At 32.5% G+C, this 72,089-nt stretch overlaps 1 protein-coding gene across 1 annotated transcript; it reads left to right on the plus strand.

The window, feature by feature from the left end:
• Positions 1-1,241: 1,241 nt before the first annotated feature.
• LOC129225186 (serine/threonine-protein phosphatase 6 catalytic subunit) lies at positions 1,242-35,213 on the plus strand. Its single transcript, XM_054859752.1, has 10 exons — positions 1,242-1,403; positions 10,393-10,488; positions 13,025-13,090; positions 16,413-16,480; positions 19,887-19,960; positions 20,426-20,505; positions 23,459-23,576; positions 27,256-27,347; positions 29,417-29,474; positions 34,585-35,213. Exons 1-10 carry the CDS (start codon positions 1,335-1,337, stop codon positions 34,773-34,775), a joined length of 912 nt encoding a protein of 303 aa, XP_054715727.1. The 5' UTR covers positions 1,242-1,334; the 3' UTR covers positions 34,776-35,213.
• Positions 35,214-72,089: the final 36,876 nt, after the last annotated feature.

A 72,089-nucleotide genomic window follows, 5' to 3' on the forward strand; every position in this document is an offset into this window, starting at 1 on the left:
CGGTAATCACCACTACATTCTGCAGGGACGGGGAGGGTACTCTTTTAGTCTAAGTGGACACCCTGAGGTCAAAACCAGCTCATCGACACCATGCATCGACAAACAGAAATGTCAAGGATCAAAACACACCATTTCCCCCGAAGCAATAGCTATATTTTGTCACCATCTGGACGACGTTATACGGACTCGGGCTAACCTTGCCTCAAAGGGGATTTACTTTTTGTTTCCTTTATATATATATATATATATATATATATATATAATACTTCTACTTTTTTCTACTAATTTTTTTTTTCCAGTTCATATATGAGAAAATTTTTATCATTTACGATAAACGCCAAAGCAAACAGATTCCCCGACGAAATACTAAATTTTCCCCGACGGGGGGGGGGGGGGGCAAGACGTTTCCGACAGGGGGGCAATTGCTCCCCTGCCCCTCCCTTGGAGCCACGTCTGCTGGAATCTAAAAGAAGAATGTGCAAAGTAATCTGAAAACGTCGTTTTTTGGTTAATTTTCCGAAACTTTGCGGCTAATGCGCGAACTGAAAATTGCAAAAATAAAATAAAAAAATATCGATATCTTTAAAGATTCATGAAAAGAGTGCTAAAATGAAGCACTTAAATGGTATTTAGAATAAAAATTTTGAACATTTTGGTTTTCATAAAAATATTTGAAAATTGACCAGTTTTTGCCTTTTTTTCAAACTTTGCCGTCAAAGCGCGATCTGAAGACATAAATATTAATTATTTTCATTATTTTTTCCCACGTTTAGGACAGCAATACACAACTTTTTTTCTTGCTATTAGAAGTTGCTTCTCGAAAATATCCTTTTTTTCGGCCTATCCACTAGTGGATAGATCTCAAAGAAAAGATTCTTGCAGTGTTCGTATTTTAAGATGAGATGTTTTCAACTATTTTGTAAAATTTTTAAAATTTAGTGCCGAAAAACGCAATTTTAGGCCCTCTCGTCTGGTCCAGGGGATCATGGCCCTTTTTGAGTCTGAATTTCTTTAAGCCGTTGTGTTTTCACGCGATAGCGCATACTTCAATGATTCAAAATTTTTATCTTTTGCCATCTTCTATTCGCTATATCAAATAAAATGTTTGCACGTTATTTAAGCAAGGCTTTCAAAATGATTTCCACTACACAAGAGAACTATAGATCAAATCACGTGATCATATTAGCGGAGCAGAAACAGGTCCGCTGCATTTGGAACTTTAGTCGTATTTGTAACTGAAATCGTCCATAATGTTGACATTTTCGTGAAAGCTATTTTGAAAAGTAAAAAACCGCCTATGTTTCTGCACGATTTCGTTACTTAAGCCATTTACAATGCCTGATGTTGATCAATGGGTAGAAATTGCAAAAGAATGTAAATATTTACCAGAAAATGATTTGAAGGTACGTGATATTCTGATGATCTCTTTTTGCTGCCTGCCAATTATAATTTTACACATTCATAATCCTTTCCATCATTCTTAAGATATCGACTGCCTGCTTTATGAGTTAAGAAATCCGCTTATTCTACTCAATGAGTGTAGAAAAATTTCCTTTAAATAAGAACGCAGTCATTTGAACTCTCGGTCACCAAATAGTGTTCATTTCTAAATATATTCTATTAACTCTTGAAAATTTAGTTCCTAACTTCTCAAATAGTCTTTTAGCACTTTTGAATTTGGATTGTTTGCATAGCACAAAATCCGAACTAGTTGAGACCATAGGCTTTTCGGATTTTCGAAAATAACCAAGATAATATCTTTTACAAAATATTATATGCCATTTAATCAGATAAAGTGGTTTGTGCACATTATGTATGTGCATAACATGCAATACAGTACATAACTCTACAATATGTAATCATGTTTTTTTTAGCAAAACTGAAATGTCATTGTTTGTTGAACACAACACAAACTGATATTCCCGATTTTCCTGATAAAAAATGTTTTGTCCTGATTTTTAGCGTTTTGTCCTTATCTTATTCTTTTTGTTTAGAACTCAATTTAGGGCCCCTGAAAGGTTTTCAGTTCGTCCCTTAGGAAAGAGGGTCCTTAATTCCTTGAAAAAGGGACTTTAATCTTAACTTTTAAAGGTTAAAATTTGTGATGCATTTACTGTATTACCCTGCATTATCTTCCGGAAAAAAGTGAGGTTGACCAGCATGCCGGGGAATTCAAATTTTCAGGTATGCCAGGTAATTCAAGGTTTATTTGCTGCAAAACAAAAGTAAATTCTGTTCCAATCAGAAATCTAGCGACTGTTCGGAAAAAAATAAATGAATCCTGAAAGTAACCTTCTTTAAAAAAATAAAAGTGTATTGAATATAATATGCTTGTCATTTATGGTAGGTCATTATTAATGGATTTTATTATGCACCAATGAAGTAATCAATTGAGAAGCTATAGTATGTACTGCAATTAGTTCATATTTTTTAAAAATAAATTTTTTTAGGTTTCTTTTAGAGAGGTAAGTTTAATTTTTATTTATTCAATAACTATGTTAAGTTCTTTAGCACTGGTTTAGGGGCAGTAACTTACTGCTTAAATGTTTGCTTACTTAGTTTTAATTTTAAAGGTTTCTCATTATTAAACAATATTTTTCTTGTTAAAATAACGAATGAGATTGTTAGTAAATATTTTTACAAAATTAAACTTTATTATTACTAATAAGATATGTTTATAGAACTTGTATTCATTGTTAAGCTGAATGTATATTTTTATAGTACTAATTTTTAGAGACGTATCGAGTACTCGGTAACTACTCGGTACTCGGCCAAATTCTGATCAGATACTCGGCCAATACCGAGTAGTTGCAAAAAAATTGAATATTGTCCAAGACAGATACTAAAATTTATAAAAAAAGAGCAAGCGTTATATTCTGCAATCATTTACAATTAAAATTTATAAGTCAAATTTAAATTTTGAGAATAATGAAGTTTGTAATACTTCAATGTAATAAATCTTTATTTTAATGTCCCCAAAGTTAATAAAACTTATTTATTAAAAATTATGCAAAAAAGGTAAGTATAGAAAATATGGAATTTTTACATTAAAAATGGATTTTTGCTATAAACAAAATTTAGTTATAAAAAATATAAAAATACCTTTGCTTAAAAAATAAAAGGAAATAAAACAATGTTAAAAGCACACTGCAGACACGTGTTTTGGCGTTACAAGGAATTCCTTTTCCAATACACAAAATGGGAGCTCGTGGGTCCGACAAAAGTTGAATTTTTTTGTCGAATGTCTATACATTCTTTAGCTCACATGTTATGCACTGAAAAAGACGTTCCTTGTAACAGGGGCGGGGGCAGAAACACGTGTTTGCAGTGTTCCTGCACATTTGTTTTATCTGCTTTTAAATATTATATATGTTTGGCGGACTGGAACTATAATTAATTGGTATACAGTGAAACCCCTCCTAACGGACACCCCTCTCATGCGGACAATTTTTAATTCCCCAGTTCCAATGCAAATAACATTATTAAACCCCTATCCTGCGAACACCTCTCTATTGCGGACAAAAAAAAATTGTCCTGTTAGAGGGATTTTACTCTAATTTGTTTTAATTCCAATGCCTTTTATTTATTTATTTTTAATTTTAAAAATAATTTTTTGTAAAATTTTTGGCACAAACAAAATTTATATAATGCGTAATTAAATTTCAGCAGGAATTTAGTTTTAAAAACTATTATATGGACAAGGAGGTCTATACTACTATTCCAATAAGTTCAAAATTCATCACATGTGTGTCGGCGGTTTTTCTTAAAACATAATTGGTACTTGGTAACTCGGCCGAGTACTCGGTAACTCGGTACTCGGCCGAGTACTCGGCTACTCGGCCAAAGTGCTACTCGGTACGTCTCTACTAATTTTGTTTCCTAACCTCGATTTTTTCCGGCATGAACCGAAAGGACCGAGCAAGTGTTATTGAAAATCTGATAACCCCCGAATTTTGTGGCATGCCGGATAATGTGGCGTAATACAGTATTGATTTTCCTTCAAAATATTTCTGACATAATTCTTGCTGATTCTTATGTGAAATATAAATTATCCCCCAATTCAAATATGACCACCGTTTTCCTCCTACATAACCCACTTTTTGGAAATGCCGCCTCTCAATTTTTTTCAGTTTTCCTCAGTTACATAGTCATTATTTTTATTTGGAGGGGAAAGGAGTATTATATTTGTCAATAATACTTGGTTGAGAGGCTAGAGCGGTAAAAAGTTTAGTAGCATGCACATTTGGAGAAAGTTAAGTGACTTATGGGGTGTTCCCCTTAAAATATTTTTTAAATCATCAAAACCAATCTTTTTTCCTATGGTAAGGATGTAAACAATTCATGTTTATTTTTTAGGGGGAAAAATAGAATAGAATAGAAGAAGTTACAGAGAAAATTCAATATAAAACTGAAATTTTAAAGAAAAAAGACTAGAATTAAAACCAAATGGACATTAGGGACATGAAACAATAAAACTGACTAGTTGGAAACATTGCAATTTGCATTGGTCTTTTCTATGTTTCCAGTACATAAAAAAAGGGGAAAAGCACGCACCCATAAAATGGATTACAATATCTGATGTTATTTATACCTTTCATTGTGTTACTTGGAGATAATTTTAAAGTCTAATCATTTATTGGTATAAGTACACTAACACTTTTTAAAATATAAAAAATATCCTGATTTTTGTCCTGATACTTTTGTAATGTTTGGTCCTGATTTTTTTTCGAAACAGTGTAAAATATTTTTGGGTAGGGTCTAGGGGTGTGCAGGAGGGAAGGGAGAAGGGACACCTGTTGGCCCAAGCCTGAAAGGGACCCTAGATTTTTAAAATGAGGATTTAAATATAGAGGTAAACAATATGGAGGAGGACCCGTTAAAGTCATTTTAGTGATGGGACCCAAAATTTCTGTGCACACCCCTGGTATAGAACTATTAATACAGTAATTACACAACAAAAACTGATTTAACTTCTTTTCTTCACCGAAGTAAAGTACACAAGATGCATCTTTTCTGCTCTTTAGCAATTGTCAGGAAAACTTGATAGGATGTGTTCAGGTTTTTAACATTTTGGCTTTCTGATGTTTTAGTGATTTTTTTTTTTTACCTATCAAAATGTTTGGTGAAGTTCTTTGTTACAGAAAAAGTGTTTTTGAACTAATAGCACCACTTTTTTAACATAAAATTCCACTAGAAATTTGTTTCATAAAATGTTTGCATTTTGTTTTGTCTCATTGGTGAGGAAAAAAGTTGTAACACATTTCAGACAATTTATAAATCAATTTATCACACAACATCCAGGAAACGAAATAAAAAGCAATCTAGAATATTCAAAATAAATCCTCAGGGCTCTTTGGATCATTTATTTGGACAATAGCAGGTTCATCAATATTATTTAAAAGAACTGCTTCCATTGTTATCTGAACATATTTATATTCTATTTCTATTACCATAAATTCTAAAGAATGGGGCTTAACCCATTCTTTGCCCCAGCCGACACAGGATCGGCCGCGCAGTTTGTGTTAATACTGCCCCGGTTGATTCAGGCGCGTTTCAAGAAAATGGTTCCTAACTGCCTTCCACGAACCTGTGTCGTCACGGCGTTTCTAGCAGTTTTTGCTTCGGCCAAATATGTGTCGGCGATCCTTCCAGGGGCAGAACCCTGTTATTGCGCATCTCTGTTGGGTTCTGGTGCTTTTAGTGGAGCGGTAATCAAGCTCTTTTCCTTAGACGAAAGGGATGTAACTTATAGTATTTCACGAAACTTGTTATAATTTTACCTTTCAAGTACTCCTGGATGGGACAAGTATAATGCTTCAAATAATCAGGCATTATATTTTTATATTTTCGTGGAAGCTTTGTTTCTTAGCATTCTGGCATTTGAACTCCTGATGAACAAGTGTGAAAATATTTCCTTACACATTTAACAATATTTCTATGCCTGAATAAAGCAAATAAACAGAAATATTTTTTTCTTGTTATTAAAAATCAACCTTCTTACACAAGCATCCTTCACTAAATTGTTCATAATCTTCAAATTTTTTAATTTATTTTACCCAATATATATTTTTTAATTACCTTACACATCTTAATGTTGTACAAGTATGGTTTTTTTTTAAAAATTATAAAGTGTTTACTACGCTTTTTATTTATTTGTATACTATTATTATTTTTTATTATTTATTTATTTTCAAATGGTGATATTTTCAAACTTAAATTTTAACTTTTTATGTTCGCAGCATCCTTTGATGGATTTTTAGTGGTACAGTTTTGAATATTTTTAATTTCACAAACAAAAATTATGACGACCGCATTGATTATACGTAATAGTTGACCATGCAAAACATAAAATATATACTACAGTACAAATGAAAGGATAATATCTTGAGTTCTTTTCGCTTTACTCATACGAAACGAAAATACGTGAGAAAATCATTCCCACAGTTAAAGCGTTTTTGTCCATTCAATTCCCGTGCTCACAAGTTGGATTGATCAGTCAATTGTTTCAAGAATGTTTTGTTGAGTGCTTTTGAAAGATAGATCATCTTACATTTAACAGGTTAGATTTCTTAAATGTATAAAAAGAAAAAAATGATATACTGCTAGATAAAAGCAAAAAGAAAAATAAAAATCAATAAAATAATTAGCATTATAAAAATAATTGCTTTTCATCCTATCCTCTATTGTTTATTATTTTCCTGTTATGTACTGTGTATATTTAATGAATATTTCAGCTCATATTAGCAACCTTGTATTTTATTTTACTATTTAATTCATTGCCAAAAAACTAATAAAGCAAAGCGATTTTCGAATGCAAGCTGAACAGCAAAAACAACATTAAAATTCCGATAGCAAAATGGGGAGAAAAGTGCTATTACAATGTAGCAAAAAGCAACTCTCCGTTTCGTTATCTGCGGCATGCGCGTTAAGGGATTTCGGGCTGATCATGGACTGCGTTAAAAAGTAGTCTATGCACCAATCCAATTACTACTTGTATAGTTAGTAGTGATGTAAAATACCTGGGTATTTATTTTTAGGGGTAAATACCCAGGGTATATACCCTGGTAAATACCCAAAATGGGTATTGACCCGGGTATTTATTTCAAAAATTTATATTCAACTAAAATACTTTTCTGTCTGTATTTCACTAAGTATGTATATATATATATAACCAACCATATACAAAACAAATTTTTGCCCAAAAATTGTATTTTGATCACATATTTAAAGAATTATTGTGTGAAACAACTTAGCAATCTAATATGATATTCACGTTGGATATGCCTAATCAATGTCCCCATCTTTCTTTTTTGTTTTTCACTTTTCAAAGCAAAATTTAAAGTTTTACCAGTACAAATACAAAGTGAGTGACAAACTAACGCCTCCTTAATACTAAATGCCTATCGCGTTCTCCCTTTTAACATAGAGCAAAATGATCCCAGTAAGCATATTTTTGGTCTTCTGGCTACTGCCAACTATCGAAGGTCGAAAGCATTAGAAATTAAAAGCTGAGAAAACAATTGGTTAACTTCTAAATTTAAATTTTAAAATTAACCAATTAACGTTTTGATTTGAATTGTTTGGATCCATCCTCATAGCAACACCATCCATGTATTGCCGTCAGATAGTAACTTAGTTTGTGTACCGGCGGAGGATCACTTTTAAAGCGAATGTGGTAGGCATTTAGTATTTAGGAGGCTTTGGACAAACTGATTACAACTCAAAGCCAAAACTAACTAGTAGCATGATATTATGAAAAATCAACGAAAAGTTGTGCTAGTGCCATCTATGTGACAAAATTAAACTTAAATCCCCCCTATAAAAAATTAAATTATCCTGCCATCCTATTTAAGTTTTGGAATTATTCATTCTAAATTCTAACAGTTTTTTTGATAACATTTCATTATGCCTTTAATTAAAGAAATTATAATATATAAATTTTTATGATTTTGATCTTTCATTTTACAGTTTATGTTTTAAAAAGAAAATCATCACCTTTTGATACCACCTAAAGTTTTTTTTGGCAAAATGCGCAATTACTATCGGATTTACCCTGCCTTAGGATAAATACCCCAAAAAATATTTACCTTCCCACCTGACATCGCTAATTGCGTGTATTAAAAATGGTTTGAATAAATTTTCATCATGAAGTACTGGGGAGCGAATGCAAATGAGCAAGGCAACAGAAAACAATATTTTGTTTTTTTGTTTTTTGCTTATTAATGTGAAAACTGTTTCTATATTTGCCATGTTACCACTTAAACAGCAATAAAATAAATAAATAAATAACATCATAGTCTTAATAACTTCTCAGTAAATTCTTCCAAGCATCCCTCATGCTTCCTTTTTTTCCATTTTGGATATGACTAACCTAGATGGTGATTTTGAATTCCTGAAGTTCATCATTGAATTGCTTATACTTGTCCAATTATGACATTGAAAAGAAAGATTCTTTGGTTTACGATATGTTTCTTCCATAATTTCATCAAGTCTTCCATAGAAAATATTATAAACTGTGTAACACGTATGTATGTATCAGTTTTACAAATTATTTCATACTTGGATTTCAAAAAATAATTTCAGACTCACTTTTTGCATTTTTTTGTAAAATACCCAGTTTTTGGATATTTACCCAGGCCTTGGGTAAATACCCGGATAAATACCCAAAAAATATTTACCTACCCACTGGGTATTTTCCCGATCCACATCATTAATAGTTAGTAGCTATTCTCCAAGCTGAAGAAAATGTTCATTAACAAGTCTCACCGCACATACAATCTTTTAATATTGTAAGGAAAAAATCCATGAACTGTGCAGTGCATATACAGTTTTTGTACATTAGATATGATCAATAGAGCCTATACATTCTTTATCCAACATTTGAGAACGTAGCTCATAGGAGAGGTTTAAGGACAACTTTCAGGAATTGAATACATTAATTTCACTAATCTATGAAAAAATTATTAAAGTTTTGTATGTTGCTATCGCAAAATTCCTTAAACATTCATCATAGACTCCATGGATAAATTTCCTGACTGACTTTAAACTCCTAATAAATCAACCAAAGTAAAGTTTAACAAAATTGAATAATGTCTTTCTCCCTTGCTTTGTATTTAAATACCTTTTTAGAAAACTGGTGTATTTTACTTTTGTATAATGCATTTAAATACAATAAGCATACCTTAAGATCTAGAGTAGAGACGTACCGAGTAGCACTTTGACCGAGTACCGAGTGCTCGGCCTTTCACTATTCGGCCGAGTTAACGAGTGCCAATTATGTTTTTAAAAAAACCACCGACACGCATGTGATGAATTTTGAACTTATTGGAATAGTAGTATAGACCTCCTTGTCCATATAATAGTTTTTAAAACTAAATTCCTGGTGAAATTTAATTACGCATTATTTTAAAAACTTTGTTAATAAATATATTTATATATATATTTATATATATATATATATAAATATTTATATATATATATATGTATGTATATATATACATATGTGTGTGTGTGTGTGTGTCAAAAATTTTACAAAAAGATTAATTTTAAAATTAAAAATAAATAAAGGTATGATTAATCAAGTTGGAATTAAAACAAACTATACCAATCTATTACAGTTCTAGTTCGCCAAACATAAATAATTTTTAAAAGCAAATAAAACAAATGTGTATGAACATTGCAGACGCGTGTTTCTGGGTTATAAGGAATGTCTTTTTCAGTGCATAAAATGTGAGCTAAAGAATGTAAAGACATTCGACAAAAAATACGACTTTTGTCGGATGCCCTTAAATCCATGAGATCACATTTTGTGCATTGAAAAAGGAATTCCTTGTAACTCCAAAACACGTGTCTGCAGTGTTCCCGCTCTGTGCTTTTAACGTTGTTTTATTTCCTTTTATTTTTTAAGAGCAAAGGTATTTTTATATTTCTCATAACTAATTTTTGTTTGTAGCAAAAATCCATTTTTAATATTAAAGTTTTATATTTTCTATACTTACCTTTTTTGCGCAATTTTTAATAAATAAGTTTTATTAACTTTGGGGACATTAAAATAAGGATTTACTCCATTGAAGCATTTCAAACTTCATTACTCCCAAAATTTAAATTTGACTTCTAAACTTGGATTGTAAATGATTGCAGAATATTAATTGAGCTTTTTATAAATTTTTATATTTGTCTTGGACAACATTCAATTTTTTTGCAACTACTCAGTATTGGCCGAGTATCTGATCAAAATTTGGCCGAGTACCAAGTACTCGGCAAATTGGCCGAGTACCGAGTAGTTACCGAGTACTCCGTACGTCTCTAATATGGAGATTTTGATTTTTGATGTTGTAGCTAAAACCTTCAGTTTTAAATTTTATAGTACTGATATATTTTTCTATTTTGTAGAAACTATGTGAGTTAGTATGTGATTTACTTCTGGAAGAATCAAACATTCAGCCTGTTTTCACTCCTGTTACTGTGTGTGGTGATATACATGGCCAGGTATAATTCATTGAAACTATTTGTATTCATACATTTTTTTCTCACTAGGTAACGGTTGACTTGTTTTTCAAAGAAAAACAAAAACTGAACATAGTTGTTATGTAGATCAAGGGTGCTGAATTTGGTTGTGGGGATGTAATTTTTCTCAATTTTCCCATTTTTAAGATATATCTGGTGGAAATGTCATATAACTGTTTCAACCAACTGACATGTGCAAAAGCATTCATGCTTGACAAGTGGTAGTTCAAAAATCAAATTTTTTCTACCAGTTTATTTCTGGGTGATGGAGGTGAAAAATAAAATGAAATGATGCCTTATTTTTGTAGTTTATGAATTACTTAAAGGCACTTTTTTAAAAAAAAACCTCTTGGGAAATATACTGAGATTTACCATGCTTCACTAAAACTTGTACAGTTATTTAAGTAATAATTTGTGTCAAGCTGTCAGGTTTGGCAGTTTTATTTGTTAAAAGCAGCTTTTGCATCGATACTAGATTTCCATTACCCTGAAGTAATTAAATATTATTTCAGTAGGCTGAAAGCAGAGAAGATGTTTCTTAAATTGTTGAAAATTGCTCAGTAAATAGTAAATATGCTATAACGAGGCATCAATATTTTGACTTTTGTTCACTCTAGTCTTAGAATTCTGTGTTGCACTAGAATTCCTATTTTAGAGAGTTTTGAATAACATTTGAAAGACAATGCAAAATTTAGCTGCATATTTTAATTTAAAAAATAAAAGAAAGTACAAAATGGCCACAATTTTTAATGGAATTTTTGTGCACCTACCCTTTAAGATATGTGCAGTAAATTACAGGGTGGTGACAGAACCGGGAAATTAGGAAAAATCTGTGAGTTTCACCAATCAAAGAAATATCTAAGAATTTAGAAAAAATAACAAAAATTCAGGGAAAATTGATTATTATCAATCCTGGGTTGACACATGTGTATTTATATTTTCCTGGGTTGACATGTATATATTTTAAAGAAAAAAATCAAACACTTGCAATCTTGTATATAAAAGTCGATCAAATTTGAATTTCACTTGCATTCATTTATATTGTCAAATTTATTGGGATTATTTCTTCTGCTGTTTTCAATTATGTTACCATAGTTCTATGATGGAAATAGCTCAAAACATAATAAAGTGACTTAATTAAACTTGTTTCATCTGTGCAATGTGTTAGCAATATTTGCAAATTTTGTTTGAGTAAAGTTAACACACCAGTAGTGGCCGGTTTCTTTCAGTAGTGACCACTTTGAAAAACGTTGGTTTTTTTTGCAAGAGGTATTACCTCCTGTTCGAGCTGCTGCTGTGGCTGCTTTCAGACTTTTAACAGGACAAGACTGTCCCAATGCCTATTTGTTCCGCTCAGGGTTGGCAAGTTTTTGCCGGGGGCGGAAAAAACCATGGAAAAAACCACGGTTTTTACCGCCCGGCAACAATAGGTTTTTGCCAGTTTTTGCCAAAGTGGCAAAAATAGATGTTGTGTTAACAACTTACGCACAGTTTTTTTCCTTTTCATAAAAGTAAAAAGCATGAAAAGATTTTGATAAAATTTTAATTCAATTATTTTTATAGTTTAAAAAAAAATTAAGGTTTAACTTACTTTTAAAGTTATGGAGCATTTTTACTTTTAAATTTTTAAGCATTAACATAAAATTTCAGTAACATCTAAGACAAATAATTAACTTACAATGAAAATGTAATTAGATTGTTTATTATAGCATTTTTTACAGAATACTAAATATCTATATAAAGTATACTTAATCAAGATGCAACTATAAAGTAAAAGACGTAAAAGTTGGCTCATTCTGAAAAAATTGTTTTAGCAAACATTTAAAATCTTAAGTTTTGCAATCCCAACATTTGTTTTTAATTTATTTTTCACCTTATAAATTAGAAGTAACATGGAGAGACATAACTAAAATATTAAAGTGCATTATTTATATTATATTGTCACTATTTCTTGATTAACAATATAAAGCTACTTTATTTGCAATTAGGTTTTTGCCGTTTTTTTTCATTTTTTCCCTTTTTTTTCCATTTTTGCCCTTTTTTTTCCCATTTTTGCCATGGTTTTTTCCATTGTCCCGGCAAAAATACCTTTTTGCCGGCAAAAACCCCAACCCTAGTTCCGCTTTCACCTGAAGGATTCCCCGACCTACATTTTATGCAACTCTGGACAAGTCATGGACGCTGCTCATCTGGATGACTACTCTGCACTAATTTTAATTTTGTTGTCGAGAAATATTGAAGAGCCCGCGGTTTTATGGCCTAATGGCCAAATATTTGTGAAATAAATAAATTACCACCTGAACGTTCGAATTCATTGGGAAACCCGGAATCCTATTTTTTCAAACATAAACCTTGAAGTGGCCACTACTGAAGCACTGGCCACTACTGGTATGTTTACCTTTGTTCATAATTTCAAAAAAGATTTTTGACAAAATTTGTGAATGGTTTAAAATTTTGTAAGTTTTATCTCATGCATATTTAGAGCATTAATAAATATTTGACTGGTTATCATTTTCAGTTTTATGATTTAGAAGAATTATTCAGGACTGGTGGACAAATTCCTGATACAAATTATATTTTTCTGGTAAGTATTTGGATTCTGTTCCAATCATTATTTTTATGTACCTTTGATTTTATTAATTTTGCTATGAAAATATGGTGATGGAATTGCTTCACTATTTATGATATTTTTTTCTCTAAAATTTGATTAACTCTTTGTTATGTATCTCTCGAGTTTTCTGAACTGAACATTATAAGAGTCATTAGCATTTCTTATGCACTTATTTTATTGCATTTTCCTTACAGTAAATATTTTAATCTGACTGTCAATTAGTTCCTGAATTCAAAGTCTGGAAACAGAGTTTGTACAGGTCATGGAAATCCTGGAAAGTCATTAAGAAAAAATTAACAAATTTCAGACCTGGAAAAGTCATGGAAAATTGAAATTTTCAATGAAAGTCATGGAAATTTATTTCAAGTCGTGGAAAAATGTCCTAGACAAAGTGAAATTAGCATTAACTAAAGGAGCATTTGAAATCTTAAGTGATTTAACAGTATAGCACATAAAAGCTATTAAAAGTGGAAAATTGAACGATCCCAAAATCAAATCTGAACTTTCAAATCTCATTGCATCCACTTCTGTCGCAGCCGCTTGCCTTTTTTTGCAAGCTGTTTGGTGATGTTGTGGCTGATTTTACTGTTTGGACATCACTTATTTTGAATTAACTGTTATTTTCAACACTTCTTATGTATCATATTCTGTAGTAGCAAAATTTCACTTTCTTAGTTTTGCCACGCTCACTCTAAAAAGGCGATTCAATTGCATCTGAGATTGATTCCATCACTCGTAAGAACTTTATTATTAATTTATCACAGTTTATCTTAATTTGTTGAAGATTTTAGAAAATAAAGATCTTTAGTCAGGTGATAGAATACAGAAAAAGAGGAATTCTAATACTCTAAAACAGTAATGCCCAACATATGGCCCGCAAAATTAATCCATGCGACCCACTGCTTTTTCAGGAATCAAACATGTTCTGGAATTTCTGAGCCTATTAATTAATGTGCAATTGAAAATGTTCAAATAAGTAAACAAAACAAGTATACTTTTGAGTCATAATATTGATTCATTACTGAATGGTTTTTTCAAATAAAATCTGGTTTAGAAACATAAAAACTAAATTTTGTGGCTTTACTTTAAAGAACAAAAATACTGTCAAGTTATGTGTATGATTAAATGCACTGTTGGCACTAAAAGACAACTTTTGAAGCAAATTTATTGAAACTTAGTGATGACTCATTCAACCTTTGTCTCATTCAATATCATTCTGCCTGTTTATAATAAAAACATCAGACATTTAAGCATCATCATATTCGTTTCACTGCATTTTTACTTCACTTAAATTTATATGATGAAGACAAATAAGAATAGTTTAGATTTTTAAGTGTACAATTATATTTTTTCCATTATGATTTAGTGCTTCAACGAGGCTGTGGCATTCATGTAGAGGTTTTGCTAATGCTCATTTCCAAAAACTAACAAGTTTGAGACTAAATAGAGTGTTATTCTCTTCCTATAACAAGGTCATGAAAATTTTTATTGAAGTCATGAAAAAGTCTTGGAAAAGTCATGGAATTTTTTCATCTAAATAGAGTATGAACCCTGTGGAAAGTTTTCTAACTTAAAATCGGTCTATAAATATTTCAATTTTGACTAAAAATCCATCATGACTGCATTAGATCAGAAAAAACTCTTAAAAGGTGAGAGAAATTACAATTACTGAATAGCAAAAAATAAATAAATAAATAAATAAAAATAAATAAATAAATAAATAAAAAATAAAATAAAATTCAGATAAACAAATCAACAAAAACATAAACCAGGTGTTCAAAAACTTGCTGTTAAAAATCAAGTTGAAAATGGAATAAAAAGGGCTTGAAAAATGAATTTTGCATACATTTGATTAATGGATAAGAAATTAGAAGTGTTGAAACTATGTCTGTGCATGTTATATTGTAGCACAACAGTGATAAATTAATTTAACTTTGATAAGAGGCAAAAATAAGATATCTTTCTAGCTCTCTGATGTGAGGGAGGGTAAGGACATGACAAAGTCTTAAATAACGTTTCTTCTTTTTTTTTGAGGCACATATGGCAGTGTCATTTTCCATTTACTTGTACAGAATGTTGCAGGTGCCTGCATATTCAAGGCTTGTTAGAAAAATATCCTGTCTTTTTGTGGAAATCTGATGGATGTGAATGAAGTGTACTTGCATGGGCTGATCTGACACCATTGTGCACATGTATAAATTTTTTCTGTCGGTCTTTAATTGTCAGTAGCTGGAAAGCAGAGTTTTACTTAGGTAGTGTGTAGTGCTCTTGTTTTTTTAAGGAAAAAAGAGGAAATAACTGAAGCTGCACTATTGCATCAAGTTTTGCCAGAAAATTAGTTGAAATCAATGGAAAGATGCATACAGCTTTTGGTGACTATTTCTGATACTTGATTTAGGCCAAAAACCAGACTCATTTTGGTTTAAAAGGCTTCTTACTCTCCTGATGTGCCTCTGTGAGGCTTCTGGATGTTCCTCAAACTCAAGAATCGATTTAAAGTTATGAAATTTTAGCGAAGAGTGATTATTATAGCTTCAACACGACAGAGCTGATCTTGACTCCATTTCAAGAGTTCCTTTTTGGAATGCTTCTAACAATCTCCCCAATAAACAAACCTACGGTTTTGGGATCGAAATTTTTTTGAAACTGCTTCGGTGTCAATAAAAACCACCAAATTGGTCAGGAATAAGGCATGTTATAGGGCATAAACATTATAAATGAATTTCATAAGCAACGTAAGGAAGTAGAATTTCAAATATTTACTTTCAAAAATAATTCATGAATTGCAAAGACTACTGGAATCTTTGGCATTTTATTCATAAAGTGTTTGAACCCAGTGTGGACGGATACTATTGTTGACGATTTAAGGGGGGGGGGGGGTCATGACCTCAATGACCCTCCCCTTGTATCTACCACTGATTTGATCCTTACTTTTTCCAGGATTGTTTTACAGCAATTATAGTGATTGTTTTTACTTATGCCTATTTAGCTTGTATGGTTTCACTTAATGTAAGAATGGTGCTATTCATAAATGTCAGCCTTTTTTTTCATCTTATTTGTCCGACCCCTCTTGTCTCATGTCACATGTTATTACATAAGCATATTGTTGTAATGAATGTTATGTCACACTTCTTGTTACCGTCTCCCTCCCTTTTGACACAAACCTGTCACAATTTCACAAACCCCACTCCCTCCTCAAAGCATGACATCGTTTGTGGACAACCTCAATCCTAAAATTAATAGAACATGTTAATGTTTATGCATTCTAATTAATTAAAGAAACAATGTTTTTTAGGGTGACTTTGTAGATAGAGGATATTATAGCCTTGAAACTTTCACCAGACTTTTAACTCTGAAAGCAAAGTAAGCTATGAATCAATTGACTTTCTCTTTTTTGCACCTTGTACTATGTTACAATTGAATCAATTATTTCAGGGATGGCATAACTCCTAGGGGAATCCGTTGGACTTATGCCCTTTCTAAAATGATTGATTCAATTGTTATGCTTAAAAATTATCCCATTTGTAGAAAAGTGACGACTTTTTTTTGCATTATAAACTAAGGAGAAGAAAAGTAGAACATTGACATTTTTTTGTCTTTTTAAAAGTTAAACACTGTTATTTAAATTGCTTATAGTGTTTGAACTAATATAAATTGCACTAGGATCAGTGAAAGAATAGAAGAAGTTTTTTTTAGATATACAGTAAAATCCCAGTTATCAGAGGTCGGATTATCAGCAGGTCTTTTCACATTTTTAAAAAAACTTATGATTGTATTATTGTTTGTTTTCAGATTTTACATATATTTTTTATATTCAATTTTAGTAGATACATTGTAGTAGGGATGCACAACCAATGGCCCGCGAGCCAAAAGTGGCCCTTGAAACTTGTTAAATTGTCCCCTGGCAAGTTCTTCAAAAAAAATTGAAAAAAAAAATTTTTTTGTAATTTTTTTAAAAATTCTATTTATTATTCAATTTTACAATTTTTAAGTTTAAATACTGGCCGATTTTACGGTTATTTTTGATTCCACCTTCACAAAAATTCGACTAGCAAAATCGGTAGATTCACATAAATAAAATGTAATAGAAATGGTGCCTTCACAAAAATGGAAATTAATTGCTCTGCTTAAAACCAAATTTACTCATGAAATAGAATGTTGCACCAATTAATTCAAACATTATATGAATATGACATTTATTTACTTGTTTGCATGTGGGAAATAAGCTTAAATACGTTTGGCACATTCAGAGTGATTGTGCAGCAATCTTTTAACATATGCTTGGATCATCATCTTTCTAATTATTTCCTGAAATGTACAGAGTAATGAACCTACTGAGCTAAAGAACTAGGATAAATTTTTGCTCCTTATGGTTTCTTAGCCCCCCCCCCCCCTCAGAAAAAAATCTATTTTAAAATTGAGACCTATTGCTGTTTGAAATTTTCTGCCATAGAACATTTCCTTTTTCCTTTGCTGAGTCTTTTTTTCATCTTTCCATTTATTATTATTATTTTTTTAAAAACTTATCAATGTAACTAAAAACATCTACTTTAGTGTTTAGATATTTGCTTTTCCAACTAAAATTAGGTTGAGTTCTTTTGTTTTTGTTACAAATGCTAGAATGTTGATTATTTTCACAAAAATAGGATATTAGTAAAAACTCTCAAATGCCAATATTGAATTTTACAAAAATGGGCAGTAAGAGAAAAATATTGGATTGGCCCTTCTACATACTTGTTGGCAGAAAAATGATCCTCTTTAAATACAGTTGCTTGTGCCACTGTATTTGGCATTACGTGCTCCTGCAAACTAACTTTGTCTGCATTAATTTAAAGTCCAAAACTAGAAAAAAATGAAGGAAACTTTTGTTTCATTTTTACCCCTAGCACTACTGTTTACAAATCCAAATGTGAAAAGATAAGTTTCAAACGATTCAATCTAAACTATCTCATTAGACATATTTGTGTGAAAAATCTAGAGCAGAAGTTAGCTAAGATATTGTGAAGTTACATCAAACTACAAATACGTCGCAACATTCAATCTGCATTTTTATGATTTGATCACCCCCCCCCCCAGGTGGCCCTCAAACTACTCAGTTCTCGCCTTTGTGGCCCGCTGTCTCAAAAAGGTTGTGCATGCCTGCATTGTAGCAATGTTTTTAGTTATAATTTAAATACATGTAAGAGTTATTATTATTTGTTAGCTGTTGTGTATACTAAGTATAGTTTTCACCTATTATTTGGATTATCCATACGTTTCACTTATTTGCTTATTTGCGGTTTCTGTGCCACCCTATTACGCGGATAATCAGGAGTTTACTGTATACTGTAAACAAATTAGCATTATAAATTGAAGAATCATTTTGTTTTGTCAATACATGTAGAAAACTGCATAAATGATTGAGAAAATTTTGTCAAGTTCCTAAGTCTAAATATGCTTGAACTATAAACATTAAAATTTTTATTATAATATAACTCATAAAATTATATCTAATTTTTTGATCCATATTATAATCATAACAAGCTGTCAACAAATGACGAGAAAGTGAGGAATGGTTTGAATTGGCTGAGTTAAGAAATTAGACAAATATTTGGAGTTTCAAAACTTTTTAGGACTCTGCAAACTTTGAAACTATATTCCGTTTTCTGTTCCTGAAAATTCAAATCATTCTGGTTAATTTTGTAAAATCTTCCTGTTCATCATGTTCCCTTTGTATTTGAGTTTTGATAACAAGGGTAAATAATTAAATATTATTATTTCCTTAATATCTTTCTGCATTAGTTGACAGTTTTCATGTTGAGATTTTAGGAAAATATTTCAAATTTAATGTAACCAATCTGAAGCATCTGATAAAATCACTGCATCATAGCTGTCATTTAGTGTCTTAAGTCACTCTTTAACTGAATTAAAATTGCTTAAATTAAGTCAAATTTATTCATTTTACTTTACATTTCATTTAAAGCCATTCTCCTAATTTATACTGTTTTGAATCAAATTTCCCTTTTAATGACTCAAAATTTTAGAAAAATAATTATAAATTAATAACAACTGTATTGGTTCATACATTTTTCAACATAAATATGACATTGATAATTAAAGTTTGATTGAATTTCAGAAACAGTTCAGCTTTTATTTACTAGTCATAGATTACTAGAAATAAGTTAATGAATTGTTTAAAATATATTGCACGAATAATTTTTTTCTGGTATAGATATTTTCTTTAAACTTTTTGAAATGATATTTTAAGGATTAACATTTTAAAATTTTAATTCAAATGCAACAACAATTCAGATTTGATTTACTAGTCATCAATTACTGCAATCAATTGTTTCGTGCATTCTTAGTCAGTGATGTTCCCATCAATTTTTTTTTTAGAGTATACTCTCTGTAATCCATTATGCACAATGTGTGTATGCAATCATAAAATGTCATTATATGAAAATTTTTTGAAGCTTGAGGGTATACGCTGCTATGTGTCTAAAAAATGTTTGAGAGTATAGGGCATATACGGACCCATGTGGGAACACCACTGTTCTTAATACATTTATTTAAAACCTTATTGCATCTTTATTTGTTTCTTACATGAAAAATTTTCTTTAAAAACCTTTTTTTGTTTGTTTGTTTTAAGATGTGTTTAAAAACCAAAATGAGTCTTGCATTATTATTTAATAACTTCAGTTCTAGTAAAACTTTTTTGACATTAGTTTTGGTATTTTGTTTCTATTTTGTTGCTATTATGTTAATTTTTCATGTGCAACATTTTTTCCAGATGGCCTGACAAAATAACTTTGTTGCGTGGGAACCACGAAAGTCGTCAAATTACACAAGTTTATGGTTTTTATGGTACTTCATTTTTTCTTATACTAATTAGTTTGATATTTATGCTTTCAATCTGTTTATTTTCTGTGTTTAATAATTCAACGTTCTCTATGTAATCTTGCAATATTTTATGTATTTGTTATGATTTGTAGTCGTGTACATTCTAAATGAAATTTTTATTTTGTGTCCTAGTTTGAATTACGCTTTTGATTTGGTACTTCAAATTTAAATTTGTTTTCACAATTGCCATTAACATTAAAATAAATTCTTTTTTGACATTATATTTAGTGGGAAAAAAAGAGTTTATTTTGAACGAAATATCAAAAATAATTTTTTTTTTGCATACTTTAAGTTATTAAGTTAGTATAACTAAAAAAAAAAAAAGAGCTTGGAAATGTGCAGGTTTTGAACTAAAGTAATACAATATAGGTTTAGAAATAACACAAAATCAAAACTTCTTACAATTTTGATTCATTTTCTTTCTTGTAGATGAATGTCAAACAAAATATGGAAATGTTAATGCCTGGCGTTATTGTTGTAAAGTCTTTGATCTTCTCACCATTGCTGCAGTACGTAAAGGTTTTAGATATTTGATAATATTTTTTTAAGTGCAAAAAGCTGCAATTGTTAAGTATTTTCTGATGCATAGCTGCTGAACATATCTCTGGGTATGTTTTTAAAGGCTTATATTGAAAAAAGGCAGTGTCTTATTTAGCCTTTGAATCACTCTGTGCTGAAGTAAAAGATTGCATTTTCATTGAATTACTATGTAAAGATTCAAATATATAAATAGTCAACTCTTGATGTCTTGAAGTATTATAGACCCAGGAAAATATTCTCCCTAAACCAAGATCGAGATACGGAAAAATCAAGTGCCTCAAACAAAGGATGGCTCCACACATATAATATTCCGCAGGTTTATTCTAAAAATTTTGAAACCATTTGAAAAGAGCAGTTTTAATTTTTGGGTAGATGCACTCTGCTTTTTTTTCCGGGGGGGGGGGGGAGGGAGTGTGAAAAATTGCAGAACTATTCTTCGTTTCGTAATGCTCTTAGATGACCCTTAATTTAAAGGGTCGGGAAATTGTCCCAACCTCTCCTCTGCCCTTCAGATTTTTTTTTTTTGTGTATTCACATATGAATGGACCTGGTTGATGGAGTGTTTGACAGTGTTCCATAATCAGTGCCAACTCTATTTTCTCTATGATAGAATTATTTTCTGCACCTTTAATTTAATCAACACTTACATCAACCATTAAAAATTGCATTAAAAAGGACACTTATTGGGTTCAGTTGGGCTATTACCTCTAATCATTTTGGAATAACATTGCTTCCAAAATTTTGGAGGGTGAGAGAGCAATAGCCCAGTCCCCTAATTTCCGAAATAATGAGCTCTTTTTTTTCCTCCAGATTGCAAACATTTTTTTATGGAAACATCTCACATTGTTCCAACTGTGAATTGGTTTCCCCAGCCACTGTTTGGCCTAACACCCAGGAAGTGACTCTTTGTCCCTGGCACTTTGTAAAAAATAGACAATGCTTACAATACATGTTGAGTGCTTAAAATTAGACATCAGTAATCTAAGGAAAATGAGATTTAAAATAAAACTCTTGGAGGCACGATGGTTTGTGCAGGATATCCAATTTTGAAGTGAACTGAGACATGGTACTTCATTCTGCTCTATTTATAAGATCTGTTGTATTTAATGTTTTTGAAATTCAATGACCTTCATTATTGTTATTATTTTTAAACATGCATGTGCTTTTTAGTAGTTGTATAGACAGCTGAATCTGGTATTTTTTCATCTCTTTCCAGTACAGGGTGGCGACAGATCAGGGAGATCAGGGAAAAGTCAGGGAACTTTATTGATCAGGGAAATATCAGGGAATTTTGAAAAAATAATAAAAAATCAGGGAAAATTGACTTAACGAAGGGAAATTTTTTTTTGCTTTACAAAATTAAGTACTCTAATTCCCTACAGATTTTCTGCCAATTATCTGTTCAAAAAAAAGTAAAATTAATGAGGTGCTATTGTACACTGCCGCATACTTGTGCATCTTTTTTCCTCAACGTCAAAGTATTCCACAGGATGAACTTCCTAAGATTGCTTTTGTGTCTGTTAGGTTGTTTATTTACCTAGCTTGAAATTTCCTTTCACGCTTTCAATGCTACGTAAAATAAACAACCATACAGGCAAAGAGGAAGTCTTCATTAATGCCTTGGCTCCTTCGCCTTTATTCCATTGTCTCGAAGTAATTAGCGTACTGTAATCACGATTTCAAGAAGAGATCTTTGGTTTTTGAATTAATACTGATAAAAGCTTAAAAGTTATTACTTCTTTGCCTTTTTAATTTAATTGCTAAAATTAAACTTTCAATAAAAAAAAAACTTTGTTTTTTGCCGTTATACTATTTGTTGCCGCCACAGATTATAAAGGTTTTCTTTTCTTCAGACTTAAATGATTCTTTTATTTTATAACCAAGTTGTATTCTTCTTTTATATGTTTTGAAATTAACTAATTGCTTTTTTTTTTCTTGCATTTCAAAGTTGTTTGTCACAAATGCAATCTAAGCTTTTTTTTTTTCGGTACATACTGAAATCATTTGAAATAGAGTTAACGTGTGTACTTAAGTAAATATTCATTCATTAAAACCTATGTTCTTGATTAGAGAAAAGCTCCCTATGAATGAATGTCAAATGGTTTCATCTGTTTTGCATAAATGTGTCAATTAGTTGTATAAGAATAACTACATTATTTCTATTCTTTCACTATTACTTGTTATTCTTGCAACAATTATTATACTGTTTGAAAATTTAGTTCAAAATAATTTCAATTACTTTTTAGTTCTATCATAAATACACATATGTTTTTAAGAGTGATTTTAATATTTCTTAAAATTCTTATGCTAAGTGGTTTCTGGAAGTAAAGTATTTTTTTTTTTAATTTTTCTATAATCTTTCTATGTAGAGAAAAATTTAATATACTGTTTTGTAGGGTTTTTTTTTTTTTTTCCAAAACAATTGACTTTATATGTTTTTTTTTAAGACCATTTTATTGAAAAGTAGCATCTTTTTAAAATATATCTTTAGTTCACAAACTTTACACAGCTTAAAGCGTTTAAAATATTGCATTTTATACAAAGATACAATGGATTTCAAGTAGAGCAAAGAAAGGAAACCATTATCATTGGTAACGTAATAATCAGGGAAAAGTCAGGGAACTTTTTTTCACAGTTCCTGTCGCCACCCTGCAGTAGTGAAAGGAAAAGTTTGGAAAAAGTGATTTTATGTATCTTAGTATTTAGGATTCCAATTTCAAATCTAGTTTTAAAGCATGGTAAAGTGCAATAATTATTTGCAAATGGTTTTGTGTTGATAAATTTTTGCATTAAATTCTATGAAATCTTTTTCTACATAATACAAATGTGTGATTGGATTTCTTTTTTGCTTGAACATTAGCAAGTTTTAGCTGCACTTTTATTATATTGTTTGCTTATTTTATTCTTCTTGAACTATTTCAGATCATTGATGATCAAGTGTTATGTGTTCATGGAGGCCTTTCACCCTTAATTAAAACTTTAGATCAAATTCGAGTAATTAAAAGGAATCAAGAAATACCTCACAAAGGAGCCTTTTGTGATATCCTTTAAATTTTAGAATACTTTATTTTGAATTATATTTTTTCATCTTGTAAATTTGAGTATGCACTGAATGAAGGCATCATATGAAAATAGAACTGTAATAACTATTTGCTGCTCTTAGTATATGATATCATAGAGAAAATACTGGTGCTTTAAACTCATTAATGTTTAAAGTTAAAACATTAATGGTATTAGTACATTAGTCACAAAGCATTTAAAAATATACATTTTTATAAAAATATGCCCAATGGCCTTTAATAAATGTTCTTGTTGCAGTTTGAATTATTAACACACATTTTGGTCATCTTTGTTAATGAGTTTTGATTTTAAATTGAACAATTCATTTGAAAAATGTTCAAGTATCAGTACTAATAAATAAATACTAGTAGGTGACAGGTTTTATTTTCTGATTAAATAATACAAAATATTTAAATTACAGCAATTCAAATTATTAAGAGCAATTCAGTTACGTCTTTTATTTTCATACTGAATAATATGAAAGAATATTAAAAACAGTTGCCATGCCTTGGGAGAGCAATAATTAACAATAATTTACAATGCAAATGCAGTATATCAATCATAGATAATGTAAGTCCTTTTTTTCTAAAATAAAGTGGATGTATCGGAGAATTTCATTCTCAAACTTTTGTGGCAACCCTGTAAGAACATTTGAAATGCAAGTTGATTGGTGCAATTAGAGAATTGCTTTATTTTCATACTGAATAGTACAAATCAAAATTAAATAAAATTAGGAGTTCTAAAAATTTTATATTGAAAAATATTTATTTTCAATTAGCATTGCAAAGAAAAGTGTTACAAAATGCTTAAAGGAAAATGGGGAGCTCCATATGGGGAGGGGAGAAATAAGGTTCTATGAAATGAGTGTGGCCTAAATAGCCACCACTGATTTCACGGAGCCTCAAAAGAATCCTTATCATCAGGAAACCGTACAATAGTGTAATAATGAAAAATAGTATGTTGTGGCCATCACGAAACTTTCTTCTATATCTTTCTTACCTTCCCAATTTTGGATTTATTTTAAAAGCAAAGTAATTAATGAAAATTGAATATAATGAAAATTGAATATAATTTAAAAAGCCTTTCTTAAAATAATTACAGACATTTATGTGTTAGCAAACACAAGATGGCAACAGTTGAAAATTTTAAATCATTGAGATAACATTGCCGATACAATTAAAATTACTAGAAATATGCAGACGACAGCCTGTTACAATTTATCTTTCGTATTGTTGCATTAATAAAGCTATTTTTATTCACAAAAAAAAAAAAAAAAAAATCAGCCCCCCATGGAGCGATTGGTGCGAAAATTGAACCAATGCCTGTTTACATATGGATTCACATTTATTCCAAATTTCATCCAGAACGTAGCATTACTTCTTGAGATATGGCATTCACAAAGAAAAAAAAAAGCACATTCAATTGCGCCACCCCCTTTTCAGCTGTTGACGCTAAAATAGAATCAGCTCTTATACCCTCTAAGGGTCGATAAATTTTTGTTTAATTCGGTTCATTATTTCTTGAGATACATCAGTCACAAGTGACAACAAAAAATTTTCTATAGCTCAAACCTCGTTTGAGCTATTGACACCTAAATTGAATCAGCACCTGGTCCTGTTAGGGGCAACATATGAACCAAATTTTGTTTGATTCCACCAGTTACTTCTTGGGGAATAGCAGGCACGCATAACTCAAGAAACGTCCCATTGCTCCACCCCCCTTGGAGGAATCCACGCTAAAAGCGAATGGGCACAAGTTCACATAGGGGAACATATGTGTACCAAATTTTGTTCGATTTCATGTGGCAGTTTTTGCTGTAGAGCGGCCACAAAAAACTGGTCACACATATGTAACAAGCACACGGACACACAGACAGACATGTTCCAAAAATGGTCGAAATGGACTCAGCACACCTCAAAACATTCAAATCCGTTAAAATTCAAAATTCAAAAATTTTCATGAATCCAATACTTTCTTCTATGTATTAGATATAGAAGAAAGTAAAAATCTTAAGAAGCAATCAAAAGAGCATAGTAAAACATGTTTTTAGATGCATAAATTTTCTCCTTTGCTCCCCGTTATCGAAATATGAACTTTCAAATCCTGCAAAAATTTTAAGAGAAGTTGCCATTTTTTTTGCAAATTTTGGTGAATAAAGAAAAAACTTTTACATGCTTTGCAGAAGTGTTATGCATGTCATGTCTCATGCAGTCCTGTCTCATAGAGTGAAATCACATGATACCTACAGTTTCTTGCCAAGTCTCTAAATTTTGCTCTTTTTAAAAAAAATCAGCATACTTTTATACCTTATATTTTGATAATCGTTCTTGCATGAGGACTCTCAATATGCTCTTTTGATATCTACCTATTTCAATTTTTTCCATCATTATACTATTTGTGTAGTTCCCTGGTAGCACAGTAAAGGAGGCAGATTCTTCCCATGCCAAGGATAGAGTCCAGCCTTTTCTCTGTGTTTAAGACAGTGATTCTAACCACCAGACCATTCAACTGCTATTGCTAAGTATATTTTTATCAATCATCATAATTTATCCATTTTTTTTAGTAACCTTACTTAAGATGAATATAAAAAGAAAAATGTATTCCCGCCCATATACCAATTTATATTTTGTCTTAAAAAAGAATTTAAAGGATTATGTTTTGTTTCTCCGAGAGTTTTTTCGCATTTTGTATTTACATTTCATGTGCCTACATCCGTTTTGGGTGTAGAATTTAAAGTACAGTCGGCTTTCTGCTTAACCACGCTCTATTTAACGACTTTCTCTATTTGTAGATGACTTTTCACGGTCCTGGATGCTCCACTAGTTTTAGAAGCATTCTATTTAAGGACGAATTCTACTTAATGACAATTTTTCCTGATCCCTTGAGAGTCATTAAAAGAGATCTAACTGTATAACTTTTGTGTCTGAGTAATTTTGAACTCTGTTTGGAATTCATCTTTTGTAATATTGAAAGAATTTTTTTTTGAAATGGAGAAACAAATCATATTACTCTTCTTTAGAGATATATACAACAATCTTTTTAAGAATATTGCTATCAGAAGTGTGCATTGTTTTTCAAAAAAGTTGGAAAATTAATAGAAAAAGTATTCTACAAAATGTTAAATGGATGCTTCACTTTCCAAATCGATTAACTCCATAAAACAAAAAGTCGAGAAAAGTGGTGAAGAAGCTAGTGTTATCCATAGGAGTGAATGGACCCTTGTGTTACGTTTTCTGCCTGAACCAAAAGTTTAATATCAATTCACATTCTAATCACTGATTAAGCTCTGTTAATCGATTTGGCAACCAAAGCATCCAAATGTAAATCATTGCTGCCAATGTTGTTTTGTTTATATTATACATAACAGCACATCTTTTAATCATACTATTGCTTGAAAGTTAAGTTTTTTAACTCTTAAGTTTTCAAAAATTTAAAAACCAGTGCAAGATGTTTGATCGAGCCAGGCATAATCCTAATATTTTTAAATAAAGAATGTTACTGTATTTCTAGTGATTTTTGGACTATATTTTGGTTAAGCTTAATTCCCTGTGTTAGTGTTGTGTTTATAGTACATAAAGTCTGATTGTTTTATGCATGCCTTAATTATTGCTTTTCACATTTGCTTTCAATTTCACAACTTTTCCCTTAACTTGGAGAACATTTAGTATGGTCAGATCCTGAAGATGTCGATACTTGGTCTGTTAGTCCCAGGGGTGCTGGCTGGCTGTTTGGTTCAAAAGTGACCCACGAGGTAAAGGATTTTCCATTTACAACAAATGTGGTTACCATTATACCAATGTAGTCCAAACTCAGCAATCAGAACCTTCCACTTGGTGACAGCCAAGACTTAACACTTAAAGGTGGGGATGGGTGGAAGAAAGCATGGTCCAACTCTTAGTTTTTGAGGGTCAAGGAAAAATTGGAAAAAGGAATGTGAGGGCCAGAGACATTTCAGAAAGAAAACAAATTTTGTTTATATGTAGGCTTGCCAGATTTCTGAAATGTTCAACCGGGAGACCGATATATCCTCCCCCTCCCCGGCGCGAGTATTCAAAAGGGAGGTGATAGTAGACTCAAGTAAAATGTCTGAAGACTGAAATTTTCAGAAACTCCGACCCCCCCCCTGTCAAAACTTTTTGAAATATGCTAAATCGAGGTTAGGAAAAAAATTAATACTATAAAAAATATGGTAGTTTGTTGTGCTGACAGCTTTGGTCGCACAGCATTTTCATCACCTTCATTTTCCTCATCAGAATCTAATTAAGTGCCTGAAAGGCAAAAACATTTTTTAACCTCTAATTTCCTATCTGATTTTTCTTTTGCATACGAGTTTATGACTTCTGTATGTTTCTTGAGCGTGAGATAAACTCGCTTTTTCGACGTTGGCGATGAATGGTGAGGAAATGCAGAATGCAACTTCACTGATACCAGTTCTTGAGCTATTCAAATGAGCTAAAAATAAATTTTGACCCCTCTTTTGAACTAGGAATGCTCTGTTCTAGCCCCCCCCCCTCTCCCCTAAACAACCAAGAAATTCCTAGAAACAACCTTTTAGGGGACTTCTGTCCTTTTGAACCTCCCTCAATGACAGGGGCGCATGCTTAATGTGCCTAGAGATGTGCATGTGCCACCTTAGCTTCCCAAGGATCCGAAAAACAATGCCCTCCATTTTGTCACATTTTTGAGGTTCAAAACATAGAGGGCGAGAAAGGAGCAAGTTTGGACCCACAGGAGAATAGATCTACTCCCTTATTTTGGTTTCTTTCCAATTTTGTTAACAAGAAAAAAGGTATTTTAACATTAGGTATATACGGGGAAAAATCGGTGCCTCAGAAAAGTAGTCACCCATAGAAGTTTCACTGTATTTATATTTTTTATACACCATGAAATTCTCTTTGAATGCCATAATGCTTAAGCTTTACATGTATTTCTTAAAAGTTGCTAAGTATGCAAGCACATTGTTTTATTCTCAGGAAAGGTTTTCAATCTTGAAGACTTGTTTGTTAAAATCGAATCCACAAAATTTCCCCATATAGCTCAAATTTATCCTTATCCTAAATTGCCAGATCAGACATATTCTGCATGCACCCATGCATTTCAGGAAAAGAGCTATATAGTTCCTCAGTTAACCAGCTGTAATATAGTAGATATAGTAGCTATATAGAAGTGCTATATAGTCCATCAATGAGCTCAATTTCTCAATGTGTTCCTTTGAAACTAGAGTATTTTTTATCAGACTTGCATTGTTTTCTTATTGGAAACAAATATTATTTCAAATCTAAAATGCATTTTGATTTGGATTATTACCTGTATTTGAAGCAAAAATAGGGCAACTCTAATAAAATACACAACAATTAATAACACCTAGTTTATTAATATTTATTATTATTGTGATATCATTGAAATTGATATCACAAAGGCAAATTCTAACATAATGTGAAATATAAAGACAAGATCTTTTAAAATCTTTATTTTTGTGATTTCTGAAAGTTTTTAAAGTACTGGCTGCAAAAGCAGCGGTCACCTTCTTGTACCAAGGTCTTCAATTATTTCTCAAATTATTTGCAAAAATCATGAAGCACAGAATGGGGGAAATGTTTTTAAATTGTTTGACAAGGAAATTATTTTGAAGTGCCTCAAACTTTTATCATTATTGTAATTTGAAAGCTGTTCTTCAAATGTATTTTTGAAATAGTGGTTTCATATTTTTCGCTTTTAATGTGAAAAAAAATCGGATTTTCCTGGTTAAAGCAATTTTTTCTTTAATTTTGTTATATCTTTGATGTTTCAATTATTTTGAGATTTACAATTTTATTTCAGTTTATGCACCTGAATAACTTAAATCTGATCTGCAGAGCACATCAACTGGTCCATGAAGGTATATTTTGCTATCTTCTAAGTATACCTTTGGAATACATGCAAATATATATATATATATAAAATAAATCCCAAACATATACTTGACAGAATTGCATTGAGCAGAAGCTCCAAATGCTTCACCTGTAGGCAAAAATCAGGAACGCAAACCTAAAACTAAGAAAATGGTTTTCATCTCAATTATTAGAAGGCAAATCCAAAGGCCAGAAGCCAAAGTCCATAATTCTCCACAGGACGTGCCCACTGCATGCAAACTATTATAAATATCGTACCTTAATGTCTGAGTGAAGATCCAGGAATCATAATCAACAAAGCAAAAATCAATCCAGTCATAGACAGTAAAAGCATCACCATCACCAGCTAAAATATTTATGAAACAGATCCAAAATTAAAAACCAAAATCCATAAAATGTTCGGGTCCGGTTATCGAACTAGTTCAAAACGGTACAACAATACCTGCGATCTATGGCATGGTTTCTTGCAGCTATTTCATAAGCTTGAACAGTTAAGCAGTTTCAAGTTAAGCAATACACTCTATAAGTCTTAAAGTATTGTGGAAGAAAGGGAGGTTTACTATAGTTGACAAAAAAAGAGAACCCAGTAATTCTTCTATTGAAATAACTAAAACACCATGGCATGTATCACAAGTATTCTAGTATCATTTTGAACCTTGTTTGACGACCGAACTGACAGGTTCGATTGGTTTTGATTTTGGATCTCTTTTATAAATTTTTTTACTGGTGATGCTCTTTATTTTCTGTGACTGGAGTGATGATTTTGGCTTTGTAGATTATGATTTCTGGATCTTTATTTGGGCTTTAAGGTAAGATATTTATAATAATTTTGCATGCAGTGGACATTTATTGTGGAGAATTTTTATTAATGGCCACTTGGCTTCTAACATTTGAGACAAAACCCCTTTTTTTAGTTTTAGGTTCCCAATTATTGCCTACAGGTTAAGCACTCAGTGCTTTTGCCTAATGCAATTCAGTAATGTATACACTCAGTTGCCAAAAAATTAGAGACACTCACCTAATAACATGTTTGTCTACATCTAGCTTTGATAACAGCCACTATTCTTCGTGACATGGACTCAACAAGTTGCTGATACCGCTGCGGAGGGATGTCGCCCATGTTGACATAATTGCAGCTTGCAGTTCTGTCAGAGTGGATGGTTACATTTCCAAGTTGTGAACTGATCTTTTGACTTCGTCGCACAAATGCTCTATAGGAATTAAATGTGGGGTCTGAGCAGGCCAGGGAGGCAGGTAAAATTCCGACTGAGATTCTTACAACTACTGGAAGACCATTGGGACACGGTGGCATGGTGCATTATCCTGCTGAAAGCAACCATCTCTGTCAGGGAACATTATAGCCGTAAATGAGTGCATGTGATCAGCAACTATGCAGAGGTACTTGGTGCTGTTCATAGATGTGTCCTCAGGTATCAAAGGGCCCAGTGTAGACCAGGAAAGCATTCCCCACACCACAATTGCACTGCCACCAGCCTGAAGAGTTGTCATTTGGCAGGAAGAGCCCATGAACTCGTACTGTTTACACCACGCTCTGATCCTGCCATATGCATGATGGAGCAGGAAATTGGATTCTCAGGCCAAGCTACCTGTTTCCAGTTCCCAAGAGAAAAATTTCCGCATTCCTGGGCCCACAGGAGAAGTTGCTTCCAATCCCTCTGTGAAACCAAATACACAAGTGCATTTCTCCAGCTTCTAAAACCCATCCTTTGTAGCGTACATCGAGTTGTGCATTGGGATATGTTTTGTAATGCACCTGCATTGAATGTTGCTGCAATTTGCCGTGTTGTTGCCCTTCAGTGGCTGTGCACGATGGGTGCCACTCTCCTTTCACCTCCACCGTTCACCAGCCTTTTATGACCTGAATTGTCCTTACCGCTGAAAAGTTTTTGCGCTTAATTGCCACTTTCAAAACACCCAAGATATAGTCGCACGTGAAAATCCTAAAAGCATAGTCGTTTCAGAAATGCTGGCACTAACTCTTCTCACACCAACCATCATGCCTCTTTCAAACTTGTTTAAATCTTTTGTCTTACCTATTGCACTTGAAAGTTTCATGCTAACTACTTTGTCTGAAGCTAAGCGTTCCTTATATACGCACCTTTCAGTCATGCTGTCACTCTACGTCATTGGCGGATTAGTTTACTTTCGCTCCGGGGATGTCTCTAATTTTTTGGCCACTGTGTGTATATAAGTTTGATTTAGGTCTTATGCATGAGAATACTTTTCGTAACAAGTATCAGGGTTTGTATGGGCCATGGAAATCCTGAAAAGTCATGGGAAAAAAATAAGCAATTTTTTCAGAACTGGAAAAGTCATGGAAAATTGAAATTTTCATTCCAAGTCATGGAAAGTTATTTTAAGTCATGGGAAAATGTCCTGGGCCAAGAGAAAATAACAGTAGCTAAAAACGCAGTAGAAATCTTGAGTGATTTAACAGTATTGCACATAAAAGCTATTAAAACTGAGAAATTGAATGATCCCAGAAACAAGTCTGAATTTTGAAATCTCATGGCATCCACTTCTGTAGCAGTTGCTGATCTTTTCTTGCAATGTGATTTCACTGCTTGAACATTACTCATTTTGAACTTATCATTATTTTCAACACTTCTTATAGAGTAAGAGCCCATGAATGCCAAACCAACGTCATAGTATAAAGGACCAAAATTTTTCTGCGTAAGGACATCACAACAGGTAAAAAAGGTTGGCTATTATTTTAGCTGAGTTGCGCTGGCTTTTGCAGGAAACAGGTAGAACAGGTGCATCAAAAACCAAGCCATTCCATGTAAGGTGACCTCGTCGTCTACACCCGACCATCTTCGATTTGAACTAAGCCTCATAGATTCATTCCATGTCATGTGACCCCATCCAACTATCTCTAATTTGGAGGACATTCTACCAAGGTGCAGACATGCCTTTGAAACTCACCTGTACAAATTTTCAACTTTCAAGACCCAAAATCCTAAGGATCTAGGATCAATAAAAAAGGCTCCAAAATGGAGGATCATCTTTGTGAACAAATTGTTATTTTTGGCACGGTTCCTCCCTTTTTAGAGGCCATTTTGGAGCCCACTTTTTTTTTAAGGTATCCTAGATCCTCACTTGTTATATTTTTCAAGCTGAAAATTTGCATTGGTTAGTTTCAAAGGTCTGTCAGCACTTTGGTAGAATGTAGTCTCCAAATCAGAGATGGTTGGATGGGGACCACCAGGTCACATGACATGGAATAAATCTATGAGGTTTAGCTTTTTGCAGTAATTTTACGCACCTTTGTTACCTGCTTCCTGCCAAAGCCAGCGCTGCTCAGCAATAACGAACCTTTCTTACCTACTCTGCCTTGTCCTTGCGCAGAAAATTTTTGGGCCTTTATACTATGACGTAGATCTTGCACTCATGGACTCTTGCAGCATCATATTTGATGTTCAGTAGCAGCAAACTTGCACGTTCTTGATTTTGCCACACCCACTCAAAAAACGCTAATCAACTGCATCTGAGTTAGTGTCCATCACTTGTAAAAACTTTATTATTAAACTCATCTGAATTTATCTTAATTTGTATAAGTTTTTTGAAAATTAATATCTTTATCAGGCAATAGAATACAGAAATAGAGGAATTCCAGTACTTTCGAACAGTAGTGTCCAACATAAGGCCTGCAAAACTAATCCATGTGAACCACTTTAATGTTCATTGACAAGAATCAAACATTATGTTTTAGAATTTCTGAACCTATTACTTTATATGCATTTGAAAATGAGCAAATAAGTGAACAAATACATTTGAAATCAAAGATTTGTTTACTACTGAATAATTTTTAAAAAAAAAATCTGGTTTAGAAACATGAATTTACTAAAAACTGTTGCTTTATTTAAAGAACCAAAATACTGTCAAGTTATGTGGATGATTAAATGCACTGTTGACACTAAAAGGCAGCTTTTGAAGCAAATTTGTTGAAACTTGGTAATGACTCATTCAACCTTTGTCTCATTCATTATCATTCTGCCGGTTAGTTAAAAAAATATTATCTATTTAAGCATTGTTATATTCCATTCATTGTATTTTTACTTTACTTAAATGTATATGATGAAGACAAAAAGGAGTAGTTAAGTTTTTTAGGTGCACACTGATATTCTTTCAATCACAAGTGTTTTGATGAGGTAGTGGCATTCGCTTTGAAGTTTTGCTGATGCTCATTTCCAAAAATTGGCAAGTTTGATATTAAATAGTACTATTATCACCATGTAACAAGATCATGAAAAAGTCTTGGAAAAATCATAGAATTTTTTCATCCAAATCGAGTATAGAACCCTGAAGTATACTTTGTGATAAAATAGATCCTAACAAAAATTCCTTTTCAAAATTTTTTCTTGAAAGAGGAAATTTATATTGGCTACCAAATTGAGGTTTTTATCACTCAGGTTAAATGTTGTAGCTGCAAAATAAATATTATGATTTCTGTTTTTGAAAATGTGTACTTGGTCTATTCGTGTAAGGTTATGCCAAAATTATGATATTAACTCATATGTTTTGGATTTTGTGTAAATTCAATTCAAAGTTTATTTTAAAAAGTTCAAAATGTCTGTGCAAGGTAAAAACATTAAGTGGAAAGGCCCAATTATACAAGAAAACAAAGCTAAGGACTCTTTGCATCTTTATCTTATGGAAAGAGATGTTCCATCTTATCATTTGTTTGATGGTAAACAATACTTTTCTTTGAGTATGAAATCTGCATAGTGGTGTTCCCATAGGGTATACTACATGTACGCCATATACTCTCAAGTATTTTTTTAGACATATAGCGTATACCCAGAGCTTAAAAAATTTTCATATAATGACATATTACATATAAAATTGCATACACATATTGTACATAATGGCTTACTGGGAGTATACCCTCAGAAAAATAGATGGGAGCATCACTGAATCTGCATCACATTTAATTTTATGAGATTTTTTTTTTTTTTAAACTCTTGTTATAGAGAGAGAAACATGACAGATGTATAATGTGAGTACCAACACAACTGTAGTTACTTTGTAACTGACTGATATGAAATAAAACAAATTTATTATTTTTCCTTTCAGGATACAAATATATGTTTGATGATAAGTTGGTGACAGTATGGTCAGCTCCTAATTACTGTTATAGGTGTGGCAATATAGCTGCTGTGCTGTCATTCACAGATGTTGAAACTCGGAAAGCTAAATTATTCAGTGCTGTACCAGATTCAGAACGTGTCATTCCACCCCGAGTTACAACTCCCTATTTTTTATAATGAGTTTGGTGTACACATCTTTTGTATGATAACAGCCGGCCGCAGTTAATCCTAAAAGAATGTATGATTTACTATTTGGCTTAAGTAACAATCTTCTTTTTAAATTAATCTTTTTCTGTAAAACTTTTCATTTTTTTCAAGCATACAATTTCAAAAAAGTCGGATAGTAGATCAATGAGATAGTAGTCATAAATTAAATAAACTTTTAATAAGTTACTGAGATGAAAAATATGTCTTAAATTGAATGAACTATAAATATTTTTATTGCTACACATCACATCACATGCTATGTTTTATTCATAATCTTTGCTTTTAATGGCTTTTTCACGTAACAAGGAAAGTTGAAAAAAAAAAAAAAAAGAGACTTTTGTAAATATATGTTAAGAAACACAACAACATTGAATTTAATGTTATTACTATTAAATTAAATAAAGTTTAAATAGCTTTGAAAAGAAGTCTGGCAGTTATTTTTACCTAGTTGTCTTTCTTTTATTTGTAACTGAAGTGCCTGTTGATAATTTGAGTGATTTATATCTTTCTCTCTATACATATACAGTGAAATCCTGTTAGAAAGAACGAAGGAATGCAAATACAACATAATATCCATTTCAACTAAATGCATTTTTAGTTCTGATTTAATTTCCAGTACATTGCTTGAAATCTATTGCAAAGAAATTCCTGTTACAATGAACAAAATTTGAGGTCCTTTGAAGTTTGTTGTAACATATTTTCGCTGTATTTATGAATCGTTACATGTCTATTCAGTTAAATTGGTTAGGTACTATGACTCCACCTTCATAAAAGAGACTCTAATATCATCAATTAGTCGCTAGTCCCTGCATATCTCCATTGAATAACTTGAAGTAAGGGAATGTGTGGCAAAGTGAAATTGAAATATTTACTGTTTTTTGTGACACCTGTTTGGTAATATTTTAACTATGTAGTAGTTCCAGTCAGGAAAAATTACCTCGGAAGATCAAACCACATGATATTACAAGCAATTTTCAAAATTTGATACTCAAATTGCAATACAGGTGTGTATCCCTCATATAAAACGGTTAATTCATTTTGTGTAGTATCGAAACCATGTTATACAAGACTTTTCTATGAATGGTTTTTTTTTACTTATTTTTTAACCTAATTAATCATGTACATATCATAAATCATGGAAATGTGTACTGTGTTATATTGAATCCATGTTCCGTATTATATCAAAACCGTGTAATACGAGTCCTTGAAATAATGTAAATCAAGGAATGTGTACCGTTTTACATCCAAACCATGTATAAGGTGCAAATTTTATTATAGCTGAAATTTTGGCTCAATAGAACATACAAACGAAAACTGGCAACCAGAACATACAAAGAACCACTGATTTAAAAATAAGAGTTGTTATGAACGATAAAACTTAATTATTATATACCTCAAATTAAAACTGTTATGCTAACAAGAAAAAACTTTATCCGCTTTTCTTTACTAAGAACAAAACGTATTCTGTAAGGAAAAAATTCTGAGCTTTTCTGTAGCAATAAAGTTCATCTGAGCAACAGTAACAAAACAAAATATAAAATAAAATAAATAGAATTATTCTATTTATTTTATTTCATATTTTGTTTCGACTACATTTTTTATTTATTGTTTGCCAAATTTAGCTTATGTTTAATCCTAATATTATTTTCTTACATTGCATTGGAAACAAAATAATATTCATCTTTTTGCTTTTAGAACACTGATGAGAAAAATTAAGTATAGATTTAAAAGTTAATGTTATACGGAGAATCCAAACTTTTGAGCCAAAGACAGACAATTTTGCGTAAAAGTTTCAGAAAAACAAAGTAAAGACTTATTAGTTATTATCATGCACAGACCCCGAAGAGTTCCTATTTTTCCTACTTTTTCCTACTTTTTAGAGCTCTCTCCTTATTTTCCTACTTTTTCCTTTTTTTCCCTACTTTTTCTTTCTTTAGTATAGCACTTCTAATTGTGCATTGATTCTTAATTTTACAATCAAGCACTGATAATTTTCTACATGTTTCAATTTTAAAAAGCAAAAGAAGCAAGCAGATCCTGAGCTTTTCATTGACTGACTACATTAATTTCTGGAAGGAACGCCGCGGCGGCGGCGTTTGCGTGTTTAAAAGTTAAATTTTCGTAAGTGACTTTTTTGCCGTTGCGGCGTTTATGATCGACTTTTCTTTTTATCGCCCCGACTTCAGTCCCACTGTTTTAACGAAACTAAAAAAAATAGATACTGGCACATTCTGATGCAATTATATATCATTTACCCGTCAATTAGAAGCTTTGATTAAAGTAAATGGCCGGCGGTTCAAAAAATGCGGGAATAACCGAATTTCCTATTCGCCAATTTATTATATGATTACAAGGGAAATAGAGCTCTATTTAAACAGAAAAGCAATGTAAAACCTTAAAAGGAACATAAGAAAGCAAAAAATGAAAACTTGTACACTGTACGTATTTTATTGATGTTGGTACAACATAAAAGCGACAGCTAACAGAAATTCTCAAAAACGGACCACTTCAAAAATAATTGCGGAAACTAACTTTTTTCGTACATGCAAATGATTATTGTTCATTCTAAATCGTAAACATGATTACAAAATTTATAAAATTTTATTTTCTTTCTTTGTAAAAAGTGTATTTGCAAAAAAAAAAAAAAAAAAAACGGCAAAACCTGGATGGGCAAAACGTTCCCGATTTTTGGAGAAAAATCGGAAATCATTTTAAATGCGATATTTTGTTTTTATTTCTTCACATTTTTAAAATTTGGGGACAAGCCACAAACTAATATGTATTTTTTTCTATTTAATGGGTATCTCTACTCTGACATAACATCAATATCGAGGAGTTGCTCATCATTTTTATGTGCTGTGTTTATGGCAATGCGACATTTATGAGCATTTAAAATTTTTTTTGACAGACTCTTACTCTTTCCGGGGTGCGGCAATTATACCGATGCGGCGTATCTACTGTAAGTTATTGTACTTAGTGGGCCTGATCAAAGGGGAGGGGGAGAAAGAGATATATGCAGGAATTTGATGCCAGGTGCTCCCCCTCACTTAATTTCGTGAACAATTTCCGAATGAATATTTTTGTTGTATGGTGAGGATTGAGATAAACTACATGCCTTCCCTTTTATGCACAGAGAAACATTAGTAAGTGATATTTGTCTTTGATAAAAATGTTTTGTTTTCCATGCATGGATGTTTTTTTTTTTCGTGACAAAAATTTTGGAACAAGAAGGAGGTAAAAATCATCAAACCATTAAAACAGTATTCGTTTTTATTGCTTGATTAAAATTAGAGTTGGCCCGTCACTTTGATTCCCCCCCCCCCCCCCCCCCCCCGGAGATGGCTAGCGAAGGATGTATACTGAATGCAAATTTTATTGAAAAACAATGAAAACCGCACAAACTTGTATAGCTAAGTATTAATTTTCCAAAGCCAGGGAGGGGAAAAATTGACCCCCATAAATAACGTGCCTGAAACAAAAATGTATGTTGTAATGCTAAAAATACAGAACATAGTACAAACCCATTAGTTGACTTATTTCGTTATTTATTTAGTTGAATTGTTTTATTATAAATTTTATGTCCCATATTTAAGAACACATTTATTTTATTCAGTAAGTTACCGCCCTATAGCCAGGGCTAAGGCAGAAATACATGAAATACACCGCCAGCTCAGTCAATGGCTGGCGGTGTATTTCCTACATTTATTTTAGTTCTGCATTTTCGGTCGTTTTCCTTTTTTTTTTTTTTTTTATAATTCAAACATCTTTTTTTCATACTAATGATTGTCAGTCGTCTTGACGTGTGTGTAGTCCTATCTCTTCCTATTTTTTCCTCCTTTTTTAAGTGATTTTTTTCCTACTTTTCCTACTTTTTTAATTTTTAATTCCTTATTTCCTATTTTTCCCCCTCAAAAAACCACTTCGGGGTCTGCATGCATTTTTTAACTGCATTGAACAAAAATTAAATTCCTTCTTTTAAAATTCATGTTACATCAAAACCCTGTTGTTATAAATTAGTTTTGTACAGTCGACTCCCGCTACAATGCAATTCGATTTACGCGAAATGGCTATAACGCAAGTTTTCCAGAGTAACGAATTTTAGGGATAATGCAAATTCCTCGTCTGCAATACGAATGTTGTTAGAAGGAAGTATCATTTTCGTTATTGGGTCCTAAATATTGATTTTGTATATTATTATTGATGTATTTTATCCTTATGGCATCTCTGATAGCGGAAGTTCCGTTCACCATACTAGTCCACGCATCACTTTATTAGTGCATCAAGTAACTACTCGGCGTCTTTCTTTTTTTTTCTAAATATTAAAGTTGATGAAATGAAATGGCACCTTAGTGTGATGCTTCATCTAAAGCTTGTAAATATGGGAAGAAAAAGAAAGTTTCTGGTAAAAAAAAAAAATTAAGATATTCGATATGATTGAACAACTAAAAAGTTCGTCGACGGTAGCATGACAATAAGTTTTAGTGATGTACGTACCATGCAGTTTTATTTTATGCCTTTCCTTGTCATTAATCATTTATTTTGTGCATTTAACAGTTTTTTTATGAATAAAACACCTTTTTTATTTTCTAAGTACAGTAAAAGTACAGTTCTTAATTATAAGAAATTTTAATGTATTGTTGAGGAATGCTTTAAAGCAGTTTAAGGGATTCTTATAAGTGTCTAAAGTAATTTGGTATGTTTCAAAAAAATTTGTATACATACCCTTTTCTACAACGCGAAGTTTTGACTTACACAAGGAGTCTTGGAAAGCATCCCTCGCATAAGTGGGAACTCAATTATACCGTGTAATATATGTATCAAAACTCTGTTATAATAATTACAAATTTGGTACTGTGTAATATCAAAACTGTGTTGTAGAAGAACCTTGTTATACGAGGGACGCCTGTATTTTGTTGTAAGTTAAAAATTATTTTTGTCATATAAATAACGAAGTTCTTGTTAACATTTTAAATATTAATTCAAATATATTAATATTCAGTGCAATATTTACTTTTAAGCTTATTTGCATTTTTAATATTTTTTTGTTAAATTAGCCAAGTGCATGCAGGGCAAAGGGAAATAATTCATCTTATTTACTTGTTCAATCATTTACTAAATTACTTACATATCATTAATTAAGTAATTTATTTATATTCCTTCTTTTAATAATTCATTTATTTTTCCACTCATTCACTTTTTTTTCTAATGAGTTCTCTATTTTATTCACTTTTTTTCCTCATATATTAATTTATTATTAGTTTATTGTTTCATTATCTTTTCATTTATTCATTCATTCTTTTATTTACTCATTTTTTGATTAAATGAATTTATATTGAATCATTTAATTGGGAAATGACATGAAATTCACTGTTTGACATCATAACTTTTTTAAAATAAGTTTTTTTAGAAATAAATTATAGCCTATGTTGCTTCCTGATAATTTAGCTATCTGTGATGAAAAGATGATGAAAATCGGTCCAGTAGTTTTGAAGTTTACCAAGGACATACTTACATTCTTACATGAAGAAGTAGCCATTTATGCATATAGATGAGGATAAAAATCCTAAGAAAGCAATAAGTTTCATGCTGGCTCCAGAGAAGCCTTTATTCAAAATTTTCATTATGATTACTATTAATATTGCTGTTGTTTGGCAACAAATTTTTGTGACAATGAGTTTTATATTTAATCATTTAATGGGGAAATTACGTGAAATTTACTGTTTTCCATCATAACTTTTTTAAACTAAGTTTCTAAGAAATAAATTATATCCTATGTTGCTTCCTGATAATGTAGCTATCTGTGGTGAAAAAATGGTTAAAATCGGTCCAGTAGTTTTGAAGTTTATCGCGGACATACTTACATACAGAAGTAGCCATTTATCTCTCTCTCTCTCTCTCTCTCTCTCTATATATATATATATATATATATATTAGTTTATTGTTTCATTATCTTTTCATTTATTCATTCATTCTTTTATTTGCTCATTTTTTTGATCAAAAATATTTTTTACAAATAAGTAGAAAAGATTTCGTTAGAAAAATATTTATATTTTTTACTTTGACCCATTAAAAAGAAGAGTGAAAAATTTCAACTTTTTAGGAAAGCACAAACTTAGTGCCAAAAATAAGAAATAACGTTTCAATGCAAGTTTTATGATAAAACAGATAGGTTTTTTCTTTATGTACTGTAATTTTCAACACAAAATTCCACTTGGTTCATTTTGAAAAAGCTAAGCCATTTTCACTATTTTACTCTGCGTCACGATAAACCTTCCCCTGCATGTTAAACATTACCAAAACATATTATCAAATTATCGTGCCGTGGCGCGAGTTTCATTGTTGAAACACGCGGATTACTCAATCATCAGCTATTATATATAAGAGGATATCTTAACAATTCAGCGCAGTACTTATGTGTATGAAACTGTGGGCGATATTTGGAAAAAATAAGAACATACTCTTAGAAATCAGTCATAAAATGAAATATTTTTTACACAATCAATGATGCAGACAAAAGCCCTAACAGTATACTTTCCTACTTCTAAAAAAATCTCTGAACACTTCAAATATATTAGATTTTTAATAATCCAAAGTGAATGATTAACAGTGAATAGAAACATTTCTGATTTTGAAGGTGTATGGATGTTCTTGGCTTAGTTGGTTTTCAAAACAAGAATAGACTATGTTTCATAGAGTTTACATTTAAAGAAATTTTCTGTATTAAAATTCTGATGTCAAAAAGGACAGACATTTTTATTGTGTTACATATAGATGTAATTTAATTTCAATTTTAAAATGAACCCTATTTATAACATCGCCACATTTTTAGCATCCTTGATATTACAGTCCTTCCATTGTGGGCTACATGTACTATAAGAAACTGTATATGTGATGTTACCATACTACCTTGCATCTCTCAGTTGGCATGCCTTGAAATCTGAGGTTCACCAGGTTTTCCATAACTTCTGCCAGGGGTGCCCATGTCCCCCAAGCCCAATGGCGAAAATTCCCCCCGAAATTTTCTCGCTATCAAATAAGGTTTAAGGTAAACACTTTTTAGAGTTTTGAATTCCCAGGCAAATTAATGGGGGGGGGGGGGGGGGGGGGTAACGCTAACTACTGCCATCTGAACCAAAATATTGTTGGGTTGTTGACACATATCACCTTCCAAAACTTACAACATGCCCCTTGAGTAAAAAAGTTTAGAGATTTGTTTTTGTTCAAACGTATGAAAAAATACAGAGAGAGTGGATTCACCTTTCTGGTTTGGGATAGAGTCATTACCGGATGTAAGTAATTTGAACCTTGTCGGTCAAATAGGGGGGTCCGGGGGTTTCTCCCCCCGGCAAAATTTTGAAATTGTAGTTATAAAAAACACGGTTTTAGACATTAATTGGGAAGGTTCGGTGGCTTCGATTGGAACGATTTGGTTGTCCCTCCCCGGTATTTTTTTTGAAATTGAAGTATCAAAACACAACTGTAGATACTCTTCTGTTATGTTAAGGTAGAGTGGACGGGTTCAGGGGACTCTTCCCCGAAACGCTTTCAAAATAGTAGTTCTAAAAACGCAGTTTTAAAACTATCACTATCTGTGATAATGTTTGGTGGAGAAGAGATGCAGGAGGTCTCCCTCGAAAAATGTTCGAGATTGAAGTCTTAAAATTGCGATTTCAAGCTATCTACAGTTAGGGGACTGGCAGTTTTCTGAAATTGAATCTCTAAAACCGCAATTGTGGGGGTTCAAAAATTTTCCTTTCTGGGTTTTATTCCGCGATCTGTAGGGGAATTTTATTGATACTTTTTTTTTTTTTGTTCAAGTCGGATTGTTAAACACGAATCATTTGACACAACTTTTATTTTCGAAGTAGATCATGCAAAACTGGGCGACACAGCTATTTTATAATAAATCAAAAAGAAATCAAATCGACTGATCCTGATTTGCAACGGACACTGACCCCATCCTGCCTTTGAATATCAAATCGGAAATTTATGGTCCTACTGCGAGCTCAGTTTTAACTATCTTCTATACATATAATAAAATAAGATGTTTGTGTGTGTGTGTGGCGCGCATCCCAGGAAAACGGTAAGGCCTATAAAGATGAAATTTAGTATACAGGTGTAGTTTTTGCTGAAGTTGTGCACCTCGGGCTTCGATTTTTGATATTTTAATTAGAAAAAAAATTATTTAATGTTTTATAAGATTTTTAGCACTTTTTAGTACTTTTAACCTCACAGACCCCGAACCAATCGCGCCAGACAAATATTTTTGGTACTATAGTGTCGGAAATTTAATTTTAAATATGATGAACAAAAAAATTTTGAAGATAGAGCAATTTTTGTATTTTTTATGAATTTTTGAAAAAACCTTTAATTTGCATGTTTTTCTGGGTTTTATTTTTTTCTAATATCATCCTGCGAGAAGTATCAAAAAATAATGGAGGCAAGGCACTTAGTATGCAGTCCTCGACATAAATACAGTTGAAGTCAGTTGTGACTCTTGAATAGAATAGAATAGAATAGAAGTATCAAAGCCTCATTTCTGAAATTTAAGTTGGTAATAGTAAAAACATTTCGCCCTCTTCAGAAGAAAAAAGTTCTTAAAAATACGCAATAGTTTTTTTTTACAATTTTTTTAATGCTGAACACATCATGTCCTTTCACGCATCAGTCGAAAAAAGCGTTCTTCAATCTTTTATGCCTGTGACGTCACTACTTGGGTTTCGATTCGATATTTACAATGGAATCTTAATCGCAAGCAATGTTAATCTCTTTTTTTTTTAACTATATAGCTTAGTTCTACATTTTCTGACGTGATGACCACGTGTTTTTTCGGCAGCACTTGCTTTTTTTCTTTCCTTTTTTTTTGTTTTATTTAGGGATTGCATTTATTTCTTTTTCCATCCCCCCCCCCCCCCCAAGCTGGACCTTTCGCTGTATCTATATTACGTTACATTTCATAGTTGTGCGCATTAATTCAATAAAAACAGCGAGATTTTTTTTATCTTTGTCAAACGCTACTTTTTGCACACTACGGGGAATTTGAGCTTTTTTTTTTTGCTCTACTTAAATAAAACAAGAAGTTCCGTCTAGAACTAGACGAGCCTACTTTCCCGTATACCCATACTACTTTCTAGTACCTGATCAATATTCTCAAAAATAGCTAAAATCGCAAATTTTTTCAAACATATTTTTTTTAATATTTTAAGCTGATTTCTAGGAATAAAATATTCCTTACTTTTCTTCAAAAAAACGAACAAATAAAATAGCAGCACCTTTTAAACAAAGCAGCTAATACACTTCTTTCCATTAAAAAAATTTTTTAACAGCTTTTAAAACGAAAAAATAATAATAAGTTCATTAAAATAAATACATCATATAAAAAAAAAATCGTTTCTTTTTCCCCTGTTGCCGAAAATAATTTTTTAAACGAATTAATGCACTTACCAAAATAAAAAAAAAACAATAAAATGTCAACTTAAAGAAATAATTTTCATTGTCAAAAAAAAAAAAAAAAAAAAAAAAAAAAGAAAAATCGTCTGCGCATATTTTTCGAGTTTATTCACCGAAAACCAAATACCTAAATTAAAACTTTAGCGTGAAAATAAAAACAAATCATATCAACAATAATTATTTCACAGTTAAAACCACAGCAGCGGAGTCGGAGTCGGAGTCAATCTCATTTTGGGATAAAAGAGTCGGAGTCGAATATCCAAGAATCGGAGTCAGTCATTTGTCCTCCGTGTATAAATGTTTGCCAAAGCTACGAAGTCAGAGTCGAAGTCGGGGAGTCGGAGTCCGATTAATTGTCGGGAACAGGAGTCAGAGTCGGTGTCAGGTCCCCCTAAATTCTCGGAGTCGGAGTCGGGAGTAGGTCGTCAAGAGCTATTTCCAACAAAGTTTGTTTGAAGTAAATCCGCCTTCAAGTACGGAATCTACATTGACTTTCAGTTTCCCCGTAGGCGCTAATGTTAAGGGATTTGAACTGTTCAAAATTGAACGGAAAATTGTTCAAATCAAAAAGATATCTTATATACAAGTTTTTTTTACCAAAAGCTTTTTCCTAAAAAGCTTGTTTGAAGCAAATTCGCCTCACAGTTCGGAATTGCTTTGAATTTCCCCGTAGGCGCTAATGTTAAGTTTTTTTGAACTGTTCAAAATTGAACAAAAAATAGTTCAAATCAAAAAGTGAAATATGGGAATGAGGTGTCCTCGCCGAGATCTTTCGAACAAAAAAAAGTTTGTTCGAATCGGACTATTCATTCAAAAGTTATTAGGGGGGGACAGACAGACAGACCGACAGACAGACAGACAGACCGACAGACATTTTTCCCCATCTCAATACCCTACTTTCCAATTTTTAATTTTTCAATATTTATTTAATTATTTTATTTATTTTTGACTTTTTTTTGTTTTTTCACGATATTTTTAAGATGCATTAAGCCTTCTTTCATGCTTTTTTCTTCTTTTTCTGACTTTTACTGGGAAAGTAGGCTAAAAAAGCGGTTTTTTGAGTGTTCTTTGTTTTTATTAGGAAATGGGTGAGGAGGTCAAAATAAATAGAGATGGATAAGAAAATGTAGAGATAGATTGTAAAGGTAGATAGCCGCCGAAGGCGGCAATATTGGCGTAAAAATGTGAATGGCACAAAAAAAAAGATAGAGATGGATTGATTAATACTGCTGCCAAATTTATTTAAACAACCGCCGAAGGCGGCAAACTTAAAGTAAAAAGGTAAATGACAAGTTAGCCAAAGAGCCGCCGTAGGTGGCTGCTTGCACATTGGATGTCAATGCCCCCCTCCCTCCCCGACATACACCATGACTTAGAAAAAACAATGTTTTCACATAAAAGTGGAAGTGCATTTTGTTATTTTTCGACCAAATTTGCATGAAGAGTACGTCGTTTGCGTCTCCCCTCCCCCTCCTTTAAAAATATTCCAAACGACGAAACTGGAGGCAGATCCAGAAAATATTTTATTCAAATTATTAATGATATAGATAGCTATAGATTGATTGACACCGCCACGAAATTTATTTAAGCAGCCGCCGAAGGCGGCACCCCTGGCGTAAAAAGGCGGACCAGCTGGTCGCCGCAGCGGCTAGTCGTCAATAAAATCATTTGGAAGAAAGATCTGTTGCCATTTTTTGTCTCAACTGTGAACAAATAAAATTCTTGCTTTTGTTTTTAGGTTTATATTATAATCGGGGGGGGGGGGGGTCAAAATTTTTCCTTTCTGGGTTTTTTTCCGCGATCTGTAGGGGAATTTTACTGATACTTTTTTTTTTTTTTTGTTCAAGCCGGATTGTTAAACACGAATCATTTGACATAACTTTTATTTTCGAGGTAGATCATGCAAAACTGGGCGACGCAGCTATTTTATAATAAATCAAAAAGAAATCAAATCGACTGATCCTGATTTGCAACGGACACTGACCCCATCCTGCCTTTGATGATCCCTTTATTGAAAAAGACACACGGCTAATAAATTTTAGAATAAGTGCATCAAGAAGGTATTATTTATACATGTATTTCTTGTTAAATCAGTTTAAATATTTTTTTCCTTCCAAAAATTAAAAATTTCATGTTATGAACTTCTAGAAAAAAAAAATCCCCCCCCCCCCAAAAAAAATTTTGATGGCGCAACTTACGCCATAATCCCCCCTGTGGGCACCCCTGACTTCTGCCTAGTCCATCCAGCATGCCGGATAAAACTAGATTAGAAAAATGTATTGAATCTATATATATAAAAATGGAGTTTGGTAAATTTGTACCCTAAGATCTCTGAAACTACACAACAGATTTGACTGAAACTTTCACTGTTTGTTCAGTTTGGTACTGGGAAGGTTTATAGACCAGTTCGAAAAAAATCCGAATGTTAGTTCCCTTTTTATTCCAATTTTAGTCTCAATTTTCGCATAAATGCCCCAATATGGGGGTGGAAAAAAACGTGCACATATTAACATTATATATCCATCGAAAGCGCCAATTTTTCAGCTGAAGATAGCATCTGTTCGAAGTTTCTAAGTTGTATAAAAAACGAGTTACGAGCTTTTTTGTTCCCTGTTCGAAGGCTTTCATCAACCCAAGCCATTATTTAGTGTGTCATCTCAACTCCCAAGAATTGTTGTATTGTTGAATATTTTTGCGTTTCGTCTAACTGTTCGAGGCTTTTCTCAAGTCAAATCTTAAAGTAACGTTTTTCCATAAGATTGGCTAAAAATAAATGGATTTGGCTGATCATTTTACTTTTAATCGGAACTTATGTAATTAATAGTTTATTATTATTATTTATGCTGATTAGACACTTGCTCACTATATCCAACCAACCAGCAGAGATATCGCCAGAATTTTATCAGAAAGATTTCAGTAGCTGATGCATTTGGCAGTTTTTTCCACTGACGCTGTTTTTTAGCCCAAAGACTACGTAATAATGTTTCTTAGCTTTCACCATATAAACAAAATATCGCCAATCAAAGATACTTAAAAAAATAATAATAATACTGTGTAAAATAATTCAACAACTATAAATTAGGTAAATCCATAAACCGCACAAAAACTTCCATTAATTTTTCTTTTTGCACGATTTCAAACAATCGCCAAATTTTACTACTTATTTTGGAAACATTTCGGATGAAACCGTTTAGCGCCATTTTTTTGCCCAAAAGTATCTCAGCATCTGGCAACAATATTTCTATAATAAAAATTAGTAAGGAGGGGTAGTATTATCGAAAGTGTCCCGAAATGATTCTCGCAAATTTGGTAAGATTTTAAACCGCACCAAGTGCCCACAAAAATTGAAATTTCCCAAACTAACTAAAGCAAGTGTAAGGGGAACACGGGCGGCTACATTTTTTAAAACAGTTCGTGCATCAATAGCCATACAGAGAAGGTTTTAAATTTAAAAAAAAAAGTACTAACTGATAAATCTATTTAAACATGTAAAGTTTAATTTCATATTTCGGAAATTCTTCAAATTTGTATATACTTAAATGTTGTGCTTTCGTTTCTAATTGAATACTATTTTGTTCTTTATACTTATTGCTATTTTAGTTTAATGAGTAAGGAAGAAGCTCGATTTTTAATCACGTCAAAAAGGTTTGTTTTAAATTCTTTCGCTTAAAACAGAAAACAAGGGCAAGTAATGGTTGTTTCTCATAATTATTACTGAACCAGGCAACGCCGGGTATTTTTGCTAGTTTAATATAAATCTTTACTAATATTATAAAGAGAGAGGGCGGATTTTTGTGTGTTTATATGTTCGAGGTAATCTCCGGAACCACTGCACCTATTTGAAAAATTCTTTCACTATATGAAAGGTGCTTTCTTACTGAGTAACATAGGCTATAATTCGAAAAAATCCGATAAATAGTTCTTTTTTTATTCAAATTTAGGCCCAAATTTCACGTAAATTGCCTATTATTGGCTATTTAAGGGGTGAAAAATTACTTGCACATACTAATATTATGTATCGTTAAAAAGGGTAGAATTTTCTGCGTTCTAAACAATTAATTTCAATGCTCTAACTTAATTACGGCGGGAGTAATTAGCGTTTTTAGCACGAACTTTTTTTGACTTAGCTGAAATTTAGGCACTACTTTGCTTCATTAAATCTATCAATAAAAAGTGAAGGAATTGTCCCTTAGTTTTCTTTTTGACAGCATTGGAAAAAGCGAGATTATTTAGTCCAGATCTCTCACGACCTGTGGTCGAAAAAATTAGCTTCTATCTTCAAAGGAAAAAGAGTTAGAAGCGTTTTTAAATCAATTTCGAAATATGTCATTTTGATTTGGGTTGTCAACCATTTTGTTTTCGCGTTTCCATGGTTGCGCTTTTTGAATATTTCCTTATTTTGCATCTGATTTCTTAAACTTATTTTATTTCATGTTCCCATGGTTACGCTTTTAAAATCCGCATTTTAATTTCTTAAAAATATTTTAATATCTGTCGTCATTGTTTGGAAGGGTAATTTTGCATGGTGTTTTTTTTTCTTGTATTTGAGTTATATTTTAAGTTATTAAGTTATTCTTTTAATTAATTGTTGAATATATGTCACTTGACACAATTTTTGTTCTCAAGTTAGACCGGGCAAAGCCGGGAAACGCTGCTCTTAATATATAAAGATTTGAAAGCTACTGTTAATATGATTTTATACTTCTTTGTTTGTTTGACGAAACATATATTATTGCCAAAGAAAAAACATCCGCTTCACTCGCAAAAGAAAGGATTGGGTTCCGGTAGCGTGGTCGCTTGGCATGTTAGGCGCTGAGCAGGTTCAGTCTAGGATGATTGTTTTAAGGCAACCGTTAATGTAATTCATTGTTTTGGCGATTTGTTTTGAAAGAAAAGAAACTTTTGATTTGTTTTTATCCGAGTGAAATGTACTGCATTTTCTTTTTTTCTGGCGATGATTTTTGAATGTTCCACGGGATGTTTTTTTTTTTTTTCGTTAGACGGATGGATTATGATAGCGTGGTTGCTGGGCAAGTTTGGCGATAAACAATAGAGTTGTAGAACTATTTTTACATTTGAAAGATATTATTTGATGTCTTTTTTGCTTATTTGGCGAAATATTTTGAATTGCAGTAAAAACCGCTTCACTCGCTAAATAGAGTTTTAAAGCAACTGTAAATCTAATTTAATGATTTGAATTAAATCACTCATCGAGTTTCCACATACATTATATAAAAAAAATTAGGTAAAGGAATTACAAAACCAATAGTATAGGGTTGCTAAAGCACAAGTGGTCCAATTATAGGGCTGTCGATATGCGAAGTTTCAGTAATTGAAACTCATTTTGGGGCACTTTTTAGCCTGTGGCAACCCTGCTTAGAGACCGGGAAAAGGTAGGAAAGCTTACTGCAGCGTTATATTTACAGCTTTTACTCTTCATTTATGACAACAATTTTTTGAAACCTGATGAGGATAAATTACCCATTTTTGGGGGCACTTTTTAGCCTCTGGCAACCCTACATAGGGATCGGCAAAAGGTAGGCAACTTTACTTTAGCAGTTTATTTAGAGCTTTTGCTCTTCATTTATGACGACAATTTTTGGAAACTCGATGAAGGTAAATTACTTATTTTTGGGCACCTTTTAGGCCCTGAGAACCCTGCTTAGGGACCAAAGAAAGTTAAGCAACCTTACTTTAGCGTTTTATTTACAGCTTTCACTTTTCATTTATGACAATATTTTCCAGAAACTCGGGGAGTTGTAAATTATTTCATCTTTGGGCACATGTTAGCCCCTTCCAAACCCCAACTAGGGACTCGAAAAAGGTAGGCAACCTTACTTATGCGTTTTATTTCCACCTTTTTACTCTTCATTTATGATAACAATTTTCAGGAACTCGATGAGGGTGGGTGTTTTGCTTATTTTTAGGCGCCTTTTAGCCCCTGGCAACCCTGATTAGTTCACGTGAAAGAGGTAGAAATTCTTACTTCCGCGTTTTATTTACAACTTTTACTCTTCTTCTGTGGTAATAATTTTTGGAAACTCGATGAGGGTAGATCAAGCCTAGTGGGATCTTATACTATTGTTTAAAACATTTCTATTCAGTACAAGACACAAAATTCTACACACAAATAAGAACATATTTGAAAAGAACAGACACAATCCTATAAAATGAAACTTTTTCATCGAGATAGTTACAATTTTCAGCGAGCTACACACTTTGAAACATTCGAAGTACTCAAAGTTTAATTCGCGCCAAACTCTGGAAAGGGCATTTGCAAAAACAATCATTTGAGCTACAACCAGTCAAAGCTACTAAAAACTGGTCCTTAACATTAGTTTCCAAATGATATCACAGTAAATCATATTTGAGTTGAAGTTTGGCAGAAATTAAACATTTTGTTTGAAAGATTAAAATCAGCGTTTGTCAAAAAAATGGGACTAGTAAACGTTTCACAACCCCTTTAAGTACAAAATCCCCCTGAAAATTTCTACCTCCATCTTTTTTTTTTTTTTTTTTGAACAAAACAAAATTTTTATATATTACTAGCAAAAATACCCGGTGTTTGCCTGGGTCAGTAATAATTATGAGAAACAATCGTTACTTGCATTTGTTTTCTGTTTTAAGTGAAAGAATTTAAAACACACTTTTTTGGCGTGATTAAAAATCTAGCTCCTTCTTTACTCATAAAACTAAACCAGCAATAAGTATAAGTAAGAAAATAGTATTCATTTAGAAACGAAAGCATGACAGTTAAGCACATACAAATTTGAAGAATTCTAAAAAATATGAAATTAAACTTCACATGTTTAAAAATATTTATCTGTTAATACTTTTTCTTTCTTTTTTTCTTTTTTTAACATGGAGTGTAAAACCTTCTTCGTATAGCTATTGAGGTACAAACTGCTTTAAAAAAGTGTAGCCGTCAGTAATCCCTTTATACTTGCTTTGATTATTTTGAGAAATTTCCATTATTGTGGGTTCTTGATACGATTTAAAATGCTACTAAATTTGCGACAATCGTTGTGGGATACCTTCGATAATGTTCCCCCCTCTTTACTTTGTAAAGCGGTATGTTACAAATTTTCGTTAAAGAGATATTGTCGCCAGATGATGAGATACTTTTGTCTCCATAAAATGACGCTAAACAGTTTCATCCGAAATGCTTCCAAAATATGGAAGCCTGAAATGCTTCCATTTGACGAATGTTTAAAATTGTGCAAAAAGAAAAATTAAAGAAAGTTTTGGTGCTGTTTATGGATTTGCCTAATTAACTCGTAGTTGGTGGATTATTTTGCATATTAAAAAAGTTTGAAAGATTCTTTTAATGACGATATTTAGTATACGTGATGAAAGCCCAGAAACATTATTACGTAGTCTTTGGCTTTAAAAACAGCGAGTTGAAAAAACTGCCAAATGCATAAGCAACTGAAATCTTTCTGCAAAAATTTTGGCGAGGTTTCTGCTAGTAGATTGGATAATGATTAAGTGTCTAATCAGCACAAATAATAAAAAAAAAACCATTAATTACATTGAAGTTCCGTTTAAGTGAAAAATAATCATCCAAATCCAGTTATTATTTGCCAATCTTGTGGGAAAATGTTACTTTGAGATTTAACTTGAGAAAAGCCTCGAACAGTTAGACGAAACGCAAAAATATTCAACAAAACAACAATTCTAGCTATCAACTGGGAGTTGAGATGATACACTAAATAATGAATTCAGTTGATGAAAGCCTTCGAACATGGAACTAGAAAGCTTATAACTCGTATTTTATGCAACTTAGAACTTTCTAACAGATGCCATCTTCAGCAGAAAAATCAGCGCTTTCGATGGACACATATTGTTCACCACGTCACAAGTATTTTTTCATCTCCATATTGGGGCATTTAAGTGAAAATTGGGACTTAAATTGTAATAAAAAAAGGACTATCGATGGGATTTTTTTTTTCAAACTAATCTACAAACCTCCCCAGTACCAAAAAGAACAAACGGTGAAAGTTTCAGATAAATCTGCCGAGTAGTTTTTGAGATCTTGGGGAACACAGCCACACATTTACCAACATCCATTTTTATATACTCTTACACGTTCGGTGACAACTTCAAACTTTCTTTAAATGACGACACAGTTCTTGAGAAAAGCACAGGAGATTTATTTACAGCTATGTACAGGAAATGTAGTTACAACTCTAAATCAATCATCAGCAAATATAAATTAGCACTGTAAACTCAACGATGGCACACGTATTTACATCCAAATATGCAAAAACACAGCGCAAATTGCTTCACAATAAACAGCAACGGCTGAGACGAATCTCAGACAATTTAAAAAGCAAAACTAACTCTCCCATTCAAATGCCACACGGCTTTTATACTGCTTTGGAAAGTTCGACAAAATTCGAAATGCTTCTCTATGTTTTCTTTTTATTCTATTCACAAATCTTTCAGAAATAGAGGGACCATATACGTCATTCGAATGTAAGGGGATTGTATATTCATTACAAGAAACTATTTACAGGTTAAGTTACTACAATAATTTTAGATAAAGAATAATGGAATAAACACCAAATTTAGTCAGATTACAACAAATTATTCAAAAAAAATAATTACTACTTACAGAATTTGTAACATTGCCCCCTTCCCAAGGACTGCACGTCCCGGGCAGTACAATCCAGAGAAAGGATGCCAAACTTATATCACAAGTTTACAAATACACACATTAAATAATAACTAATCAGACACAGAAAACACAATAACAACAAGAAATATTACTAAACATTAAAAGCAAAAATCTACAACTTTTATGTATCACCAATGGTTGTTTACGTAAATACTCATGAGCTATGGCCATAGTATGGGGCTAACCGATCGTAATGTACAACCCTAGGTTTTGCATTAGGTGATTTTTCGATCCTCACTACGACATCATTCAGTCAGTTAAGGACTTTATAGGGTCCATCCCAATGCGATTGCGATTTGGGTGAAAGACCTGTCCGTCGGATGGAATTCCATAACCGAACCTTGTCATCTTCGTTGAATTCATGTCCAGTGGACCTTGTGTCGTATCGGGTCTTCATCTTCTTCGCCGCGATGTTGATTCGCTCTCGTGCGAAGTTATGAACGTCTTCCAACCGGGCCTGGAGATGCTGGATGTACTCCTCAGGTGATGAAGGCGCATCCGGAGGACGCCCGAAGACGAGATCACAAGGCAGCCGAAGCTCTCGTCTGAAGAGCATTTTAGATAGGGAATATCCGGTAGTCTCGTGGACAGCACTGCGGTAGGCCAGCAGGAACAAAGGTAGCTTCTTGTCCCAATCCTGTTGATTTCTGGAGACCATAAGCGAGAGATTATTCAGGATTGTGCGGTTAAATCTCTCCACCATGCCTTACGATAGTGGGTGTAATGGTGTTGCCCTAGTTTTCTTAATTTTGAAAATTCAACATAGGCCTTTAAACACAGCAGAGATGAAATTCCTCCCGTGATCGGAATGAATCTGCAAAGGTGTTCCATATCTCGAGATCCAATGCTGGACTAGAGTCTCTGCTACGGTGGTAGCTTTTTGATCTGGAATGGGATATGCTGCGGGCTATTTGGTGAAATAGTGAATGGAAACAAGGATGTATTTGTTCCCATCAGCAGTTCTTGGTAGAGGACCCCAGGATATTGATTTCGATTCGTCCGAAAGGAGCTCCATCGTTGTACAGATGTAGCTTCCCTCGGCTTCTTTTCTTCGGTCCATTACGGGCAGCACAAGCGTCACAAGAATGGCACCATTTCTCCACGTCATCCTTCGCCGTGCTCCAGAAGAAGCGCTCTCGAACTTTATTGAGAGTTTTCAAGACACCAAAATGTCCTCCAGTCGCACTACTATGTATTTCTTTCAAAACATCTGAAATCCTTGATCGGTTAAGTAGTAACTGCCATCTAGATGTTTTGCCATCGTCAGATTCCCATTTTCGGTACAGTACGCCGTTCCGTAAATGGAGTGAGTTCCATGTTCCATAAAGCCTAGTATCTTTTTGTTGCACGACTGAGGATGGAAACGTCCTACCAGCTAGGTCGCCGACAATCACTTTCCATGATCTCCAAAATTGGTTTTATGTCTGGGTCTGTAAGTTGATCTTTTCGAACTTGGTCGTCACACCATGGATCAAGGTTCTGATGATGTTGAAGTCACTGTCACCTGATAGGCAGTAGGGCTAGTCGTTCCATACTGTTTCTCGATTCGGGAACAATAGAGGCAGTTCTCAGGACAATTTGAATGTAAAATAATAATAGAGAGTTTGTTTTAGCTTATTTTACAAACATAGAAACATGTTATTAAAGCATTCTAGCGTCAGTTTTCTTTCTATATAAGTTATTATTTTATTTTTGGAGCAAGGACGAGAAATTAGCAGTTTAGAGAAATTGATCCATAAAGTGCGTTCCTAAAACTACCCATATCATTGTAAGTAATAGCTGCTTTTGGTAAACTATTACAAAAGCCTACAGTCCTGCTAAAGTAGTAATTTCTTCTGATTTCAAGGTTGTTAGCTTTGGGTTTGAAGAGCTTAAAACAACGACTTCCCCCGCAGTGCGCGATTAAAGTATTTGGGGGCCTTTTTCACTCCAGTGTCCCATGCACCTACCACTATTTGTGGTTTAACCAGTTGGATTAGACCCTGAAGACGATTCTGATTTTTTGATCCAGACCAGAAGCCGAGCAATCGCTGGTCCAGCATCCCCCAGAGGTATCTTTTCACTTGGAGGGCTTTGTGATCACGAGCATATTTAACGTTCTCCAGTCACCATTAATGAAGACGGTGGATTTTCGACCGGCTAAGATCGAACCCCAGATCCATCGGTCAAGTATTCGGAGACCGTTGAACGAACACGTTTTTTGGTGTCTGCAGTTGTTAAACTTATTAATACAAACATTCCCTGGGAGCCAAATTGTAAGGATTTTGCAGTGCTCAAGCGCTTAATCAAAACATTTGTTGAGGTGCAGCAGAGGAAAAGGGAAAGATAAAGGAGAAAATCTTCTACTTTTTTCTTGTTCTTAAGTGATAAACTAGAATTTCAACAAGTTCAGCTATTTGGGGCCGATGAAAAGCAGGGGCTCTAGCGTATTTATCAATCAAGCCCTGATAATGCTTTGTTTTCCCTTCTGTGCAGAAGTATAGCCTAAATATATCGTCCGTTTTAACAAACTTAACCCATTTTAAGCCAAAGGTGCGTATACGCACCTTTTCAGTAAAGAATTTTTAATTAACGGTGCTTCGTATATTTTTTACAAATGTAATTTTTATGCTATTTTAAAAGGTTTTGAAGGCATCTATAAAATTATAGGAATTCATTTGGAACAAGCACTTTCTTTAGAGAAAATTTCGAAAAAAACTTGTTTTTTACCTTAAAATGTCGACTGTCAAATTCGACTTTTTGCAATTGTATAATTAATCCACTTGAGACTAATCACACGTTCGTATAATGGGTTAAAGTTGTAAATTCTATAGATAAAACAAAAATAAAAATGATGTCATAAAAAATCTTATAATTCGTTATTCAAATTTAATGGTGCGTAAACGCACCATTGGCCGAATACATGAACAATAAGCAAAAACTGAAAACCTAGTTTTTATGCAAGGAATCGTACGTTTTTTTTTTTTCTTTTTTTGCAAATTGTTGTTATTTCATTTAAATTTGTCTAATAGATGTATCTAAATCGCGTGTCTTAATAAATTTGTCTATTTTTTTCAAAGAATATGCTAATGACATTAATAGTCATGATTTCCAATTTTCAGCAACCGATTTTAAAGATTTTTAGGCATACTAATTCTTTCTGAATACCATTCTCTTCCCCAAGTAGATATGTACTGGTCTTTAGATGAGGATAAAGGACTGCCAATAATTTAGAAAAGCACGAGTCGAATCAGATTTAAAAACATAAAACAAAATACCCATTTATCCGATAACTCTTGCCTTGATAAAACAGACAAGTTTGCTAAATTACGCCCATTTTTCCTGCATATAAAAAAAGGTATCTACAATTTGGAATCTTTTCTCAAAATTTGTCAATTGACGAAGAGATGGTGCCTTATTTTGGAAGGCATTCATCAAAAATGTTCATAAAGGGATAGCCAGTAAGGTTTGGATTCGAGCTTTGGTGTTTGTGCTCATCAAACGGATATCATTTCCAATTCATTCCGCCAACAAAAAATGCCATTAGGATCAAGTGTTATTATGAAATTACTTAACGTTGTTCCAAAACCTAAAATGCACAAAATATTTTTTGATTACTTTTTTTCTTCCTACAGTTTATTCGAAATTTTGAGAGAAAAGGTTTTTTTTTTTACATCTGGAAAGTTCGCGAAAATCTCATTGCTGAATGTGTATTGGATGACTCCAAAAATATGAAAAAAAAAAAAAACTCGGGGTTCCTATGATTTTGCATTTAACAAGGATGCGAAGACATTGGCTATCAAATAGAACGACAATGCTGTAGCAACGATTGTTACCAATAATGGGACCGTTTTGCCAATGGTAAATGCCAAACGTATTGCCGCAGTGAACGAAAGGAAATTTATATTTCACAACCAAACTTTAATTTGGACTACAATAAGTATATGGGATGCGATGACCTGCATGACAATGCTATAGCAAATTACCAGATCAAATTCAAAGCAAAAAATGGTGGTGGCCATTATTTACAAATATTATTGATAGTGTGATAGTTAATTCATGGAAGCTACATAGAATTGTAATAACACAAAAATGCCACTTACAGACTTTGGGTCATACATAGCTATTGCCTTATTATAAGCTGAATTCAAGGACAATCTATTTGGTGAAAATAAGGTACAAATAACACATCCAAACATCCACAGCTCTACCGAAAGAAATACGGACTGACAGAATCGCATATCTTCTATCTTCTATACATATAATAAAATAAGATATTTGTGTGTGTGTGGCGCGCCTCCTGGGAAAACGGTATGGCCTAGAAAGATGAAATTTGGTATGCAGGTGTAGTTTTTGCTGAAGTTGTGCACCTCGGGCTTCGATTTTTGATATTTTAATTAGAAAAAAAGTTATTTAATGTTTTATGTGATTTTTAGCACTTTTTAGTACTTTTAACCTCACAGACCCCGAACCAATCGCGCCAGACAAATATTTTTGATACTATAGTGTCGTAAATTTAATTTTAAATATGATGAACAAAAAAATTTTGAAGATAGAGCAATTTTTGTATTTTTTATGAATTTTTGAAAAAACCTTTAATTTACATGTTTTCCTGGGTTTTATTTTTTTCTAATATCATCCTGCGAGAAGTATCAAAGCCTCATTTCTGAAATTTAAGTTGGTAATAGTAAAACCATTTCGCCCTCTTCAGAAGAAAAAAGTTCTTAAAAATACGCAATAGTTTTTTTTTTTTTTTTTTACAATATTTTTAATGCTGAACACATCATATCCTTTCACGCATCAGTCGAAAAAAGCGTTCTTCAATCTTTTATGCCAGTGACGTCACTACTTGGGTTTCGATTCGATATTTACGATGGAGTCTTAATCGCAAGAAATGTTAATCTTTTTTTTTACTATATAGCTTACTTCATTTTCTGACGTGATGATCACGTGTTTTTTCGGCAGCGCTTGCTTTTTTTCTTTCCTTTTTTTTTGTTTTATTTAGGGACTAGCCGCTTGCGGCGACCAGCTGGTCCGCCTTTTTACGCAATCCGCTTTTTTGCGCCAGAGTTGCCGCCTTCGGCGGCTGCTTAGACAATTTAGCGACGGTATTAATCAATGTTTTTCTCTATATAACAATATTACCATTCGCCTTTTTACGCCAATGTTGGCTTCTTCGGCGGCTGCTTAAAAAAAAAAAAATCGATGGTATTAATCTTTTTCTCTATACATCAATATTAACATTCGCCTTTTTACGCCAGCGGCTGCTTAAAATTTTTTGTGTTGAATAAAGTATTTTCTAGGTCTATCTCCCGTTATGTTCTTTGGAATATTTTTCAGGGAGGGGGAGGGGAGGCACAAAAATCATACTCTTCATGCACATTTTGTCGGAAAATAACAAAAAGCATTTCCACTTTTATGTGAAAGCATTGTTTTTTCAAAGTCATGGTGTGTATGTGGGGGTGGGTGGGGTGGGGGGCTATTGATCCCCCGTTGAAGTTCCTCTATTTCTTACTGTCCATCTACTGTATCCACCTCTATATTTGTCCACTTTTCTTTCTCTCTATCTATCTATACGATCCATGCATATCTACCTCTGATAGCACTTAACAATCCTTTTTATGTAAAAAAAAACATTTTTGCCCACTTAATATCAAACATAACCACCAATCCCTACAAAAATCATGCAAAAAAACCGCAGGCTTTATTTATTTACTTAAAATTACACGCAAAAAAAAAGGCTCTATGTTCCCTGTAGTGTCCAAAAAGCAGCGCTTGCAAAAGTTTCGTCGTTTGGAATATTTTGAAAGGAGGGGGAGTTGAGACACAAACGACGTACTCTTCATGCAAATTTTGTCGAATAATAACAAAAAGTACTTCCACTTTTATGTGAAAGCATTGTTTTTTCAAAATCATGGTGTATGTGGGGGAGGGAGGGGGCATTGACTCAATGTGCAAGCAGCCACCTACGGCGGCTGTTACCTTTTTACTTCAAGTTTGTCGCCTTCGGCGGTTGTTTAAATAAATTTGGCAGCAGTATTAATCAATCCATCTCTGTCTTTTTTTTTGTGCCATTCACATTTTTACGCCAAGATTGCCGCCTTCGGCGGCTATCTACCTTTACAATCTATCTCTACATTTTCTTATCCATCTCTATTTATTTTGACCTCCTCACCCATTTCCTAATAAAAACAAAGAACACTCAAAAAACCGCTTTTTTTCATTTAAGTAGAGCAAAAAAAAAAAAAAAAGCTCAAATTCCCCGTAGTGTGCAAAAAGTAGCGTTTGACAAAGATAAAAAAAAAATCTCGCTGTTTTTATTGAATTAATGCGCACAACTATGAAATGTAACGTAATATAGATACAGCGAAAGGTCCAGCTTGGGGGGGGGGGGGGTGGAAAAATAAATAAATGCAATCTATACATATAATAAAATAAGATGTTTGTGTGTGTGTGTGTGTGTGGTGCGCATCCCGGGAAAACGGTAAGGCCCAGAAAGATGAAATTTGGTATACTGGTGCAGTTTTTTGCTGAAGATGTGCACCTCGGGCTTCGATTTTTGATATTTTTAATAGAAAAAAAGTTATTTAATGTTTTATGCGTTTTTTTGCACTTTTTAGTACTTTTTACCTCACAGACCCCGAACCAATCGCACCACACAAATATTTTTTGTACAATAGTGTAGAAAATTTAATTTTAAATATGATGAAGGAAAAAATTTTGAAGATAGAGCAATTTTTGTATTTTTTATAAATTTTTGAAAAAACCTTTATTTTGCATCTTTTTCTGGGTTTAGTTTTTTTCGAAACCCATCCTGCAAAAAGTATTGAGCCCTCAATTCCAAAATTTTAGTTGGTAAAATTAAAACATTCCGCCCCCTTCAGAAGAAAAAAGTTTTTAAAAATACGCAAAAGTTTTTTTTTTTTTTACAATTTTTTAAATGCAGAACACAACGCGACCTGTAATCATTGCCGGCTGAGTTCCGCACTTCCTCATCACGTGACCTAACTGAAATCGTTTGCTTTCTCTTCACTTTTTTTTAACGTTCAGAGATTTCTCAAATCTTTATTTTTCCAACTTTTTTTTTTCTTTTCTGGACTGTTTGCTATATTTATTTTTTGTCAAATATTTTTGCGCATTTTAATTCAATAAAAGCGGTGATTTTTTTAAACTTTTGCAAGCGCTGCTTTTTGGACACTACAGGGAACATAGAGCCTTTTTTTTGCGTGTAATTTTAAGTAAATAAATAAAGCCTGCGGTTTTTTTTGCATGATTTTTGTAGGGATTGGTGGTTATGTTTGGTAGATAGAGAGATGATATTAAGTGGGCAAAAAATGTTTTTTTTTTTACATAAAAAGGATTGTTAAGTACTATCAGAGGTAGATATGCATGGATCGTATAGATAGATAGATAGAGAGAAAGAAAAGTGGACAAATATAGAGGTGGATACAGTAGATGGACAGTAAGAAATAGAGGAACTTCAACAGGGGATCAATAGTCCCCCACCCCACCCACCCCCGCACCATGAGTTTGAAAAAACAATGCTTTCACATAAAAGTGGAAATGCTTTTTGTTATTTTCCGACAAAATTTGCATGAAGAGTATGCCTTTTGTGCCTCCCCTCCCCCTCGCTGAAAAATATTCCAAAGGACATAACGGGAGATAGACCTAGAAAATACTTTATTCAACACAAAAATTTTGAAGCAGCCGCCAATGGCGGCAACCTTGGCGTAAAAAGGCGAATGTTAATATTGATGTATAGAGAAAAAGATTAATACCATCGACATTTTTTTTAAGCAGCCGCCGAAGAAGTCAACATTGGCGTAAAAAGGCGAATGGTAATATTGTTATATAGAGAAAAACATTGATTAATACCGTCGCTAAATTGTCTAAGCAGCCGCCGAAGGCGGCAACTCTGGCGCAAAAAAGCGAATTGCGTAAAAAGGCGGACCAGCTGGTCGCCGCAGGCGGCTAGTATATACCATAAATGAACATGAAGAAAAAGCCCGCAGACGATGTTAAAGTGCGCAAAAACCACATGATTTATTTGTGCCTCAAATGCACAGTCCATTTGCATCCAAAATGCTTCAAAAATTTTCATTTAAAAATGTAAAAATTCAACTAAGAATAATATTGTTCCACTGAAATATTTGTTCATTGATTTGGCCAATGGTGCGTATACGCACCATTTTATTTTTTTAATTAAATATTATTTTTTTGCAAGAAACTTTTTTTGTGTTTAATGGATGTATTTTAAACCCAATTTTAAGAAAATATTACCACATTTTATAAAATTTTCATGCTTGGCTTGAAACAACTGGATCGTATCTGCCGTGCGCAGTATATGAGTAGTAACAAACTGAAAGTTCATTTTTTTGCATTTTTGTCATCTATTGTACGTTAATTTTACCATACAAGCTTGCTTCTTTAGTTTCCGATGAAAAAAAAAAGCTCGAAACAAACGTGTAATTCCAACGTTTTCCTGTCGTTAGTACGGCATCCAAAAAGCGTTTCCTCAAATATCTCGAAAACTCACTTCTGCAGATACTGCCGTTTACATGCCTACGGCAGATATCCCTTTCTACTACCCTTTTCTCAAGACTATACTATGTATATGTTACGGTAAATGTGATAAATCCGATAATTTTGTACAATCCCCACTAAAATAGGTAAATGTGATCAATTATTGAATATTTAGCTATATTTATCACATTTACCCAAATTTATACAATCTCCGACTCGTAACGGGGAATGTAATAAAATTCGATACTTTGCCAAAATTTGTTCAGTTGGTTCAGCTACCTGTTTTTTTTTTTTTTTTTTTTTTTTTTTTTATGACGCATAGTATCTACGCGACGAGGGCTTTATGTTGGATGCAATTGTCTGCGTCTGCGCTTTATTATTGACCATGTTAGTAGGATTTTGATTTCAATTCAATACATTAAGCTCTCACTAATCCAAACTCTATTAATCCGGATTTTGATTGATCCGAATAGCCATTTAAAGTACCGGCAGCAAAGTTGCCGTAAATATTACGTTTCCGTTAAATTATTTTCCGTGACTCAACAGAAGTTCCATTTCTCATTTCTCCGTTTAGTTCTGTTCTTCCATTTATAAATTTTCCGTGATTTAACGAAAATTCCATTTCTCTTCTTTCCATTGATCTATTTTTCCGTTTTTAAATTTTCCGTTCATCTATTTTTCCGTTTTTATATTTTCTGTGTCTTTACAGAACTTTCGGTTCTTGATTTTTCCTTGCGCTATTTTCTCGTTTCTCATTTTCACATATTTTACTGAAATTTCATTCTCTTTTTTCTATCCTATGTTTAAAATGATATATAATAGAAAAATAGTTAACTATTCAAAAGCTATTATTTTTTTGTATTTATTACTCAGATATTTTAAGTGAAATTTTTGCTTGATAACTTACCTTTCAAGGCATCTATCTCGAAATTTGCACCTTCAGATGAATAAAAATAATCGAAAAGTACCAGCAAGGAAATTAGTGGATTTAAATATAACAGCAATTTTTGATGCTGATACAGTTCGATATTTCCTTCCACATCTCCTCGTACATATTCTGGCGTGGCATGGAAAAGCATACTTGAAAAATAGAATATTTTTATTTGCAGAATGAGTCAAATAAAATACCATCAAAAACCGGTTGACTTTATCATGGAATAATATACCTGATGGAGAGTGCCGCATACCAATTTACTGTGTTTAGAAACAGAATCATTGACATACACGGGAAGAATTTTTTGCTCAGATGACGTATATCCCCCCCCCCCCGGTGATTTCCGCATTTTTCACTCATTGGAATAGCAACATAGATTTTTAGTGCATAAGCATTATACTTAGGCTAAACATATCAATCAGTTCGTTTTACCCGAAATGTTTTTACAAGAAACTTGCAATAATCTCAAATAAGTTGTTGGATGAGGTCCTAAGGAAATAAATTAAATAATTTATATTTTTTATTATAAATGAAATCCCGAAAGGAGTAATGAATGTTTCCAGATTTCTAAATAGTCAATAAAACTTATTCTTGTCAAAATTGTAATTGTATTTTCAAAGATTAACAATCTACTATGCCTTTTCGCAAAAAATATAACAGCAAGAAATACTTTTATTTAGAGATTCAAAATGTTTACCTTCAATCTGTCAAAAAAAAAAAAAAAAAACTGAGTGATTTTTTTCTGTCTTGCTCGCACACCACGATAATCTCTGGTTGATACGAAATGTTGACCATTTAACTTTTTAATGACTTTCAAGAATACAACGCGTTAGAGCAAAAACAGTAACTTTATAATAGTTCTATAAATTCTAAATCAGCTACCATCGGAATTCTACCAAATGCACATTAACAAGAAAAATACATTTGTATATTAACATGTACAAAGATATTCAACAATACTTACATGCGACCAGCGGTGCTAAATTTAAGTGTCTCCTTTGCATCTGGACACAAGTAATCCAATAGCCTTTATTTTAAATGGATAACACGAGATCCTAAAACTATTCTCACCGCTAGAACACACAATATGACTAACGAATAGAATTGTCGTCGACGACGACGAACGTCTTCTAACGAATAGAATTTCGAAGTATTGAGCAAAATAATACACCGCAATAATATTCTAATACTGACTCAGTAAATCCCACATCAAATCACCAAGGCGATCAAAACACATCTGCCTGTCTGAAAATGGCGCTAACATTTTTCCAAACTTACAAAGCCCAAAGGCGTAAAAACAGTTTCGACATAGTACTAGTATATTACTTTCCAGACATGAAATAGCAAGCTATCTGTTTTGTCTACGGCATCTGAGTTGTTATTCTAAATAAGCTTTTAATTAACAACATGTAACAGTGCGATTTAATAAGTACTATCAAAAAGCGATGTTTATCATAACTTGAAGGCTAATCAGAATACTAACAAAGTATAGCACAGCGGCAACCCTAGAAATGGAAAAATTCTGTTTTCATCACTTCCTTTCGTGATATTTCTGTTGTTGGAAGGAAAAAATAAGTTTTGAAGCATTACGGAAATATTCTGTTAAAATCAGTCAGAAAACTACCTGAACTTTCAGGTTTTTTTTAACAGTGTATATAAATAAAATGTAATTTAGCTTAATAATGAATCTTTGTAGGCCGTATTTTGTTTTTTGTTATGCATTTTTAAAATTTTCTCTTCAGTTTTATGTTTTATTTTCTTGAATTCAAAACAATATTTTTATTGCTCACAGTAATTTGTTTATGTATTTCGGCTCAGTTTTTTGGCTATTTGTTCTTCCGTACTTTCAATAATTCGTCCAACCTGGATTGGTACAGATTAATGAAGTGCTACTGTATTTCTGATGTGCTGGCAAGACAGTTTTTTTTCGGGGTGTTTGCTTTTTCGCATTTATAGAGTTTTTAATAATCGCCGATATGCTTCAGCGTTTCAATTTAAAATTTTAGTAACTAATATGAATTCAAAAAAAAAAAGTCTCTTGTTGACGAAAGAAAACTATGACGATTCGTTAATAAGGTGAATTACAGTAAAAACAAACTTAATGGGAAAAAAAAAATAGTGTAAAAAATTCCGTAGGATATGGTAGACTAAAAAAGATATGACGGACTGACAGTTTTGTCAATGGTTAAAAACTAATCTATCCCGTAAATAAGTCACCTAGAATGTTAGATTTTATATGTATTTTGAGAAAATGTTTACCGTCATGCAGCACATTTATCAGTAGGCCATGGTGGCAGAAACAGAATATTAAATGAGCCCTTAAGAAAAGGTAGAGAAGTAATATTACCAAAGCAGTTTATATTCTTCAATATAATTTACAATAAATATTGTACGCATATAAAGTGTGTTTTATAAAATATCTAATGAAAATAAAGTAAAAGAGTGTTGCTTTCACTCATTTATTTAGTTTGAAATATAACTGTATTTTAACAGCCATCACGACATTTTTCTAATTCTTAACTACGCATTTTCAAAGAAGTTAAAATTTTTTTCCTTTCTTTGGAATTAAGACCTTATTCAGGAAAAATATCCGAATTTATTACATTCTTCATTACGAGTCGGCGGTTGTTAAAGGAAAAAAGCAGCAAATTTGAACAATTTTACTTTTTTTATTGGTGATTATGTCATCGGGGGCAGCAATTTGTAGTACACCCCCACCTCCCGCCTGAACACTAAAAAAAAAAAAGAAAGAAAATGTTTATGCAAACATGAAGTTTATACAATTGTCAGAAATAAATTTCAATTCATGTGGTAAATCAAAAATTTACATTAAAAGACAAGTTATATTATAAACGCAGTTAATAAAACTGCCGCCGCAATACCGTAGTCAATTTTCTTTAAAATTCGATAAATTAAGTAATTTAAGATATATTTGGGTAAATTTATCAGAATTGCAATGTTTGTATTTTTTTTTTTTATAAACTCTCGAGTTTCACCCCCCCCCCTCTCCCCAGAAATATGCAATCTGGAGTAGACCACTCCCTCCTTCCCCTCCCGTAGTGACGCTTCCGATTGCACGATTTATGATATATCATCTAATTTGTTTGTTCTAAGACATTAATTTAAAGTAAATCAAAGCAAAACCAATTTATTTACTTTTTTTTTTGATTGAAATATTTTTGTAAGCTTTGATAGATATCAAACCTAATTTAATTGTAAAAGTAGTTTTTAGTGTTGAAAATATTATTTGTTCGGAATTATAAACCCTCGTTACTCAACAGAATTATTCAAATGTATTACATTCCCCATCACAAGTCGAGGATTGTATAAATAAAACGGTAAATGTGATAAATATTTAATAATTGATCACATTTACCAAATTTTTTGGTGATTGTGTATAGTCACCGGTAATTATATACAATCACCAATTTATCACATATACCGTAACATCACCGTACATCATTACCGTACATCATATAAAGCATTCTAATAATTCTGGTATCGTAATCGAAACCAGAAAGCCGATTTACTAATAGTAGGGGAGATAGCGACCGAAATTTTATGACAATATATATAAGGCCAGAATTTTTTTAAACATTAGATTAGTTTACTTAAAAGAAGAAAACGCGAATCTACCAAAAAGTTATCGTTGCAATAATTAATAAAAAATTTTGCAATATGTTGCAAAAACTTGTGAAATTGTTTTATATATATAAGGCTGAAACTCGGTAATCTTATTAAATTACGTATAAACATAAAGAAAAATATATGTCTACCGCGTCCGACGCGTTGCCGTGCCGTGTCTACCACCCACGCAAGGTGCGAAAAAATCAGTCAATTTTGACTTAAATATATAAGCCTAATTTTTTTTTAAATAATTGTTTATAATGTATAAAATATAAAAACAAAAGTCTACCAGTTGTGTTATGTTGCAAAGGCATGATAGACGCCACGGAATGTCGACCTCGTACCTCGATGTACCGTTTATCGGGCCGCTAGCGCTCGCTCAAAAAAGTTTGCTCGTCGTCGCGAAATTTCAATAAATAAAGCTGATTAATTTTTTAATAAATAGTTTAATTCCTGTTTTTATTAAAATTTTTAGTCTACCGTGACTAAGAGGTTGCTTAGTCTTTGGTAGACGTTGCTTAAATTATAAAGTATTTGGAAAAGTATGAATGATTTAAGCATATTAAAAAAACAATTTTAACATTTAAAGTTTAAATTTTAAACAAAATTAAAAAATATTTTATTTTATTAAAATTATGTACAAAATAATAGTGAAATTTATTTTTCATTATTAATGTCTTGACCTTTTAAATTATGCCTCTTTTATTTATTTATTTATTTTTTTTTTATGGTCAAGTACTTATGAAATAAAAATTTTTGCATCGATCTTACATAACAATAAATAATTAAATCTAATCAAATAAACAGTACTTTACATACTAATTAATCTTTACTAATAATAAAGCTGAAAGTCTCTCTGTCTGGATGTCCGGAGGATGTCTGTAGGATGTCTGGATCTCTGTGGCGCGCATAGTGCCTAGACCGTTCGGCCGATTTTCATGAAATTCGGCACAAAGTTAGTTTGTAGCATGGGGGTGCGCACCTCGAAGCGATTTTTTGAAAATTCGATGTCATTCTTTTTCTATTCCAATTTTAAGAACAAAATTATCATAAGATGGACGATTAAATTACGAAATTATCATAACGTGGAACCGTAACATGGGCAAAAGCCAATTGGCGAGATACGAAATTATCATAACGTGGAACTGTAACATGGGTATAAGCCAATTGGCGAGAAAATTCACCATACATTCTTTGTAAATATACAAGCGAACCAAAAGACCTTTTAATTTTTCTATTACGGGCAAAGCCGTGCGGTTACCATTAGTAACCTATAAAACTGTAGCAAGGGTCATAATTTTATTTAAACGAACTATTCATCAGGTGCATCGCCGCTCACATCTGACTCGCCCAAATAATTTTCGTTTTCGCTTTCGTTGCTGAATTCATATTCAAAATGTCTGACGCTCAACTTAGCATCATTGTCAGTTGAATAATCATCATTTCTGTGAATGTCGGTACTATTATTAGCTGTCTCGGTAAAATCATCAATATCTGTAATAGAAAACAATTGATAAAAATAGAAAGAATTTTATTAAAAGCCAAGTCTGGTTGGGAAAAAAAATGATTACCCGAGGCAGAAGGCTTTGTTCGAATGTAACATCTTTTATTGCCTGCGGTAATTGCTTTCAGTAAACCTTTTAAAAACTTATCAGTTGTCCTCAATTTTCCACCCACAATCAAGAGGAGATAAGCTTGTCAGATTTTTTAAATGAGAATTTGTCCAATGCGAAATGCAAGCTGTTCTGAGGAAATGTTCACGAAGTTCAGACTAACATAGAGTTAAGGATGACGGATCAAAACTCGTCACGTTTTCGAGAATTACTTTATCTTTTTTCAAAATTTTTATAAACTTTTAAAAACGTAATTGTTCTTGCATCATTAATTTTTTTCATTTTATTTTGTCTGTACATTCGGCGCACAAACTCTTCCGAAATTTCGAGTTGTATTCGAATTTGCGACATGCATTTTACATAAATCACATCAGCGATGGCTGATACTTACTCAAATTTGTTAACGCTCCTGTGTATTCTTCCGACTTTGTAAATAGAGCGTAAGGCCGGACTTTTCCTTTTCGAAAAAAAGCCGGATTTTGATCGCAACCAGTCATTGCGTGTAAAGCAACCAAGGCGGAACAAACGTTCTCTCCTAAATTCTTGAAAAGTTCAGAGACATTGATACATTTTAATGATTTTCCAACGCCAACTTCCATCCAGACCTTTATTTAAGAATTCAAAAACTTCATGTTAGCCAATATTATAACTAATACATCAGTATCTGAACATCGTAGGTGGACGTCATATGGAGGCTGCAGCTCTTCAAAAATTAAAAAGATGGTAAATCATTTTTGTGTCGGATTCTTCGCAGTCTGGGGCACGATTGAATATGATCTACTATTTTTACAACTTTTCTGTTGATGGTTTCAAATCTATAAGACTATTTGTAATTAATATGCACAAATTTATCTTCAAAATAAATCGCTTTGTTATCTCGTTCCCAGTTTTTTAGTAAATATTCTAGCAGATCTTCCTTAAAAGTAATATTTTTTAATTGATTCAAAAAGTCAAAGGGTCGTGTTGCAGAGTCTCCTATCTGAATTTTTTGACCTCTGTCAATTCCGCTTAATATATCGTCGCCTCAGAACAACAGTAAGATATCTTAGTGTTTATTTCTGGGGTTAGATATCTTACTGTTGCTATGAGGCGACGATATGTTCGTTATATTTTATGGAAGGAGACGGGGTACGTGTCGAAAACAATTACTACGAATACTGCTGAACATAATAATTTTCTCAATATCATAGCATACGATGACGGAATTTCTTTCATTACATACAATAAAAATAATCCATCATAGATAAGAAATTTTGGTGGTTCAGAATTGATGTTTTTTAAGCACTTTTATTACACTTGACCTGATTGTCATGGAGTAATCTGAGGCGTGCTTTTGCTTATATTTCAGCAACTAGATTACTAAGAGACTTCTGCATTTTATTAAATGATTTGCTTAATCTTAAGGTACAACTTAAGAATGAAAATTTAAAATACTGAAATAACATCATTATTTCGGTTAGGATGGAAAATAGCAAATTTGATGTAATTTCCCCCATTAAATGTTTAAATATAAAATCCATTGTTACAAATTTTGTTTGCCTTGCAAATGAAATGTTAATAATAATCATAATGAAAATTTTGAATGAAGTCCTCTCTAGAGCAAGAATGAAATTTATTCACAGTCGTTGCTTTCTTAGGGTTTTTATCTTCATCTATGCATATATCCCAATAATCGATAACGGGGCTAAGTAAAAAGACGTATTAGGATCTTTATCCCAAGTTACTTATACGTTGTGAACCATTCTTTTGCGTATACTCAGCAACTAGACCACTTACACGCTTCAGAATTTCATTAAATGATTTCTTTAACCTTAAGGTACAACTTAACGCTAAAAAATCAAATTCTAAAGTAAAATTTTGTTTGAAAACGAAAAACTTTAAAATAACAGATTTTTTTAAAAAAAATAATAAGCACTTTTAATAATGCACTCAAAAGGACAAAATAACTTTTCTGTGTCAGAAAGGAAAATTTAAGTATTCCTGTAGTTTTTAATTCTTTGAAGAAAAAAATTTCACAAACGAAGAAAAGTGCGCTCAAATCATTTTAAACTAAACTTTCCCATTAAGAAAAAAAAAATGCGTGTTTCAACACCCAAATTTATGATTGAAAGCTAGATAATGGTAAAACATTTCGTTTGTGGTGTCATTTTCTTGGAGATTTTTGAAAACTATAGGAATTCTTAAATTGTCCTTTCTGACCGAGAAAAGTTATTTTGTCCTTTTGAGTGCATTATGAAAAGTGCTTATTATTTTTTAAAAAATCTGCTACTTTCCAGTAAATGCAGTAAGGCAGATTTTTCAGTTCTGCAGATGGCTATTATCTGTTGACCCAATTTAACATATGCTAAAGAAATATAAACATCAGCAGCAATGCTATCGCCGCGAAGCACTGGATCAAGTTTGCTCCAAAATGGCGGATGCGTCGGCTCCACCACTATAGGGGCCTTATTCAGGCTCAGGCCCCAGACCCAAGGTTATTATAGGCGTGTCCTTACCCTCTCCCCTCTTCTTTCTTCGCAGTAGATGAATAAACAGCTTTACTTCCCCAATTACGAAATGTATTTGAAAAGATGGTTATTCAAAATATTTTTGAAGTTAATATGTTAATATATATATATATATATATATATATATATATATATATATGAATAATGTAACTAAAGTATGAATATCAATTTAAATATGATAAAAAATTGTAATCATAAAAAAATAATAATAATTGAAAAATTTTCATTTATAAAGAATGAAAATATAAAATAATCACTTTTCCAACTACCTTATAATTTAAGTAACGTCTACCAAAGACTAAGCAATCTCTTAGTCACGGTAGACTAAAAATTTTAATAAAAATAGAATTTAAACTATTTATTAAAAAATAAATCAGCTTTATTTATTGAAATTTCGCGACGACGAGCAAACTTTTTTGAGCGAGCGCTAGCGGCCCGATAAACAGTACATCGAGGTACGAGGTCGACATTCCGTGGCGTCTATCATGCCTTTGCAACATAACACAACTGGTAGACTTTTGTTTTTATATTTTATACATTATAAACAATTATTTAAAAAAAATTAGGCTTATATATTTAAGTCAAAATTGACTGATTTTTTTGCACCTTGCGTGGGTGGTAGACACGGCACAGCAACGCTTCGGACGCGGTAGACATATTATTTTCGTTATGTTTATACGTAATCAATAATATTACCGAGTTTCAGCCTTATATATATATATAAGACAATTTCTCAAGTTTTTGCAACATATTGCAAATTTTTTTATTAATTATTGCAACGACAACTTTTCGGTAGACTCTCGCTTTCTTCTTTTAAGTAAACTAATCTAAGATTTAAAAAAATTCTGGCTTTATATAAATAATGTATTAAAAACTGTCGCTATCTCCCCTACTATAACCTCTTAGCTCACATTTGAAGCGTTTTCAATAGATTGATATCTTCCCTAAGATAAAGGAGCTCAAAGCTGAACAGAATGCTCTAAATGAGATTCTACCAGTGATGTGCTCATCAATTTTTCTGGGGGTGTACTCCCAGTGATCCATTACGCACAATTTGTGTATTTGATCATATACATAAAATGTCATAATATGAAAATTTATGAAGCTTGAGGGTATGCGCTATATGTTAAAAAAATGTTTGAGAGTATACGGCGTATATGGAGTATACAGTATAAGAACACCATTGGGTTCTGCCAAACTTCTGCACAGAGGTAGAATAACTTTGTTGGAATGTTGTAAAATAGATTTATTGGTAAAACCCAACACTTCATTGGTTTTATTACTTGCTATACTGCACTACTGACTGGTGGGTGATGCATATCATTACTTATTCGATTGCACACTGACAGATCGCCTGCATTTACGATTTCCCACAAATGTCTCAAGACAGCAAAGAATTAGACAAGCAATCATTCACCTACACAGCACGTGGAGAATGAATGAAAGTTTCAAATTATTGTCTTCAGAAGAATTTCTTTCCCAAAGTACCACGTAGGCCCTTTTTCCTAGTATTCATTTCATAGTGTATTGACAACTTGTTACTTATGTTACATTTATTGTATTTTATATTTTATGTTAAAATTTAAAATGTTCAAAATTCTGTATTCTGTTATTTGTATTCTGTATTATGTTATTTGTATTCCGTATTCTGTTACTGTTTTCTAAATTCTCTATTCTGTACTTTGGAATTAAATAAAAAAGGTTGCAACTTCCCGAGGGTCCCTAATCTGGGAAAGTCACTACTGTGATAGGAACAGGGGACCCTCGGGTGTGATGTGATGCACTACTGACTAAATTTGAAGTCCCGACTGACTGAAACAACTGCTTCTTCGTTTAAGATATATTCATGTAACTTACCTTGCAGTTTTTCTAATCTTTCTGTAATATGCAGTAATAATGTCCAAAAATGTTCTTTTTTGGCCACCATGGGGAAGAAAAATGAAATGGTTAATTGGCTAAGAGACATCATCC

This window comes from Uloborus diversus, chromosome 6 (genome assembly GCF_026930045.1).
Source record: "Uloborus diversus isolate 005 chromosome 6, Udiv.v.3.1, whole genome shotgun sequence".
NCBI lineage: Eukaryota > Metazoa > Arthropoda > Arachnida > Araneae > Uloboridae > Uloborus > Uloborus diversus.

Coding starts and splice junctions, on each gene's coding strand:
- LOC129225186 (XM_054859752.1), top strand. CDS start 1,335: ATGCCTGATGTTGATCAATGGGTAGAAATTGCAAAAGAATGTAAATAT. Junction 1,404..10,392: donor TACCAGAAAATGATTTGAAG/GTACGTGATATT, acceptor TCTATTTTGTAG/AAACTATGTGAGTTAGTATG. Junction 13,091..16,412: donor ATACAAATTATATTTTTCTG/GTAAGTATTTGG, acceptor AATGTTTTTTAG/GGTGACTTTGTAGATAGAGG.